Source organism: Symphalangus syndactylus, chromosome 12, assembly GCF_028878055.3.
Source record: "Symphalangus syndactylus isolate Jambi chromosome 12, NHGRI_mSymSyn1-v2.1_pri, whole genome shotgun sequence".
NCBI lineage: Eukaryota > Metazoa > Chordata > Mammalia > Primates > Hylobatidae > Symphalangus > Symphalangus syndactylus.
This window is the reverse complement of record NC_072441.2, coordinates 86,749,686-86,821,774: the sequence shown is the minus strand read 5'-3', so window position 1 is coordinate 86,821,774 and position 72,089 is coordinate 86,749,686. Positions and strand designations below refer to the sequence as shown.

General features: G+C 36.7%; 4 protein-coding genes and 1 pseudogene across 4 annotated transcripts in view; 1 reads left to right on the top strand and 4 right to left on the bottom strand.

The window, feature by feature from the left end:
• LOC134734877 (olfactory receptor 10R2-like) overlaps nucleotides 1-588 on the bottom strand; it is a 942-nt gene extending 354 nt beyond the window's left edge. The window contains exon 1 of the mRNA XM_063628234.1: nucleotides 1-588. This exon is cut by the window's left edge and continues 354 nt beyond it. Within this exon, the coding sequence (XP_063484304.1) occupies nucleotides 1-588 (588 nt within the window).
• Nucleotides 589-10,828: 10,240 nt separating this feature from the next.
• LOC134734753 (olfactory receptor 10R2-like) lies at nucleotides 10,829-19,917 on the bottom strand. The gene is made up of 2 exons (XM_063628153.1): nucleotides 19,785-19,917; nucleotides 10,829-11,825 (listed from the first exon to the last, which is right to left on the bottom strand). The coding sequence occupies exons 1-2, from the start codon at nucleotides 19,809-19,811 to the stop codon at nucleotides 10,878-10,880; spliced, it is 975 nt and encodes a 324-aa protein (XP_063484223.1). The 5' UTR covers nucleotides 19,812-19,917; the 3' UTR covers nucleotides 10,829-10,877.
• Nucleotides 19,918-27,580: 7,663 nt separating this feature from the next.
• LOC134734752 (olfactory receptor 10K1) lies at nucleotides 27,581-28,522 on the bottom strand. The gene has a single exon (XM_063628152.1). It carries the CDS (start codon nucleotides 28,520-28,522, stop codon nucleotides 27,581-27,583), a length of 942 nt encoding a protein of 313 aa, XP_063484222.1.
• Nucleotides 28,523-38,851: 10,329 nt separating this feature from the next.
• Nucleotides 38,852-39,892, bottom strand: LOC134734751 (etoposide-induced protein 2.4 homolog; annotated as a pseudogene).
• Nucleotides 39,893-53,127: 13,235 nt separating this feature from the next.
• Nucleotides 53,128-54,072, top strand: LOC134734904 (olfactory receptor 10T2-like). Its single transcript, XM_063628254.1, has one exon. It carries the CDS (start codon nucleotides 53,128-53,130, stop codon nucleotides 54,070-54,072), a length of 945 nt encoding a protein of 314 aa, XP_063484324.1.
• Nucleotides 54,073-72,089: the final 18,017 nt, after the last annotated feature.

The following is a 72,089-nucleotide window of genomic DNA, read 5'->3' as shown; positions in this document are numbered from 1 at the left end:
GACCAGTTCATTGATGTAGCTGTCAGCACAGGCGAGACGGATAACTGGTGAAATGTCACAAAAGTAGTGGTTGACCTTGTTGGAGCCACAGAAAGGGAGGCTAAAGACCAAAGTTGTTCCCACCAGAGATATTAGGAAGCCACTAATAATACAAGTTGCTACCAGTTGTCCACATACTCTCCAGCTCATGAGAACAGCGTATTGCAAAGGCTGACAGATGGCAGCATAACGATCATAACCCGTCACTCCCAGAAGCAGACAGTTAGTGACAGCAAAACCAAGGAAGAAGAACATCTGGGTGGCACAACTCACAAAGGAGAGTGTCCTGAATACAGAGAATAAGTTGATAAGCATCTTGGGCAGAATAACCATTGTGTAGAAGATTTCAGAGATAGAAAGAATACCTAGAAAGAAGTACATGGGTGTGTGGAGGCTGTGATCCAAATGAATGACTGAGATGATGATGATGTTTCCACTCAAGATAATCAAATAGAGGCAAAGAAAGACCGCAAAGAGGACAAGCTGCAATTCCCCGAGGCTGGAGAAGCCCAGCAGTAAGAACTCAGTGACAGAGGAAGAATTGGCCATGAAGAGTTGATCCCACGGATTAAAGTCAATATGATCAGGTCCAGAGATCTTTGGAACTTAAAATTCAGGGAGACTTACCCTCATAAAGTAGCTATGCCAGTCTTGTTTGAATGAGAAACAACAAGCATGGGAGAGAAAAAAGAATTGTAAATTTAACCAGAAGTTCTTCTAAATTGATATGCATTCAAACTGCTATGTTTCTGCTGTTGATTTTAGCAGTGAATCTGGGGACATATGTACACATGAAGTGTACAGTCGTTTGCTCAAATAAAGCCTATCTATTAGGTCCCCTGCTTGGAGACTTTCTTGCTCCTTCCTGCCCAGGACAAGAATCATCCCTTTGTGCAGTGTATCCAGACTGTATATGCTATTATCCATTAGTCACTCAGAAGCCATCCAGTTATTAGATCAACTGTCATGGTATCACCAAACTTGTGCTCAGGTAACCTTTATTTGCCTTAATAATGGCTCCAAAGCTCAAGAGTAGTGATGCTGATATAATGTTATTGTTGATCTATTTTATTATTAGTTATTGTTAATATCCTACTATGCCTAATTTATAAATTAAGCTTTATTGTGGGCATGTATTATAGAAAAAATCATAGTATATTTAGAGTTCAGTACTATTCAATTTCAGACATCCATTGGAGTCTTGGAATATATTCCCTGCAGACTAGAGAGGATTCTTGTAATCTAATGTTATAAAATCCTTTATCTATATTAATTATTATTTTCAACGGTCACACTTTTATCCTGATTACTGATACATATGTCAATAAGTGATAGCATGAATAAGCAATAGCACCAATGTCTGACAATTCACATTTCTACCCCTGTTTTTATTACCTTCCCCATCTAGAGAAACATCCATTGATCTTTGGGTTACTTGAGCACAGTTCCCTTTTACAACCAATTATATAACCAATTTTTATGCATTCATTTGTTACAAATAAATTGATTTTGAACTATTGCTATTGTTTTAGGACTAGCTTTATGATTACTCTACAAACTCTTACAGAATTATAGGCCTGATTTCTCCTTACAGAAAAGACATAGCTAGAATCTTTAGTTTTGCTTCAGCATTCACTTGTTGCCCATTGTTTTATGTCCTATCCTTGATGTACCCGACTTGGAGGCCCAAAAGGCTGTCATTCCAAGGAGCTGTCTCTAAATTTCTGAATAAGTGGGCTCAGCTATCTTCCCTAAGGCCTCCAACATATTTATCATTGCTGGTACTGAATTATATACATTTTAATCAAAACATTCTTATTCTGTGCTACCTCTTGCCTAAATGTGTTCTTTTATCTAGATTCTGTATCTCAATAAATAGTTTCAAAATACTCTTAAGCCATCTAAGCTGTAAATTTCTAAGATATGTTTAAACTCACCATTTTTCTAATCCTCCACATTCAATCCATTTTTCTTCACTTTTAGGATTCATTCTTATTTTTTGCAAGCAATTATCCCTTCCCTGGACTATAGTGTTATAAGTGAACTGCCCAGATTCTCTCTTCCACTCTGAGTAATCCTTCATAATAGCAGCAGAATTGTCTTTATATAGAACAAATTCTATCATATTACCACAACAACTGACTCTCAGTTACCTATAAAATATTCTAGGTCTTTCACACTTTTCCCAGTTTCACCTTTTCACTCATAACTGCCATTATAGATTCCTTCATATGTACTTTAGCAGTGAGAATTTTTACACAAGCAAGTCATTTTTCATACTACTTTCTATATCCGGAAATAGTCTCTGCTTTATACTTATTGTTTTTCTGCTTCTAATTTTGTGATCTCCTTTTACTTTTCATTTAAAATGACTTTACTCATAGAATCCTTCCTACAGCTTCCTAATCATGCTGCACCATTTTTTCTGGATTTCCTGAGTAATCACTAGAATCTTACTTGCTTTGCCACAAACTACTATTATAAGATTCTCTTTGACTCTACAAATTATAACTTACCGGATAACAGAAACTGCATCTCGAACACATACAATGATGACCAACATATACTAAGTGCTTCAAAACCTGTTAAAAGAATAAATGACCAATGATATCACTTTATTCTCTAAATCATTTCAAAACTCTCAAGTAGATGATATTTGATTCCAGGGATTTTCAAAACTTGTTACCTTAATATCAACCTAGCCTGTAATATTAACACTCTGCTTCAACATTTTAGGATGAAAAATCTCTCTGACATTATTCTCTGAATGCAGAGCAAAAAATCCCATAAAAATGTTGCTATCTTATTTATCATTTCTGATGATTAAGGTGATCAAATAGTTTCCTTCATTATCTCACTAGCTAAACTTTTTATTTTAATTTTAGAAACGCTTGATTTGGGGGCTTGAAGTCCTTTACAGATAACTAAATTGCTATCAATATTTGCTGTTTTGCTTAGGCAAATGTTTAATAAAATTTTGAAATGGGACTAGAACAAAGAGTTTTATTTTCTATCTCTATATATCTTTGAATGGGCTTATCTTTAAACTTCATAAATAAAGAATATCCACCATGCATTTGACCAAAACAGAGTCCTCACTAACATTCTTCCTGAGACATCGTCTATGCCTTTCCACTTTCCATATATCCTTTCTTGGAGTGTTTTCTCACTTACAGGCTCATCGCCAGTATTAATAGTGACAAAGTAAGCAAATAAAGTTGGTGCACCTGAATGAAAAGTAAGATCACATTACTCAATATTTACTCTATAACTCCTACCCCATCAACCATCTGTTCTTTCAAACCCATCCTTGGAATCCATGTGGAACTAATAGTGAAAAATAAAATTTACTATGGAAATCTTTGACTTTACTTAACTCAGTCTAGGACACTGCTTAAAATAACTGGTAAATAGGAGACAGTGACATGAGTTTGGAAGGCAAGGCATTACAGGTTGAAAGAAAAGCTTAGAAAAATTAGAAAGAGAAAAAAAGAAAAGAAGAAAAATAGAGTAACTAGATCACCTTCTTAACAAGTAGAAATTGTGAATTGATATTTTCACATTATGCTGCTTAGTAACTCTTCATCATCTACAGGTAAAGTCAGAATTCCTTAAGCTGAATCATAGGACATCTGATTCTCTGTCCCACATACATTTACAATCTAATCCTCTAAGTTTTCATCACGCAGGAATTGTACTGAAATACAGTTTCCTTTATATGCCCTTGTGTCTCAAGATTCCACTGGAAGAGAGAGAAAGAGAGAGACAGAGAAACAGAGAGAGAGAAAGAGAGAGACAGAGAAACAGAGAGAGAGAGAGAGAGAGAGATCTCAGCCTCCAATATCATTTCCACTTCATGTATGGCTCACTCATTCCTCACATTTTTAGAGTCATCAATTATTGAACCTTCTCCAATATGTCTAGGGAGGGTATGCTGTTCCCTTCTTAGTAATCTAAAGCTTGTCTAGTATGTCTTCATCAAAATACTCAACATGTTATATCTAATTTTTTTTTCCTATTGGTCTCTCCAATAGATTTAAGAGCCTCAAGGATAAATGCCTCATCTTATTCCCTTTGTATCCTCAACTTTATCCAATATTTAAATAAATGAGATATGAATACTTGATGAATAAATAAATGTCTATTAATGAATTAATAATAATTCCAATTAGTTTATTTTGTAGTAACTTGGTTTCCTTAAGAGGCACTACCATGTGCCTCTTAAGTGAGAAATACTTCTGTCTTCCTCATACATTCTATGTTTACTGTAAATTTTTTATTCTTCTTTTCTAAGACTAATACTACCCCCACCCTATGAAATAATCAAGACAGCCTGGGTCTCTGACTTTGTCTTGGCCTTGGTCTCAATTTTTATCCTTATTTTTTTCACTATTCAGCTTTTCTTTCTGTCATTTGGTCACAATTTCTATTTTTCATTACTAATAACTAGGGATAAACAGATCATTAGCTCATGGAAAAACTCAACAATTTTTAAATTTGACATACAAATAAATGACTGTCACTGGTCTTCTCAATAAAAAAATCAAGGTCTCTAAATAAAAATTAAAATTTTACATTTCTTCAAATCAGAGTTCTAGTGCCTTGTAACCTGCCAGTTAATTCATTCTCAGGCTCTTCCTAGAAACTTCTGTAAAGGGTTTCTAAGTGAAATTTGCCAAAATTGCCTTCCCTGTCATGATGCCTCAGGGTTCTTCTTCATCTTTCAGCAACTCCCAAGACCAAAATAAGAAAATAGCATTACTCCACAGAAAAATGTTACCTGTGCCCTGTCTCCATGGGTACTTTAGGTAGTGCCTCAATGGGTGTCATCAATGGCCTTTCCTTTTTACATTAGCCATGGTCTCAATGCCTTAGTTGGTAAGTGAGCTCGCCATCTCCACAGGGAGCTAATTACCACATTGTGCCCAATACTTGTCCATAATTTTCCTAATTAGCATGTGGAACCATGATAATACACTATGAGAATTCATTGGCCAAAGAAAAAGCCCTGTTATTCATGGGGATTAGTTGACTTCCTCTTAGAAATTCTCTAAGGAGTCAGAGATGTGGAGATTCTCCAGGCATCATGTGTTAAAATATACATCAATGAAACTATCACCTTTGAATTTCCCTACATAGTGCCTCTAGAGTTTCATTCTGAAGTTGAAGAAAAGTATTCTTTTTTATGCTGCTACACATTCCTATTTCTGAAAGCTAAAAGAGAGGAAGATATAAAGAATAGAGGACAATATTAGAATGGCAGAATCTTTCAGATACATTAGAAACAGGTTTGCTTCTGGAATATAATGTGAATTTGGTAAATATTTCCTCAGTATACGAATACAGTTTGGGTTATAGAGAAAAGTGTGACAGTGCCTTCATGTAGGTTTTCACAAAGCCCATCAGCTTTCTCCCCATTTCAGCTCACATATCGATTCTTTCTGACAGCGAGTCCATCCACTTGGGCTGGAAATGGGTCAAATGCTAGACACGCATGGACGTCTCTCTGCGGTGCTCACGTGAACTGCTCTTGTATAAGTCATGTCCTGCATGTTCTCACTTATAAGTCAGAGCTGAACAATGAGAATACATGGACACGGGGTGGGGAATAACACATACTGGGGCCTATGGTTGGCGGGCGGGGGAAAGGAGAGCATCAGGATAAATAGCTAATGCAGCTGGGCTTAATACCTAGGTGATGAGTTGATAGGTGCAGCACACCACCATGACACATGTTTACCTGTGTAACAAACCTGCACATCCTGCACATGGATCCCAGAACTTTAAATTAAATTAATTTTTTTTTTAAAAAAAAGATGCTGCAGGGATGAGAAAACAAGAGAAACGCCCAAGTGATTAACCCAGACAGGAACTTTTGGTGGCTTCCTCCTTCCCCTGAATCCAGATAGGAAGAGTGACTACTTTGACCAATAAATTATAATAAATGTAAGACTGTATCCGTTTATTAACCCTAGTCTCTAAAGTCTTGTAGCTGCTACTTATGGAGTGTTGAATCATCCACTTTTGTAACCTAGTAACCATGTTTTGAGGAAGCCCAAGCAGCCCTTGGAGAATCTATATGGTAAAAAACCAAGGCTCCTGGCCAATAGCCCCAGCCGAGCAAACAGCCAATAGCTAACATGAATAAAACAGGCACATAAGTGAGCAATCTTGAAAGTAAATCCTTCAGCCCCAGTTGAATCATCCAACCCGATGGCACAAAGAACAGATTCCAGCTGTCCCCACTGAGCCCTGCCAAAATTGAAGACTTGTGTGCAAAATAATTACAGCTCATTTAAGTAACTAAAGTTGTAGATAGTTGATTATGCAGCAGTAAATAATGAGAACAGAATTTGGTATCTAAAGGCAGGGTGCTGTTATAATCAACAGTTAAAACATTTGGCATTAATTTTGCAATTGGTGGTATAAATAATCCGTAAGGGCTTAAGGAGTCTCTTACTAAAAGGTGAAAGGATCATGAGGCAATTCTTGGTAAGGCTTTGAAGCACAGAGAGAAAAATATTTGAAGGACAGAGAGGAAACTGTTATCATAGTTAGGTAAAACATGGATACTTATTATCCATTGCTGGAAAGTTTGGCAGCAGGGCCACATGCTACAGCCTGGAAAATAGACTATTTAGTAATCTCATTATCTTCCTGGGTAAATTTCTAGGAAGATTATAGAAAATTCCAACCAATGATAAAATATGAAAAGAGAGTAGAAAGCAGAATACAAGAGGAAGGGAAGAGTAGAGAAAAGGGAAGGATAGGTGGAGAATTGCTAAAGGATACAAAATTACAGCTAGATAAAGGAATAAGTTACAGTGTTCTATACCACTGTAGGATGACTATAGTTAACGATAATATATAGATTCAAATTGCTAGAAGGACGGTGTTGAACATTCCCAGCATGAAGAAATGATAAATGTTTGAGATGATGATATGCTAATTACCTTGATCTGATCCCTATAACATTTGTATCAAAATATTATTATGCACCTAAGGAATATGCACAATTACTATTTGTCAATCAAAAAGTACATAATTTTTTAAAGTTTCTTAAGTTTCTGAGAATTTAGAGGAAACAGAAAGAAACAAAACTTGTTGGGTTTGCAAATAAAGATGTTTCTCATGCACAGTCTCTCTCAATAAAGACTCTCAAGGTACAAAATGGCTTCAAGGAAGAAATCAAATCCAAGGTGCTATCAGGAAACAAATGCCCCAGGGTAAACCTCTTAAGAATGTAGCTGTAATACCTTTTGTTAGAACTCAGAATTATTTTAGGCTATACCCAACAAGATTTATAAATATCCTGAGGGCCTGAATCCTTAAAGTTAAGCAGTAAGTCTTTTTAAGAATCTTAAGGGAATTGCCATACAGCAGTTATTAATACTACTACCTCACAAGTGACCCATAATAAAGAAATGAATATGGATGTGACTTTTATCTAATGGAATTAATTTATAAACTGAAACATAAGAAACTCACCAAGTTTTAAAAAGGCATTCTATCAACATGTGCTAAAGACTACAGAGCAAACAGTAATGAATAAATCTTTGGACCCTCAACTTCTTCCATGGAAGTATCAGACTGAGAAAAGACATGTCTGCAAATTGTAGCTATGTCTTGTGGATAAAAAAGGATGATCAGAAAGTGGGGAAACAGCATCACAGGTTAGATCTAAGAGTCATAGAATTCATTCCCAGAAAATAGGACTGACAACATGTGTCCAGATGAATTTCAGAATTTCTGTGGACCAATGACTGCGATGTGTCTAATTTCCTCCTTTTTCATGAGGGAATGTCCATTGCTATTCCTATGCCCATCACATCATTGTCTTTTTGTGTGTCAGGAGCAGACAACCTGCTGGTATTATGCCTTAAAAGACTAGCAGCTTTCTCTGTTTCTTGGAGCATTTAGTCTTTGAAACCAGTCATGATGTTGTGAGAAAGTTGATAGAACCCCATGGAAAGGGCCACATGGAGAGAAACTGACCCTCACAACCTATAGCCCTGACTCAGCTCCACCACAAATCAGCATCATTTTGCCAGCCGTGTAAATGAGCCAAATAGAAGTGGGTCCCTCAATTCTAGTTGAGGAGCTCAGTTGACATTGTATGGAGTTGAGACAAGCCAATCTTACAAGCCCTCTCTCATTTAAGAGATTAATGAGCAAAATAAATTATCATTGTTATTTTTTAATTACTGCTATGGGGGACATAAATATTGCTATACTTTTATGTGTAGTTTCAGATGTTTTACTTAGCTAGACCAAGCAGTCATTTATTCAATTAAAGTTAAGAGACATGTATTAGTTATCTCCTGAATGTCAAGGATATAGAAGACATTTAGGAGGATTTAATGTATCGGTATAATAAATTACTTTCCTTCACATTGTTGATTGTCCATTAGAGAGAATAAGATATGTACATAGTCAGCTCAGTATGTCAGAGCTCAGTAAGAAGTACAAGTAAAGCTTACATTGCTATGGTGTTTTGAAGAATGGAAATCAGGCAATACTTCATGAAATACGTGAAAATAAAAAAAAAATCTTTGAGGGTAGACATTGGGCAAATAAGGAGATAATCTTTTCAAATAAGACATTTTTTGATTTTTAGGCCAGCACAGGACCATTCTTCATAGGATCCCACTTTATAAGCTGTAAGTAAAAGAATGTGGTGCACAGAATGGCAAATTTAGATTTATCTTCTACTGCCTTTTTAAATAATGATGGCTACAGTATGGTGATGGCAAACAAGGCCATTTTGTCACTGCAAATTATTTTTCTGTAGAAGTATTATTCTACGGCTTATTATTATAATACCTTTTAAACATAATTTTAACTCTTCCTTGTTTCTACTAATAAAAAAAGGAATTCATGAGACCTATATGCCAGGGTGGTAGGAAACTAGAGCCATATAGTAAGATAGAAAAAAATGTTTTGAATCACACTTATGTCAGCATGCTGCAGAAAATATTTTATACATTAGTGTTGGACACAAAAATCAGCTACTTTTTATGAAAGTTGATCAAGATGTTAAGTGGAGTTTATTTCTGAAACTTCCTGCTTACTTGTCATATTTCTTTTCACAGTATAGAATTTAGTTTTCCTAACTTATACATATTCTGTATTTAAAAACCTCAAATGTTAGACTGCACAGTAGCTTCTCCTAAATTTTTAATGAATGTGACATAAAATAGCAATACTCCAGTTAATTAAATATGCTATCTTGACAAGGATAGCTTCTCTGCTTACCTTGTGATAAATTTTTCTGAAATTTGATATTAAAAAGGAAATTGCTGTTAGAATAAAATTATAAAACATGTAAACTCTGTGACATGATGATATAAATAATCTTTCAATCAGGTAAAAAAAAAAGTTACAACAAACAGTTAAAAGTAAAAAGAAAAGGTAAAATGATGAAAGCAAATTTAAATGGATTATATGACTTTGGTCATGAACAAGAACTCCCATGAATTGGATTTAGGGATGGACTTTGTATACTATGTAAACTCCTTAGATTGTAAGCAAGTTTTTTTTTTCCCTCTATATGTGCATGAGGAGAGTTTCATGTATTAGATACATTACAGATTCTAAAAAACCATGTGCTGCAAAATGTGATCTAAAGTGATTAAGGTAATTATTTATGGCTATACCACTCGTCAGGCCAACTACTTGACTCTGTATACAGATAGTAACTTTATGAACTAAATGTTTACCAATAAACACCATCATAATACCTTAAACTATAGGAAAAACATGCAGCAATATCATAAAAGGCAGTTTTTCTTAGTTTCAGTTGAGGCACAAAAGCTGAGAGAATAAAATGTGTGAACTACTCTTAAAAAATAAAAATTTTGAGAAAAAAGGGGAAGAAATATCATCTTTGAAGGAAGCTCTTGACTTTCTTAATGTTTTATCTCTCCCCAAGAGTAGAAAACTACTTCAAGAGATTGATATATATCTGCTGGAGATAAAGGAACACAGTGGATTGGTATCTGAGCTCACCTGAGAAATATGAATGTAGAAATCTGCCGTCACTGGCCTGAAATACCACTACATAGAGAAAGATGTCTGCACTTCAACTGACTATGGGTAGAAAGGATTGTCAAAATTTTCTTTTGGATCACATATGGACCATTTAGGAGAAATTGTCATTGTGGAATCACTTAAAAATAACATTTTGTCCAATAAGATCTTTAGAAAACATGGGACCCAGATAAATGTTGAAACCTCAGAATCAAGGGGAAAATTTACAAGCTGTCAGCTAGAGGCAGATTCAACCATATCACAGGAAATGTGGTAGAAGTTCGAGTAAGGAATTATTTCAGCAGCCATGAAAGCTCCCTGCATAAGAATTACTCAGTGTGCAACATCTGAAAGCACTATTGCCAGAGCATGACAGTGGCAATCAAGCAGGACGTTCCCTCCACCTATCCCTCCCTCCCCCGTGTAATGCTTGACAGGTCAGTCACTGAAATAAGTAGAGAGAAAAGTATTTGCTGATATATAAGTCAACCTTCATTGGTGCCAATGAAGGCTTCCCAATTCAAAAATCAACACCCAGAAAAGGCAGAAATTTTAGCTTTAAATTAAGTTTAAATTTTCAGTTATCACAGTGGACTAGGCATTTCAATTTGAGGAGCTCCCTGAGATTCCATATGAGAAAATGAAAAACATTAGCCTATGGATTAAATTTAAAGAGACTGTAAGGAGAAAAACATATTTTATGACATGCATCTTAAGGACTCCTATTATTTCAATGAATTTGTTACAGTTATAATATTCATGTGATAAAAAGGCATTATTTATTGAGAAATCTAAAATGTAATAATATTTCAATTATACAGTTTTAGAGAACCTTTCTTGCCCAACAATTTTCTGATAGCAAGTTGGACATCCTTGTTTCTGAGGCTGTAAACCATGGGGTTTAGTAATGGAGTGACAATAGTGTACGTCACTGTCACCAACCTGTCTTTGTTGGACACATAGTTTGCTGTAGGCCTCAGGTAGATGAAGGAAGCACAGCCATAATGAACAATAACAACAGTGAGGTGAGAGGCACAGGTGGAAAATGCTTTCCGTCTGCCCTCACCTGAGGGAATCTTCAGGATAGTCCTCAGAATGCAGAGATAAGAAACACAGATAAACAGAAAGGGAACCACAAGTACAAGAACCCCACAAATGAATATCACAAATTCGTTAACATCTGTGTTGGTGCAAGCCAGACGAATGACTGGTGAGATGTCACAGAAGTAATGATTGACCTTGTTGGCACCACAAAAAGGGAGGCTGAAAACTAAATTTACTACTGTAAGAGAGGCCAAGAAGCCACCAATTGCACAGGCAGCTGCCAGTCTTCCACACACCTGCCATCTCATAAGAATGGGGTAATGCAGAGGGTGACAAATGGCAGCATAGCGATCATAACCCATCACACCCAATAGCAGGCAGTTGGTAATGGCAAAACCAAGAAAGAAGAACATTTGAAGAGCACAACAGGTGAAGGAGATTGTCCTGGCCACAGAAAGTAGATTGATGAGCATCTTGGGTAGAATGACAAAGGTGTAGAAGGTCTCAGACGTTGAGAGAATGCCAAGGAAGAAGTACATTGGTGTGTGAAGGCTTTTATCCAGGTGGATGACACTGATAATGGTGACATTGCCACTAAGAATTACCAGATACAGAAAAACAAAAACTACAAAGAGGGCCAGTTGAATTTCATCAAGGCTGGAAAAACCCAGCAACAGGAATTCAGTGACCATGGTGAGGTTTTCTGCCAAGATCTGCAAAGAGAGAAAGAAGTAAAACATATTCAGGTATGTGAATATAAGAATTTGGGGCATGCATTCCTTTGTTCCTTTCAGGAGATGACAAAGAAGAATCTTGCCTTTTATTCACCTTTTCCGGTTCCTAGCTACCTCTCATGTTCATTGGTTCATGGTCCCCTTCTTCCATCTTCAAAGTCAACAAAGTTACATCTCTTTCTCTGGCTTTCTGATTCTCTCTCCCAATTTTAAGAACCCTTGTGACTACTTTAGGCCCATCAGAATAATACAGGATGATATCTCTGTTTTATTGTCAGTTGACTTTCCTTCTGCAACCTTAACTCCTCTTGCTTGTATAATCTAACATATTCTTGGGTTCCGGTGATTAAAACATAGACATTTTTGGGAGCTCATTATTTGGCCTACTACAACAAGCAACAAACAATCTAAAAATGATATTAAGAAAACAATTCAATTCACAGTATCATAAAAAAGCTTAGTGTCAGATTTAACAAAAAAGTGTGAGACATATACAGAGAAATCTCTCAAACATTGTTGGGTTAAATTATAAAATATATGACTGAGTGAAGAACACCCATGTTCATGAGTTTAAAGATGTAATAAAATAAAGAGCAATTCTGACTAAATTGGTCTATGTAGTCAACATAATTCTTAACAAATCCCAGCAGGCTTTTCTTCTAAAGATTGATAAGATGATTTTAAAATTTATATGAAAAGAGATCAGAATTGCCCAAATGTGTCTAGTTTAATCACTAAATAGAGGCCTTTGGAGCATTGTGATCCACTTAATTGTCACCATTTTATTCCTACTCTAGGATCTTTAAGTGTTTCTGGAACACATCACAGCTCTTTGAAGATTGTTGATAGAAATAATTGTAAGTTGATTATTTGCATTCTCAGGCCGATAACTTAAAGTTTACCACTCTAGTAATGCCCAGTTATATTTGTAAAAATAATTAAAATAACCATAAACACATTTTACAAAAGAAGATATTATATGCCTGAACAGAAGGTTGAGAGATAGGCTCTGTTGAGCTCAATATATATGGATTGAGTTAGGTTAATATCACTTATTCCCCACTTTGAACAACTATAATGTAGACATTCAAGAAAAATAAGCAGACAGATTGTGACTAATTATCTGCATTTATATGCAGAATAAGTATTTTCTGAAGTGACTAGAATTATCCTTATCACCTTTCTTCTTTCCTTACCCATCATCTTTATCTATAGACACACATGGAGTCCAACATGCCTTAAATAAAACACGGTCCGTTGTAGAGTCATTGAATTCTGATACATAAACTGCTTTTAGGAAAAACTTTGTGTATGGTTTATGAAAAAATGAAAATTGGGGTTTGAAACTTACAATAGTTTTTTTCTTCAGTAAAAAGTGAAAGCAATGTAGTATACCTTTGATTTTCTAATAACAGTTAATTAAATCTTAGTATGAGAGAAGACAAGAATACTTTTTAGTCAGGTAGAATCCCATTAAATAAAATTAACTTATATGAAATTTATTCTAATTACTGCACCTAAACCTCCCCTCAGGTTCTAACAAGTAGAAATAAGAATCTCTTCTCTCAATAGTTTCTTTTGCTGTGCAGAAGCTCTAGTTTAATTAGCTCCCACTTATGAATTTTTGTTTTTGTTGCAATTGCTTTTGGGAACTTAATCAAAAATTCTTTGCCAAGGCTGATGCTGAGAATAATATTCCCCAGGTTTTCATCTAGGATTTTTAGAGTTTGAGGTTTTACATTTAAATTTTTAATCCACTTTGAGTTAATTTTTATATATGGTGAAAGGTGAGGGTCCAGTTTCCCTCTTCTGCAGATGGCTAGCCAGCTATCCCTGCACCATTTATTGAATAGGGAGTACTTGTTCCACTGTTTGCTTTTGTCAGTCTTGTTGAAGATCAGATGGCTGTAGGTGTGCAGCTTGCTTTCTAAGTTTTTTATTATGTTCCCTTGGTCTATGTGTCTGTTTTTGCACCAGAACCATGCTGTTTGTGTTACTGTAACATTATAGTATAGTTTGAAGTTGGCTAGTGTGATGCTTCTCTCTGGCTTTGTTCTTTATGTTTAGGGTTACTTGGGCTGTTTGAGCGCTTTTTTGGTTTCATATGAATTTTGTAATAGTTTTGCTAATTCTGATAAAATTACATCGATAGTTTGATAGGAATATCATTGAATCTGTAAATTGCTTTGGAGACTATGACCATTTTAACAATATTGATTATTCCAGTTCATGAGCATGGAATGTTTTTCCATTTATTTGTGTCATCTCTGATTTCTTTGAGCAGTGTTTTGTAGTTCTCCTTGTAGAGACCTTTCTCCTCTTTTATTAGGTGCATTTCTAGATATTTTATCTTCTTTGTGGTTATTGAAATATAATTGTGTTTTTGATTTGACCCTCAGTCTGGACATTATTGATGTATAGAAATACTACTGATTTTTTTAGATTGATTTTATATCCTAAAATTTTACTAAAGTCATTTATCAGTTCTAGGAGGCTTTTGGCAGTCTTTAAGCTAGTTTTTGAGATATGGAATAATATCAACAATGGAGACAAATAGTTTGACATTTTCTTCCTATTTGGATGCCTTTCATTTTTTTCCCTTGCCTTGAATAGGAATGGTAAGAATGGGTATCCTTGTGTTGTTTCAGTTCCCAACAATAGATCCAGCTTTTGCTTGTTGAATATGATGTTGGCTGTGGATTTGTCATAGATGGCTCTTATTATTTTGAGACATGTTCCTCAAAGCCTAGTCTGTTGAGGGTTTTTATCATGAAGGGATGTTAGATTTTATTGGAAATTTTCTGCATCTATTGAAATGATCATATGAATTTCATTTCTAATTGTTTATGTCATGAATTACATTTATTGATTTTCATATATTGAACCAGACAACCTGCAGAATGGGAGAAAATATTCAAACTATGCATCAGACAAAGGCCTAATATTCAGAATCTTTAAGAAACTTAAACAAATCAAGCAAAAAGCAATAAACCCCATTTTAAAATGTGCAAAGGATATGAACAGACACCTCTCAGAATAAGACATACAAGCAGCCATGAAACTTATGAAAAATGCTCATCAATAATCATCAGAGGAATGCAAATCAAAAACCACAGTGAGATACCATTTCACACATAGCATTTCAGAATGCTATGAAATAAAAGACTTGTATCTATACATTGAAATGATCCATCACCCTTTCATCTTATTCTTATTCATGACTATCCAAGTGCTCATAAACATTGATTAAAAACAGTAAAGACTAAAATGTATCTTACACATTTATCCTATATATTTAAAGAAGCATTAATTAAAACATTAATTTTTTAAAGTTTAATTATTTTAATTTTTTTTCTTTTTTTTTTGAGATGGAGTCTCACTCTGTCGCCCAGGCTGGAGTGCAGTGGCATGATCTCGGCTCACTGCAAGCTCCGCCTCCCAGGTTCAAGCAATTCTCCTGCCTCAGCCTCCTGAGTAGCTGGGACTACAGGCACCCGCCACTGTGCCCAGCTAATTTTTTGGACTTTTAGCAGAGACAGGTTTCACTGTGTTAGCCAGGAAGGTCTCGATATCCTGACCTCATGATCTGCCCACCTCAGCCTCCCAAAGTGCTGGGATTACAGGAGTGAGCACCGTGCCCGGCCTACTTTAAATTTTTTAATTTTAATTTTTTTAAAAAATATAGAAAACCTATCTGTACGTTTGAGCAAAACCATTGATCAGTAACAATAAAAATAAAATCATATGAAAATAATATTTTTGAAAGCTCTTCCATATGATAATTTGAAAATACTATTAAACAAGTGTTGGGTCAAAGGGAAAATACAATGTAAAATAAAATAAGTTCTAGAAAATAATGTCAGCTATATATATTAGACTATAAGGGCTAAATTTTATTTTGTTTGTTTTGTTGTTTTTGAGATGGAGTCTCGCTCTGTCGCCCAGGCTGGAGTGCAGTGGCGCAATCTTGGCTCACTGCAAGCTCCGCCTCCTGGGTTCACGCCATTCTCCTGCCTCAGCCTCTCCAAGTAGCTGGGACTACAGGTGCCTGCCACCACGCCCAGCTAATTTTTTTGTATTTTTAGTAGAGACGGGGTTTCACCGTGTTCTCGATCTCCTGACCTCGTGATCCGCCCGCCTCGGCCTCCCAAAGTGCTGGGATTACAAGCGTGAGCCACCGCGCTATATTGGCTAAATTTAAAGCAGTTATCAGAAGAAAGTTTATACCTTAATTCTTTACCTAAACAAAAATTTAATGATATTTAAAATATAAAACATCTCAATGTCATCTAAGCTGTTTCTGACATATAATAATAACTTAATAATCTTTAATACATTTTAAATATCAGTTTAAATTTTCAACACATATATTCAAAATTTATTTTATATGTTAATAAAATACAAAAAAAATGTAAAGGATTAGAAAACATTGTATCACTGGACAGAAAATTTGAAAATCTAAACTTAAACAATAATGAAATATTATCAAGCAGTATTAAGCGATAATTTGTATAAAATAAAATATTTATTTACAAAAAAGATGCAATTAGAATAGAAAGCAAACAACAAATGGAAAACTACCAAAATATTCTTCAAATGTTAATATTAATAAAAAATGTATTACAAGCCGATGAAGAAAATAACAAACTTTGAAGAAGAAAACAGATAAAAGCATACAGTTTATAAAATAGAAATAGAATGCATCAAAAATATAAACATTTATGTTAAAAATATATTTTAACTTGAAGTGTATTTCAAATAAAGTAAAGTAGAGATATTATTTACGCTTATCAAATTAGCTGTGGTGGTGTTATATGGCAGTAACAAAAAATTTACTAATAAGATTATAATTTGGTTTTGTTTATGCCAAGAAATTTAGCAAAATATATAAATATCCTTGAATATATTTATCTAATTTATTCCAATATTCTATTTCTTAAAAGTTGCGCATAGAGATTTATATGTAAAAATGTATTTTTAATAAGGAAAAATTGAAAATCATAACACAAACTAATAGTACTTGTTTTAAGAAAGGCAGAATTATGGTGTAATGAATGTCAGTATGGAATCTACAGGAAGGTAACTTGGCTTTGGGTCCCACTTCTTCCACTGGGTGACTGTAACCTTAGACAATTTATTTAACTTCACCATATTGTAGTTGTCTGATCTATGAAACAGGCTGTGTTTAATATTAAATGTATTAATTTATATAAAGTGCTGAGAACAGCACCTGCTACATAAGAAGTGCTCTAACTAGTGGTATTATTTTCTTTACTATTTTTTTTTTTTTACTGCTCTCTTTCTCTTGTAGACAAATATGTTTTAAGAAGTGATTTTGAAACTTTATGTTTATTACATCACTGAGGTTATAGAATCAAATTAGGGGTCAACCCCAGCAGTTTTTAAATTTAAATGGAGAGCAGATATAAGAAGAGAAGATTAGAATAAAGCATACCCAGTCTGAATAGCCCTTATTTAAAGTGAATATTTTATTTCAATTTGTGTATGTGCACATGCATACTAGTTGTCAATTAAAATATATTGGTACTTTTTTTGCAGACAGAACTATGAAAACAGTATACACACTCAATGGGCTGACCAACTGATTCATAACATCTTTATTGGAGAATGAACTTTCTTTTTCTCTCCAGGCCGCCTGTAACCCATATCTGGTATTTTCTACATGACTGATTCCTCTCTAGAGCCAGAACTATGGAATCTGAAGAGAATCTGTATTTCTTTAAAAATAATAAATATCTTATGACACTCTTTATTTTTGTTTGCCTTTCCTCTCTTGTATCCAGCCTGAAGGGAGAAATTAGAAGAAACAAATTTATTCAAAGTAGGAAGCTATAGGGTTTTGTTTTGTTTCATTTTGTTTTTCATTTTTACCTCCAATCCTGTTGACTTGGGAAGGGCAGTTGGAGGAGATTATTTTCCAGAGTGATTTGGGCAACAGAGATATAGGGGCCTGAGAATGGAAGGCATGGCATTGCGAACACGGAGAACAGCTGGAAGAAGATAGGAGAGGATAGGAGAATAAATGGTAAGGTGGATGTTGAAACAGTTCAACTCAGAAGAAGTGGCAATCACAGAGGCATTTAAATTTACATTTAACCAAGTACCTTCTTACTCAGAACCCTATAATAATCCCTACAAATGTTGTAAAACTCCAATTTTCTTTAAAGAAAGAAAAGACAAAGAAAAGAAAGAAAGAGGAAAAGAAAGAAAGAAAAGAAAGGAAAGAAAGAAAGAAAGAAAGAAAGAAAGAAAGAAAGAAGAAAGAAAGAAAGAGAAAGAAAGAAAGAAAGAAAGAAAGAAAGAAAGAAAGAAAGAAGAAAGAAAGAAAGAGAAAGAAAGAAGGAAAGGAGGGACGGAGGGAGGGGGAAGGAAGGAAGGAAGGAAGGAAGGAAGGGGGAGGGAGGGAAGGAAGGAAGCAGAGAGGGAAAGAGGGAGGGAGGGAGGAAGGGAGGAAGAAAGGAGAAAGGAAGGAAGGAGGAAGGAAGGAAGGAAGGAAGAAGGAAGGAAGGAAGGAAAAAGAAAGAAGGAAAGAAAGGGAAGTAAAGAAAGGAAGAAAAAGGGAAGGAAAGACAAGGAAAAAGGCTGTTAGCTCTCTCACAACACTGCAAACATTTATTCCAATTCCTAGATTTTATCCCAATGTTTTAATCATATGGAACTTCTTAGTTCATTGAACATGCAAAGAGCCATGTCTTGTAACAACAATGCCTTCTCCTGTGTTAGGGCAGATCCTCTAATCTTTCAAATCACTTCCCTGTAAGTCAGGTTTCCAAGCACTATTTCAATTTAAAAACTATTTGTTGTATACATTACTAAATGTGAGACACCTTATTTGGTGTTTGAGATACAACAGTGAACAAAGCAAAGATCTTTACCCTTGTGAAACATACGTTCTTGGACTTCTTACATTTTAGATCATTCTATACAATGATGATTCTTACCTGGTACAATTTAAGCTCTTAGATGTCAAAGACTATGTTGTTCATTTGACAAAAGTTTCTGTACCATGCACCAAACATTTATATACATCTCTCTAACCACATCAGCATCAGAGTTTCTAGCAAGAACAAGTATTCAAAATCTGACAAAATTATAATTAAACAAATTAATACCTAAATAAATCACTGCAACTAATTTGTAGGTATTTTTCATGTAGTTGGTAAAGATACTTCCAGCCAGTGATCAAGGAAGCTAGATAAAAATTTATGTTATGAAGAAAGCACTAGAGATGGAATTCACATTCTTATTCAGCATTTTCTTTGAGCAAATACATTAATCCTCCTGAATCTTAGTTTTCTCTTCTGTAATATGGGATATTATAAAGATGAATGGCCAGCATAAGTAAAAAATGTAGCCCACAATTATAAGAAGCCCTAATTAAACATTTCCTTCCTTTCTTTCTTCATTCCTTCTTAAGACTGGTGCCAGGGATAGCCTTTTTGACCATTCTGCAATATCTCTAATTTCTTTTTTCTTAACCTTAAGACCTCAACCTGAGCATTATTTTATCTCCCCATCCAGCTACTTTTCCTATTGCCACCTTCCAATCCTTTGCTGTCATGTATTTGTAGACTGCAATTTGAAGAAAATCTCAACAATTTCTGAATTAAACGTAAGATAAAAGGCATAACTAGCCAACATCTTTGAAGTGACATAAATATGTCCTAAGATTTTAGATAATTTAATTTCTGCAAGCCATCTATGGAATAAAGACCAAATCTCCAATATGAAAGAGTTTCACATTCTTTAAAATACAAATCCTGGGGTATAGAGGAATGCAGTTGCCGTATATCTTAATCATGGCCCAGGCCCTTTAAGGAAAAATCTGTTATTCTCCCAAACTAGCGTGTTCGCAATATATGACACATCTTCCTGCTAGTCTCTTAAAAATTTTCAAGACAGCAACAAATGACTTACTACTTCGCTCCCCAGAACAGTGGTCATTGTGCTTCTTCTGTATGGGCTGGATCAGCTACAGCCCTAATGAGTATAATTAATGAGCTTTTTTTCTGGTTCACATTAGCATCAATGCCTGCTTGGTAATTTTACTATCTAGCACCCTAGAGAGCCATGACCACATTGCTTCTGACACACTCTGCCCTCCCTCACTTAGCAACTATGATCCAAAGGGAAAATGCTCCTCAAGGCTTTTTTTTTTTGCCAAATAGATAAACTAGGCAATAGACTTAGGAAATTAGTTGGTTTCCTATTTTAGATTCTTTGGTGAAGTGACTCATTACAAATCTAGAAGCTACTAGAAACACAATCAGCAGAAAAACCTCCCATGGGCTTCCTCCTATAGTTTCTGATTTTTGCCCTTTTGCTGGAGACAAGAATGTTCACTCCTTAACTCAAGCCTCTATTTCAAGGGAAGGAATATATTTTGAGAAATGGCAGAGCAATGGGCTGACAGGTGCTTGTAGATGCAGCAGTGACAGCAGCAAGGAGCAAACATGGGAGATGAGGCAGAGTGTGGGAGAACTCAGTTATAGATAGTGCCCAGAGACAGCACTGATGTATATTTATTTACTACAAAGTTTAGTTTCAGTCATTAACTGTGTTGTGTTTAGGCGATCTGAGTTCAAATAACTGGTAGTTTTTACCTTAAGAAATTAACCCTCCAGCCAGGCACAGTAGCTCACGCCTCTAATCCCAGCACTTTGAGAGGCCAAGGCAGGCAGATCACCTGAGGTCAGGAGTTCGAGACCAGCCAGGCCAACATGGTGAAACCCCATCTCTACTAAAAATATAAAAATTAGCCCCGCATGGTGTCAGGCACCTGTAATCCAAGCTACCTGGGAGGCTGAGGTGGGAGAATCGCTTGAACCTGGGAGGCGGAGGTTGCAGTGAGCCGAGATTGCACCATTGCACTCCAGCCTGGGTGACAGAGTGAGAGTCCATCTCAAAAGAAAAAGAAAAAAGAAAAAAGAAAAAAGAATATTAAGCCCCAGAGAAGGAAACATAGAAAGCAGCGACTGCTACACATTTTGATGGGGGATTATGAGAGATATGCATATGTCACTATAAAGAAATATGGAAAATAAATACAAATTGGATTATGGAGGTCAATAACTACTTAGAGATGGTTATGTTTGAGTGAAGTTTTGAAATCTGAGTAGTGGGTAGACAAATAATAATAAATCATAAATTTTCAGAAAATACATGTAAAAGTAAAGGGCATGAAACAATGTATTTTATTGGAACAACAAGTACTTTGGTAGAATTTTTAACAAAGAGTTAAAATGTACCTTCAAATCTGTTAGAAACTATTGAAAGTTTTATAACCTGGGACATTATTTACTTAGATTTTTATTTTAGAAAGATGATGATGACCATGATAATAAAAATCAACATTAAAATAGTGCTCAGTATATGCCAGACAACTGTTGTAAGTGTTTAACACATGTTTTCTAATTAACCATCACAACAACCCTAAGACTTCCCTGGCAGCAGTGTGAAGAATGGATTGGGGACAAAAGGACTTGAAGTTTTTGCAGTAATCCAGAAAAGACAGGATGACCCTGTAAAAATAGAAAAGGAATGTGATTGAGGAACTTTTAGCCAGTGGAACCTATAGGACACAATGGGTGTTATGAGGATTAAAAAAAAAAAGTGGTGAAGATGACTTCCATGTGCTTGGCATGGTTGCTAGGATGAATGGAGTTAATATTCACCAAGATAAGGCATGAAGGTGGCAGAGCAAGATTGGGGGGCACATAAAATTGCAGGACAGTGATGGCCATTCATGAAACAGATATTTCTGTTATGCCAGGCACCATACAAGGAACTGGGTCAACAAAGTTGTGTCTGATACATAAACCCATGCTGTCAGTAAGTTCAGATTCATTCCAGAGAGAAAGCAGAAAAAGAATTTATACCCCAAAAGCTCAGGTAATTGAAGCCAAAATAGACAAATGGGATTACATCAAACTAAAAAACTTCTGCACAGAAAAAGTAACAATCAAAAGAATAAAGAGACAGCGTATGTAATGACAGAAAATATGTGCAAACCATATATCTGATAATGGGTTAACATTCACAACATGTAAAGAACCTTAAAAACTCAATCGTAAAATAACAACCCAATTAGAAACGGGCAAAGAATCTGAATAGACATTTCCCAAGACATATAAATGGACAGTAGGTAGATGAAAACATCCTCAACCCCACTATTCTTCAGAAAATGCATGTTAAAACCACAATGAGATACCGCCTCATACCTGTTAGAATGGCTATTATCAAAACGACAAAAGATGTAAAGTGTTAGGGAGGATTTAGAGAAAAGGGAACCCCTACACCCTGTTGACAGTTGTACATTAGTACAGCCATTATGGAACTCAGTAAGGGGTTCCTCAAAAAACTGGAAATATAACTACCATATGATCTTGTAATTCCACTACTTGATGTATATCGATATAAAGTCAGAATGTCAAAGAGATAGCTGCACTCCCATGTTTATGTAGCATTATTCATAATAGTCAAGGTGTGGAATCAACCTAAGTGTCTATTAATGGACCAATGTATTAGGTTAGTGCAAAAGTTATTGCAGTTTTTACCATTGAAAGCAATGGCAAAAAAAAAAAAAAACACAATTACTTTTGCACCAACCCAATGTAAGAAAATGTGGTATACATACACAATAAAATATTATTCAGCCATATAAATAAAGAAGTCCTGTTTGCAATAAGATGGATGAACCTGGATGATATTATGCTTAGTGAAATAAGCCAAGCACAGAAAGACAAACACCACGTCATCTCACACATATTTGGAACCTAAAAAAAGTCAAACTCATAAAAGCAGAGAGTAGAATGTTGGTTACCAGAGGCTGAAATTGGGTGAGCAGTTGAGGGGAGAGTTTTGAAGATGTTTATCAAAGGGTACAAAATTTCAGTTAGATAGGAGAAATAATTTTAAAAGCTCTGTTGCATATCTTGGTGACTATAGTTAATAATAATGTATTATATACTTGAAAATTGCTAACAGTAGTTTGTAAGTGTTCTCACCACAAACAAATAAGTACATGAGCTAAAGGTATATGTTAATTAACTTTAGCCATTCTACAATACATATGTATATTAAAATATCATGTTTTACACCATAAATATATATAATTTTGTCAATTAAAAAGCATTTTTAAAACAGCATTTATACAGGCCTTCTTGCTTGTCTCCAACTCATCCAGTTCTTGCTTCAGGGGTTTTGTACACATTGTTTCTTCTGTCCTAAAGGATATCCCTTTACCTGAAGACTTTTACTTACCCTTCAGGTTACATGCAGGTTAACTCTCAGTTTCTCTGGGAAACCAACCCTATGCCATTCTATCTAAATTCGGTTTATCTTAGTATTCTCTCCTCTACCCCCTGCAAGCACTTTTTCTTCAGAGAATCAACTTAAACTGGTAAAGTATTTTCCCTCATTTTTCTGTTTACTGGGACTATCTTGAACCAGACAATAAGGTTCTGGCAGAGATCACATTTATTTTGTTCATCACATTTATTTGTTTTAAAACAAGCAAATAGTTGGTTAGCTTCAGAGTGTACAAGAAGGCATACAGAAAATGGAGAACAACAAAATTAGAAATGATAATACTGAAGAGGTAGGTGGAAACTAGATGATAGATTCATGACAATGAAGGACCCTTGGCATTATCTTGTAGGGCAAAGGGAGTCACTGGAGGGTTTTCCATGAGTTTTCTGGTCATTCTAGGAATCTAGCCTTCTATTAATATTAACTCAAGCCCTTTGCTTGGAATCACTTGAGATATTTCAGCAAGTAGGCAATGCTGGTAGCTTCCTTGAAGAGAGCAAATTAGTATGGTGTTTCAGGAACAAGTGTGGGGGCTAAGACACACTAGTATGTGAAGGACATACATGGGCGTCAGGAGAAGAACCATAAAGTGGCTCCACCTCAAACAAAGGAAGAACAAAACAACCCCAAGTAAAGGCAAAGATATTTCAATATGTAGGTTAAGGAAATGAATTGGGGACAAAAAGGACCACCAAGATTTGTAGCAGAATGTGTGGGACCAAAGTTTTCTGTTGTCTTTAGGAAAAGAAAAGTACGGGTAGATGGATTTCCTGCTTTTTTCCTTTTTTTTCTTTTTTCTTTCTTTTTTTTGGATACATCTTTTCTTTCCTGATGTATCCAAGCTGTCTACTTCAAGACACAGCTCTCACCAATTTACATGCATCTTTGTTCTCATATTGGCTTTTAAATTAGCAATATTTATTTCCTTCCTTCCTTCCCTCCCTCCCTCCCTTCCCTCCCTCCCTTCCTTCCTTCCCTTCCTTCTTTTCTTCCCTCTGTGGCCCACGCTGGAGTACACTGGGCTCGCTGCAGACTCCCTGCATCCGGCTCCCGTGATTCTCCTGCCCCAGCCTGCGGACTGCCTGGGATTGCCGGTGCGTGCCACCACCCCTCCCTGGTTTTTCTCCTTTGGCTGGAGGCGTGGTTTCGCCATGTCGGCCAGGCTGGTCTCCAGCTCCTGACCTCAAGTGGTCTGCCTGCGAGGTGCTGGGACTGCAGACAGAGTCTCGCTCACTCGGTGCTCCGTGTTGCCTGGGCTGGAGTGCGGTGGCGTGGTCTTGGCTTGCTGCAGCCTCCGCCTCCCAGCCGCCTGCCTTGGCCTCCCAGGGTGCTGCGGTTGCAGCCTCTGCCCGGCCGCCGCCCCGTCTGGGAGGTGGGGAGCCTCTCTGCCTGGCCACCCCGTCTGGGAGGTGAGGAGTGCCTCTGCCCAGCTGCCACCCCGTCTAGGAAGTGAGGAACGTCTCTGCCTGGCCGCCCATCGACTGGGATGTGAGGCGCACCTCTGCCCGGCCGCCCATCGTCTGGGATGTGAGGAGCGACTCTGCCCGGCCGCCCCGTCTGGGAAGAAGTGAGGAGCGCCTCTGCCCGGCCGCCCCGTCTGGGAAGAAGTGAGGAGCGCCTCTGCCCGGCCGCCCCGTCTGGGAAGAAGTGAGGAGCACCTCTGCCCGGCTGCCTCTTCTGGGAAGTGAGGAGCGCCTCTGCCCGGCCGCCCCACCTGGGCGGTGAGGAGCGCCTCTGCCCGGCCGCCCCGTCTGGGAGGTGGGGAGCGCCTCTGCCTGGCCACCCCGTCTGGGAGGTGGGGAGCGCCTCTGCGCGGCCGCCCTGTCTGGGAGGTGAGGAGTGCCTCTGCCCGGCCGCCCCATCTGGGAAGAAGTAAGGAGCGCCTCTGCCCGGCCACCACCCCGTCTAGGAAGTGAGGAGTGTCTCTGCCCAGCTGCCCCATCTGGGAAGTGAGGAGTGCCTCTGCCCAGCTCCCCCTTCTGGGATGTGGGGAGCGCCTCTGCCCCACCGCTCCGTCTGGGAGGTGAGGAGCGCCTCTGCCCGGCCTCCCATCGTCTGGGATGTGAGGAGCGCCTCTGCCCAGCCGCCCCGTCTGGGAAGAAGTGAGGAGCGCCTCTGCCCGGCTGCCACCCCATCTAGGAAGTGAGGAGCGTCTCTGCCCAGCCACCCCTTCTGGGATGTGGGGAGTGCCTCTGCCCGACCGCCCCGTCTGGGAGGTCTACCACAGAGGCCAGAAGCAATGTGGGGGCTGGACGTGGTGGCTCACACCTGTAGTCCCAGTACTCTGGGAGGCCGAGGCGGGTTGATCACTTGAGGCTAGGAGTTCGAGACCAGCCTGGCCAACATGGCGAAACATGAAAAATACAACTGACATACCAACCAACCAAGCGACAACAAAACAGGTCTACCCTGGAGTCATACTCTAATTTTTTCTATTTTCCTCCCTTTCTGATCCTTTATCCCACTTTCTTTTTCTTCCTCTTCCTTCTCCTTCTTCTTTGTCAAATAGAGGATTGAGTTATCATTGATCCATACAAAGTCCGTCTCTCATTTATTTTCTTTAATTCCCACCCCCCATTTCTACTCCCCGTCTTCCCATGTGCAACCTTCCTAATATGTTTGATATGCATCTTTTTGTTTGTATGTACTTTTAGAAAATGTTTATTGTTTTGTGTGCAAAAAAAAAAATTAATAAAAAAACTTAAACAAAATTAGCAATATTTAAAGCAGTAAAATATAATTAAATTTGTTATGGAACTGTGTGTTCTGTTCACATATCTGATTAGTCTTTTTAAAGTATCGTGGACAGTAGAAAGCCAGACTGTCTTAATTTCTGTAAGCCTCATTCTTCTCATATGTAAAATATTCTTTTTTTCTCTCTATTTTCCAGGATTTATTACAGTTGTATTATGACAATATGACTGTGTTTTGGTAAATAAATATAAGTAGAAGTGATGAATCACTCTGGGTCTGTGCCTGTTAGAGTCCTTGTTTCTCCTTTACCGCTTTCTTTTTTTTTGTTTTTATTATTATTATTATACTTTAAGTTTTAGGGTACATGTGCACAATGTGCAGGTTTGTTACCTATGTATCCATGAGCCATGTTGGTGTGCTGCACCAATTAACTCGTCATTTAGCATTAGGTATATCTCCTAATGCTGTCCCTCCCCCCTCCCCCCACCCCACAACAGTCCCTGGAGTGTGATGTTCCCCTGCCTGTGTCCATGTGTTCTCATTGTTCAATTCCCACCTATGAGTGAAAACATGTGGTGTTTGGTTTTTTGTCCTTGCAATAGTTTACTAAGAATGATGGTTTCCAGTTTCATCCATGTCCCTACAAAGGGCATGAACTCATCATTTTTTATGGCTGCATAGTATTCCATGGTGTATATGTGCCACATTTTCTTAATCCAGTCTATCATTCTTGGACATTTGGGTTGGTTCCAAGTCCTTGCTATTGCGAATAGTGCTGCAATAAACATACGTGTGCATGTGTCTTTATAGCAGCATGATTTATAGTCCTTTGGATATATACCCAGTAATGGGATGGCTGGGTCAAATGGCGTTTCTAGTTCTAGATCCCTGAGGAATCGCCACACTGACTTCCACAATGGTTGAACTAGTTTACAGTCCCACCAACAGTGTAAAAGTGTTCCTATTTCTCCACATCCTCTCCAGCACCTGTTGTTTCCTGACTTTTTAATGATGGCCATTCTAACTGGTGTAAGATGGTATCTCATTGTGGTTTTGATTTGCATTTCTCTGATGGCCAGTGATGATGAACATTTTTTCATGTGTTTTTTGGCAGCATAAATGTCTTCTTTTGAGAAGTGTCTGTTCATGTCTTTCGCCCACTTTTTGATGGGGTTGTTTGTTTTTTTCTTGTAAATTTGTTGGAGTTCATTGTAGATTCTGGATATTAGCCCTTTGTCAGATGAGTAGGTTGCAAAAATTTTCTCCCATTTTGTAGGTTGCCTGTTCACTCTGATGGTAGCAAATAAACTAGAAAATCTAGAAGAAATGGATCAATTCCTCGACAAATACACCCTCTGAAGACTAAACCAGGAAGAAGTTGAATCTCTGGATAGACCAATAACAAGCTCTGAAATTGTAGCAATAATCAATAGCTTACCAACCAAAAAGAGTCCAGGACCTCATGGATTCACAGCCGAATTCTACCAGAGGTACAAGGAGGAACTGGTACCATTCCTTCTGAAACTATTCCAGTCGATAGAAAAAGAGGGAATCCTCCCTAACACATTTTATGAGGCCAGCATCATCCTGATGTCATATGTAAAATATTCTTATGTTACATTGGAGCTGGACAATTAAATGAAAAAAATGTATAAAACACACATTTTGCCTGGCATGTACTAGGCATTAGTAGTTTAAAAAATGGCTTTTTAATTAAGAGGATATAAAGTTTGGCTGATTGTTCTTTGTAGGGCTGATTTGAATTCTTTATTTCTCAGACTATAAATCATTGGATTGAACAATGGGGTAAGGATGGTATATGGCACAGATATTAGGGTGTCTTGGCTTGAAGTGTAAATGGTCTTGGGCCTTAAGTAGATGAAAGAGGCACAACCGTAGTGAACAGTTACCACAATGAGATGGGAGGCACAGGTGGAGAAGGTCTTGTATCTTCCAACGGAGGAAGGGATTTTTAGAATGGCAGAGATGATGCGGATGTAGGAGACTAGGATAAGTAGCAGAGGAATGACCAAGGCAAATACACCAAGCATGAATATGACCAGCTGACTGAAGCCGGAGTGCTGAGATGCCAGTTTAAGGACAGGGGAGATGTCACAGAAGAAGTGACGGAGCTGGTTGGAGGAGTGGAAGGGCAGATGAAATACTAGGGAGGTGGTGACCAGGGAGACAGTGAAGCCACAGGCACAGGCAGCAGCCACTAGTCCCATACACACCCCATGTCCCATGAGCACTGAGTAGTGCAGTGGGTTACAGATGGCCATGTAGCGATCATAGCCCATGGCTGCCAGCAGGAAGGAGTGAGAGCAGCCAAGGAAGAGGAAGGAAAACATTTGGATGGCACAGCCCAGGAAAGAAATGGTCTTCTTCTGGGACAGCAGGTCAACCAGCATCTTGGGTACAATGACAAAGGTGTAGCAAGTCTCAGAGCAAGAGAGGATGGCAAGGAAGAAGTACATGGGAGTATGAAGGGCTCTGTCCAGCACAATGGTGGAAATGATGATTGCATTGGTGCCCAGTGTGAACAGGTAGAGGAGCAGGAACATAACAAAGAGCAGCTGCTGCAGCCTGGCCAGGGATGAGAAGCCGAGGAAGACGAACTCTCTCACCACAGTCTCATTGATCCGCTCCATGGAGAGCACTTCTACACAGGAGAGTCAGGGACAGAAGTAGAAACCAAGATCCAGAAAGGAGAGTGGAAATGTATGGGAAATTTCACACAAAGTTTGCAGGTGGCAGCCATTTCCAGATATTTGATGGAATTCTTCATTCCCCCATTAAAATGCCTGCTAAAAGAAGAATAAGGCAAAATATGCAAAAGAATAACTGATAGCCAGTTTGGAGGCCTTCTCTAATGTGAAGAACAGGTTATCTCTCTGTCCAAGGATTAGGAAATTTGCTAATAGTTTTCCTTCTTATGTAACATATAGATTGTTGTTTTTGTCACTTACTAAAAACCCAAGTTAACTCACTCTCCAAAGTGAAAAACGTTAACTTCAGCTACCTGAAGCTGATCAGAATATAGAATGAAAGAATGAATAATGTTCAGACATAATCATGTGGACCTCAGTTTATCCAACCATGAAATGAGAAAGGAGATAAAGTATTCCATGATCTCTAAGTAAAGATGTGAGCACACATCTATTTATTGGGAACTTTTTATATCTCCAAGAGAACGATAAGAAATACTATTCGACGTTACACAAGTTGAAACATTGAGTCAACAGTGAAACAAAAAATAACATTAGCCGGATGTGGTGGCTCACACCTGTAATCTCAGCACTTTGAGAAGCCAAGGTAGGTGGATTGCTTGAGGGCAGGGGTTCAAGACCAGCCTGGGCAACATGGCGAAACCTCGTCTTTACTAAAAGTACAAAAATTAGCCAGGAATGGCAGCACACGCCTGTAATCCCAGCTACTTGGGAGGCTGAGGCATGAGATTCACTTGAGCATGGGAGGTGGAGGTTGCAGTGAGCCAAGATTGTGCCTCTGCACTCCAGACTGGGTGACACAGTGAGAATCTGTCTCAAAAATAAATAAATAAAGTAAAATTTAAAAAAATATATTAGTGCATTAGTATAAAGAAAAAAAATTCTTTTTTCAGGAAGAGAACAGTCACTAGGGTGGTAAAGAGAGATGATTGACTCTGTGGCATTTTATAACAACTTCACTTTTCCATGCTGAGATAACTTGGAGAAACTCAGAGAAATAAGAGTTTTGCAGAAATGACAGAGCTTGCTACAGAGTGTGAGAGAGAATGGCACACTTGGGAATTTTGCCAGTTTCCCCTCTCCTGCTGTAAACCATAGGCTTTGTATCTTTTGTATATTGTTATGTTAATAAGATTTCTTTTGAACATTCTGCCACTAAGAATATTTTGCAAACTGCTATAACAAATTATTTCTAAAGTCATCTTAGCCCTAATTTTTTTCACAGAAACATTTTTCAGTAACCCAACCTAATAAGTAAAAAAAGCACTATCTGGATAGAAAATCATCTAGCATGTCTTGCTGGTATCCAGTCTTCATTTATATTCTTCCAAAGTTACTACATCAGTTTGTTTTGGGAAATTATTGGCATCTGCTACCAGAATTTTGTTGCTGTTACTTTTCCATTTTTCTATTCAATAGCAACTTTTTTTTGTTTTCTGAACCCTAAGTTAATTCATCAGGCATTCCTGAAATTCATTATATCTATTCATAGAATTTGAAGATGATTTTTTTCTTTCTTACTTACTAGAAACTGGTGCTAAACTTAGTTAATATAATTACTTATTTTAATAACATTAGTATAACTATAAAGATATTACTATTATATGTAAACATAGAAAAAGTAAACACCATGTATACCTCCATTTGTATTTGTGTATATGAGTGTGTGTATTAGTTACATGTTTTTATATACAGAAAGGTAAAAGTTTCCCTACATAATACCTCCTCCTGGACAAATGAATTCCTGTCTATTCAAAACAATGAGGAAATCTAAACTTACGGTCATTGCTTAGCCTTGCCTCATTGCTTTCCCAAAAGACTTTCATTTGAATCTTCTTTCAACTAATCAACCTCTAACCACCACTAGGCCTTCTCTTGACTGAATATGATGAATAATGTAAACCACGGAAGCTAGAATGCTCTGATTCTGAAGGAGTACCTGTATCTAACTGATACCAAAGAGAATTGCTTGGATTATTTTTTGGTCAGGCACATGAGGACAGCTGATTCTAGTCCAGTGGATTTTTACATAGTATTAATATAAATCCATATCCTAAATGAATCGTGTGATCGATATAATTGCCTTTTTATGATCTATGGATTCAGCTCCATGGTGCATCTGAGAAGGCATCCCCCATTTGCTCAAGATGCCATTAGGGACCACCATAGTGTGTTGCCATCTGTACTGATAGAAAGACATAAGACCAGGAAAATAAAAATTCTCATCCTACAAAATACCTTCAAGCTGTAAAATGAAGATGAAAGATTTTTAGGGTGATGTGAAAAGATTTAGGTTTCAGGTCTAGTCTTGTGTGACTTTAGATGAGGTACCTACCTTCAATATTTAGTTTTTTGTTTTTTTTTAATTAAAGGGATAGCATAAACAGTAATGGAATAAACTGTTGGGATACGTGGAAGGCACTGAAGCAGAGGATCCCTGAACATTTTACAGAGGAATTTTGACTAAGATAGTATCTGAGTACTATGACCCCTAGGAGCCTTTTTTGCTCAGAGAATCAAAGACTCTCTAGTTAGATGATCTCAAAATCCCCTTAATTTTGATATTTTAGAACCTATGAATAGAATTCAGGCTATGATCCTTCGAGATGCTACTTCAGTGTTTTATTTTTCTAATTCCTCAGATGCTCCACTGGGATTTTGTGTAATCTGGATTTAAATAGAAACAAAGTACTTGAGGGTGCTGGGTTCCCCCAGAAGAAGGCAATCTACAGAGGTTTCACATGTAAAACTTTTAAGAAATACAAATATTTATTTTAAGAAAAACATCACTCAGTTAACTGAGAGAAATTATGTAGGCAGCTTCAGATAATAAAGGAGTAGAATTTTTAACTTCTTAGATACGAATAAAAATTTTTAATTTCTCCAGATTGCCATATTAAAATGGAGTTTAAGTACTAGATTTCAATTATACCTAAAAGTATACATCCAGGAGTACACAGCAGAAAGAGAAGTAGAAGAGTGAGAGATGAGAGACAAGTGGAGTATCTGTTTCATTTAATCCATGAGTCCACCAATGAACAAAGAAGTAGAGGAGGAAGGAAGGAAGGAAAGAAGGAAAGGAGGAAGGAAATAAGCAAGAAAGGAAGGAAGGAAATAAGGAAGAAAGGAAGGAAGGAAGGAAAAGAAAAAAGAAAATAAAATCTAGCTGTGAGTAAGAATGACCCAATATGATCTTCAAGAATAATTCAGATTTTTTTTTTTTCAGATGGGAGTCTCACTCTGTCGCCCAGGCTGGAGTGCAATGGCATGGTCTCAGCTCACTGCAACCTCTGCCTCCCAGGTTCAAGCAATTCTCCTGCCTCAGCCTCCCGAGTAGCTGGGATAACAGGTGCATGCCACCATGCCTGGCCAATTTTTTTTATTTTTAGTAGAGACAGGGTTTCATCATGTTGGCCAGGCTGGTCTCAAACTCCTGACCTCAGGTGATTCACCCACTTTGGCCTCCCAAAGTGTTGGGATTACAGGGGTGAGCCACTACACCCAGCGAAATTCAGAGAATTATAAAGTCCATTCCCAGTCACTGTTAGTACCTTCAGTGAAAGGTAGCCTTTGATTCTCCTTTTTAACTCTGCTACTTACCAGAAATGCCATCACTGATCTCCATGGGGGGCACAGAAAGAGGCTTTCTCAAACACTACTCATCATTCAAGTCCAGTCCCCACAAATTCCCAAGCTAGGTCAATGTTCCCACCGCTCAGTAAGTACTTACATTACTCTCTCCCTTCTAATTTAGAGAGAAGCAGCTATTCAGTATTTGGGAGTCTCCTGACAAGTAGCACCACAGCCACAAATCAGAGCCTGAGGAAATAACAGCAAATGAGAGGGAAGCTGCCTTGAGATAGAAATTCTCATCTGAATCAACAGAGCTAGCTTCCTCCATCTATCAGGATTCCCAGCTTCTCCAGATAAGTCACCATCTTCAGAAGTTCTGATGACCAACATGGGCTGTGGTTATTAGAAGCATGTACTGTAATCACTGGACTCCTGAGGTTAGATCTACTGCCCTGGAGCTGTTGTCTTGGGGTTAATTAGGAGTCAAGTTCATTTTGGAAAAAATAATGTCACCAGTTTCTCAAAGGTGGCCTCAGTTGAGGAGCCTGGGGAGTTGAAGTCATGAGCATAATTAGCCCATGTATGCTTTGAAAGTTGAGTCCATTTGAAAGTTGTGATGGATTCTGAAGCAGAGCCCACCACAATTAAGACTGTAATGCAACAGACCAAGTGGAAAAGGTTTACTGAATTGTAATCAGAAGACTGATGTATTTGTCCAATGACATTCAACTTCAGTGTTTCTAAGAATCAAAAGAGGGTTGAATTATATTTTCCAGGGCGCTGCCCCTAGAAACTCTAATTAAGAACATTGAGATGTTTTGCAAAAACCTAAAATTTTAGTAAGTCTACCAAATCTAGTTGAGCTCTATCATCAGTGTGTTATCTTATGAATGCATTTTACCAGAATGACAAAATAATATAGAGTTGTGAATTTTGTTCAAGCTAATCTATAAAGCCAATATAATTCCAACCCAAATCCCTGCATAAATTTTGAAGTCACCCCGACAATCAGATTTCCAAAATTTTCATGAAATTATAAAACAATTTTGTAAAGGGCAAATAATATAGGCCCTCACTCTTCCTAGTAAAAAACAAAACAAAACTATGCTTTAGTAATAAAAAAGAGCACGCTATTGGTGCAGGAAGAAATAAGTAGTATAGAGACAGAAAGGAGAGCTCAGAAATTCATGTATGTGTATTTGAGAACTTGGTCTTTGGCAAAAGTGACCTCACAAGTCAATGAGAGAATTATAATTATGTCCTAAATAATACTGGCAAGTCTCTGTGTATTCCACCACTCAGAAGGAGGTGACCTGGTAGAATATGAAACAGTTTACTTGAGGCTCAGTTACTGCACTGGCCCTGTGCCAACACCTAGTACAGCCCCATGTGTCCACCCAAAGCAGAATATACTCTGAACCAGCAGCCAAAGGATTGTGTCCATTCTCTAATAACAAGAATGTATAAGTCTGAGAACTGACGTAAGGGGAGATGAAATGAATCCTTCTGTTATTACTCCTAATGACTTATATGCATAAGTTTGAGCTTTGTGGATTAGAAGTGTTATTTCACAAAGGAGTGTTACTTCCACCAGAAAACACAAAAATGGAGATTGAGATGGCCCCTTGGCCACTTCAGTCTACTTTGTCCTTCTGCACCAGTAATCTACAGACAGAAATGAATCCTGTTTTTTAATGAAAAATAGGGTGTTGCCGCTACACTACCAAGGCAGAAAATAGTACGTCTAGAATCTAGATGTTCTAGGGCATTTTTTGTTACTTCATATATAAAGGCAAAATTTAATAGAAGACTAAAACAACCTAATTTAGGCAGTCACTAATAGTTCAAGCCCTTCAGAAATGTTGGGGTATTAGGTGAGTTCAAAAGAATACAAACAGGTGAAATTTTTAAAAATCATAAGCATCAGTGATAGTCATGTTTACTTACAGAAACAAGGATTGCAGTAGCTGTTTTATTTTACTGCTTGCTTTATTATGTATATATGTGCATGCTGACCATTTTCCCACACCTTGTCTTAACCTACCGGTATATATAAGGTGTGTTGATGGTACAAAACACTATAATTCCATCTACAAAGAAAAGGCTATCAAATAATAATTTATTGTTTCATTTTTAGAGATAAATGTGGGTACCTCTTTATGTGAGATGTATTTGCATTATATTCATTATTACTGTTTGGAAATTTAAACATCAACAGAAGGATGTGTATGGATGGTGAATATCTAAAAGGTAAACCTGTGCTGACTATATTTTACTGATATTTAGTGTCATACTTACACTTCTAAGTTCTCTGTACCACAATGTAGGAATAAAAATTCTGGAAATCCTGATGTCTGTTTACCACATCACCTTGCCAAAAGGGTTTTACGAAAAAGGAGCATTCATGAAATATGTGGATGCAGAAGAGGGAAGCCAGTTGTTTGGGGCAGTGTGATGTGCCAGCACTTATCAGATGATAGATGGGGACTTTAACCCCTCATGTTCCAATTTCCTGAGACTCATCCATCAGTACTGAAGCAGCCAAGATCATCTGTGATCCTTGCAATTCGGAAAATCAAGAGCAGCTTTCCTGACATTTATTCTCCTAATCTTCCAATACATACATAAGCCTCTATTTTCTCTATCAAACCTATTATTTTATATTCCTAGACTCTCAAAAAGTAACAATATGTAAACCTACCTCAATCTTTGCAATAGATGCTAGAGTTTTGATTTTCCTTGAATGTATTTGGAAAAACTTTATAAATGCCATTTTATTAATTTTTATAAATTTCTCAGGGTTTGGGTAAATGAAATAGTTTTTTGAAAAATTGCACATTACCCACAAAATGAAATTGCTGAATGAAAATCTATTCTTATTTCAAATTTTAATATGCATTGTGTTGGCACATAATCTCCACAAAGTTTATAAAACTTATACTTTCATTAACAATACGTGAAGATGCCAATTTCTCCATAATGTATATTATGTTACTTTTAATCTTTTACGTTCTAGCCAAGATGAAATATAAAAATGATACCATGCTTCCATTTACATTTCTTTGATTAATAGTAGAAGTAAGCACTTTTAAAAAATTATCAGACACTGTTATATAACTTTTGAAAATTATTTATTTTATTTTCCTATTACATTTTTTCTTTATAGATTTGAGAGACTACTTTGTTCAATAATTGTGTTTGACCTTTGAATTAAAAGTGTTCCACCTTGTCTTTCATTTTTATTAGAAAACTTTTAATATTAACAATTAACCTTATAGAGGATTAACTTACATCATATAAAATGTTCCCAACTTAAATGTACAGTTTGGTACATTTCAGCAATACTAAGCAATAACACTCCAATCAAATTACGAAGCATTTCTACAATGCCAGAAATCTCCCCCTCACCACTTGTTGTCAATTCTACTCAGTCTTGGTCCTAGAAAAACAGTAATCTGTTTTCTGTTAATATGGTTTGGTCTTTTCCAGAATTTCATGTAAATTGAATCATACAGTATGATAACTTTTGTCTACTTTCTTTCACTTAGCATATTTCTGAGATTCACTCGTGTTGTGTCATTTGTCAGTTCATTCTTTTTATTGCTTAATAGTATTCCATTTTATGAATACACTGCAATTTATTCAGTGAAGGATAAATCGAACTGTTGAAAGATACTTGGATTCTTTCTAGTTGGAGGCTAATAGGAATAAAACTGTTATGAACATAAGTTTCCCAGTCATTGCATAGACATATATGTTCATTTATCTTTGGTACATACCTAGGAGTGGAGTGACTCTGTCACATCATAGATACAAATTTAGCTATTTATAAACCTCCAAGCTGTTTTTCAAAGAAATTGTATCATAATTCAATCCTACCAACAATGTTTTAAAAGTTCCAATGGTTTCTTATCTTATCCATCTCTAGGCATTATCAGTTTTTTAATTTATTACATGTATAGTTATCTTTCCTTTTAGTTTTATTAGGCATTCTTTTTTTTATTATTATACTTTAAGTTTTAGGGTACATGTGCACAATGTGCAGGTTTGTTACATATGTATCCATGTGCCATGTTGGTGTGCTGCACCCATTAACTCGTCATTTAGCATTAGGTATAGAATAATTATATTGAGCATTTCTATGTGCTCTGTGGCTATTTGTATATCTTGTTTTGTGAAGTGTGTGTTCAAATCTTTGACCATCTTTTAATTATGTCTTTTTTTATATAAGAGATATATGTTTATTCTAGATACAAGCCCTTTATTAGCTTTATATTTTGTAAATATATTAGCCTAGCATGTGAATTACCTTTCCATTTCATTAATCATTCCTTTTTATATAAAAATTTTTGGGCTATAATTTTACATCATAAAATCTATACTTTTTAAGTATATAATTCAGTGATTTTTAGTATTGTCACAGTTCTACACCCATCAAATTGCCTAAGTTTTTAAAAGCAGAGGTTTTTAATTTTGACATAGTTCAATTTATCATTTTTTTCTTTTTATGATTCATGTTTTCTGTCTCCTGTCTAATAAGTCTTTGTCTACTCCAAGTTAAGAAATTTTCCCCTGTGCTTTCTTTAAAATGTGTACAGTTTTGACATTTTTAAGTTGCAATGTCTATATGAGGTGTAATTATGTATGTGGTGATGTAAGGATCGAGTTTTATTTTTTTTTTGTATGGTTTTCCAATACTTCCAGAACAGTATGTTGAAAAACTATTCTCTCCTTATCAAACTACCTTGACAACTTTATTGAAAATCAATTAAGCATATATGCATAAGACTATTTCTATAATATACATTCTGTTCCATTGATTCATATGTCTATTTTTATGATAATATCACTTAGTCAATGTCATTCTATAGTATGTCTTGAAATCCTGTGCTAATATATTTTAAATGTTTTTCTATGTTTCTAAATTGCTTTGATTATTTGAAGTTCCTTGCATTTTCATATACATTTTATAATCATTGTGACAATTTCTAGAGAAAATCACACCAGGATTTATATTGTGATTGCGTTTAACTATAGATCAAACTGGGGGGTAATTGCCATCCTGACTCTTTTGGTTTTTTCAATCCATGAAAATGGTATACCCCTACATTTATTCAGGTCTCCTTTAATTTTTCTCAACAACTTTTGTTTTGGTTTTCAGTTCACTTAACTATTTCATGATTTTAAGAGCATTTTATAGAGCTTTTCTAATTTTGATTTTTACTTTTTGGTGCTATTCTAAACAAATACTATTGAGTTTTGTACTGTTGTAAATTTATGACCTTTTATTCTTGTATTTATTTTATTTTATTGCAGTTTCAAAGTGCACATATGCAGGATTGTTGCATGAATAGATTGTGTACTGATGGGATTTGGACTTCCAGTGTAACCATCACCCAAATAGTGAACATTGTACCCAATAGATAATTTTCCAAACTTCATGTCCTTTCCACCCTCCCTTTTTTTGGAGTCTCTGATATCTATCATTTTCATCTTTATGTCCATGTGTACCCAATGTTTAGCTCTCACTTATAAGTGAAAATATGTGAGATTTGGTTTTCTGTTTCTGAATTATTTTACTTAGGATAGTGACCTCCAGCTCCCTCCATGCTGCTAAATAGGACACAGTTTTATTCTTGTTACGGCTTCATAGTATTCCACGGTGTATATATACATTTTGTGTGTCTGTGTGTGGAAAACCAGCTCACGTTTAATTGTGACATTGTAAAATTGTACAAGTATTTTGACATCTGCTCCCCACATTTAGTCTCTTAAAATGACAGGAAAACATTAATCCATCACATGTTTAATACATTTACCCTTTCAGTTCCTATTTTCAACATCCAATATTCCTTTGAAATATGAAACAGATCTGGCAGTGGCCAAGAGCACATTCCTGCTCACCGCTTCCCACCCACAATGGAGTTGAAAAGTTCAGGTTTAGTGTTGTTACAGTGGCACTTGTCCAGAATTGGTACCTCTCCATGGTTGGAGGGCTTTAAATGTGCCAGTGAAAATAGCTTTTCCCCCTTCAAGGGGAAGAAAAAATATCACTCCTCAAAACCCGGCAGATCTGGCTGTGAGATCTTTCCTCCTATCTTATCTCTTCGGGCTTATTATTATTATTATTTTTTGCAGTGGAGCAGGACAGACCAAAACCTAACCTGGGTTACAGGAAACAAGACAGTAATGGCTATAAAGGGAGTGACCCGAAGCAACTGGGACACTCCTTTACCTCCCATACCCAATGTATGTGCTTGGCAGCAAAACAACAAAAATAACAAATCCACAAAATACAACAGTTGGAATTACAAAATCCATTTATCTAAGGGTGGTAGAAGGCAGGATGGAAAGGTGGGATGGTAGATGGCACAGAGAGAAAAACAAAGTATTCAAATCAGTCCAGGCACAGGGGTTGGCAAATGCTAGAAAATAGCTGTAGTAAAACCTGTGGTCCTTTTAGACTCATTGATGTTAAATATCCACACAGTGGTGTAAGGGAACATTATGCCTCACGTGCACCAGAGACAAAAATTCCAATTCGTCAGAGAGAAGCGAATACACAGAGGGCCCTTGGCAGAGTGGGCCCTGTCTTCCTTGGCAGGGACAGGTGAACAGGAAAAAGAGCTGCCACAGCCTCTTTCCAATCCCGCCCATCCCCTTTGGATGGCAGGCAACTCAGTGGCTTGCAGCAGCCTTCAGTTTGGCAAGAGACGGATGAGGCAAAGGGAACTTCTCTGCAGAAGTGGAGCTGCTCAGGGCAGACTGCAGGTAGACTGTCTTGTGGAAAAGTCTGTTACTTAAGAAGACCACCAAGGAGAAGAGGACAACTGGAAGAGATACACTTTTCCAGGGGTCTTTGCTTCATTGGTGCTGATAATGAATAAAGGAAAGAGGATAGAGAAAAGGCAGCCACTGATAATATATGAGGACTGCATTGCTATGAGAAAAGCCAAGGGAAAACCAAACCCACAGTAGTAAGGCCAATTGCTCTCTATGTTAGACAACTGCTGGTGTATTTCAAATCCTTTATTGAACCAATGATATTCAAAGCAGTGCAGTGAGTAGAGAAGGGACATATGGAAGAGACTAACCAGCTGACTGACAAGATGGATGAGAAAGAGAATCACTAACATTCCCTGAATGAGGAAAACAGCCTGCAGCAAAGGGTTGAAGAGGATGTCAGCAATTATTTTGCTGACACTAGGGAATGGGTGAGGCTTCCTCCCTGATACCTCAATTGTCAGATCAGCTATATCCTGGAATCAAGTGACATTCACCACTTTGCTAAGCACAAACATGGGGAGCACCCAAAGAGCATTGAAAATTGACCTGAGGAAGAATTCCAGCCACTACCAAATATCTCCATGTAGTGATGGATCGCCAATAATTTGGACTGTTACTGACTGAAGCACAGGAATAAATACTCATTAAAACAAGAGGAGCCTGAACAAGAACACTCCACCATTCCAAGCACAACACTGGAAAATTCTACTAACAATACATTGCTCACTCTCTTGCTTCCACTCTACATGCTGGGCTCTTTCCTGGGCCAAGACACTAGTTGCCCCTCTTCAAGCCTGCTCCTCTCTCTTTTGCTGGATTTGAGCATCTAGCTTTGAGATGGTACAAATACCCAAATGGAGTCTTTGATTCTTCTGGCAAAGTCCTGAAGAAAGGTTTTGACACTGTCAGCCATCTCTTCACCACCAAACTATAAACTACACAGAGGAGAGAGAAGTGTCCAAATCTCTCATCATGAAGGACCCGCAGCTCCACCACCAAGACTCTGACCAGGCCCCTCACCCACCACAGGTCTGCTCCACCAGGGCGCTCACATTTTCTTAATTCAATCCACCATTGATAGACACTTTGGTTAATTCCATGACTTTCCTATTGTGAATAGTGTTGTGATAAACATTCAAATAGAGGTGTATTTTCTTTTTTATAAAATAGCTTTTTTTTTCCCACCCCCCCACCACCTTAGGTAGATTCCTGAAAGTGGGATTGCTGGGTTAAATGATGGTTCTATTTTTAGTTCTTTGAGAAATCTCCATACTCTTTACCACACAGGTTGAACTATTTACATTGCCACCAGTAGTGTATAATCATTTCGTTTTCACATTCATGCCAATATCTGTTGTTTCTGACTTTTTAATAATAATCATTTTGACTGATGCAAGATGATATCTCATTGAGGTTTTAATTTGTATTCCTCTGATGATTAGTACTGTTGATTTTTTTTTATGTTTGTCATACGTTTGCATGTCTTCTTTCGGGAGATGTCAGTTCATGTCTTTTGCCCAGTTTTTATTGGGGTTGTTTCCTTGTTAAATTGTTTGAGTTTCTTGTAGAGTCTGCATATTAGTCTCTTAAAAATATTTTCTTTCATTCTGTAGGTTTTTTGTTTACTCTGTTGATTATTTATTTTGCTGTGCAGAAGCTTTTTAGTTATATTAAGTCCCATATGTCTATTTTTGGTTTTGTCATGTTTGCTTTTGGGATCTTAGTCAAAAATTTTTGGTTTGAGGGTTTTTCTCTGTTTTTGTTGTTGTTGTTTGTTTGTTTTTAGGTAGAGAAGAGATTTCACCATGTTGCCTGGGCTGGTCTTGAACTCCTGGACTCTCAAAGTGCCCAGATTATAGGCATGAGCCACCCAGTACAGCATAGTCATAAATTATTTGGCTAGGTCAATGTCTAGAAGAATTTTTCTGGGTTTTCTTCTAGGATTTTTACAGTTTCAGGTTTTACATTTAAGTCTTTATCTTCAGTTAATTTTTTTATATGGTGAAAGCTAGGAATCTACTTTCATTATTCTGCATATGACTGGCTAATTTTCCCAGCACCATTTATTGAATAGAATGTACTTTCCCCATTGTTTATGTTTGTTGACATTGTTGGACATCAGTTGGTTGTATGTATTTGGCTTTATTTCTGGGTTCTGTATTCTGTTCCATTGCTTAATGTGTCTATTTTTGTAACAGTATCATGTCATTTTATTTACTATGGCCTAGTAGGGTAATTTGAAGTCAGATAATGTGATGCCTCTAGATTTGTTCTTTTTAAAAAAATTTCTAAAAACGGAACAAATACAGAAGCATTACATTATTTGTTCTTTTTGTAGGATTGCTTTGGTTGTTCAGACTCTTTATGGTTTCACATGGACTTCAGAATGTTTTTCTAATTCTTGGAAAGAAGACCTTGGCAATGTAATAGGAATTGCATTGAATCTATAGATTGCTTTTAGCATGATGATCATTTTTTTTTAATTTTTTTTTTTATTTTTATATTTATTATAATTTAGGTTTTAGGGTACATGTGCACAATGTGCAGGTTTGTTACATATGTATCGATGTGCCATGTTGATTTCCTGTACCCATTAACTTGTCATTTAGCATTAGGTATATCTCCTAATGCTGTCCCTCCCCCCTCCCCCCACCCCACAACAGTCCCCGGAGTGTGATGTTCCCCTTCCTGTGTCCATGAGTTCTCATTGTTCAATTCCCACCTATGAGTGAGAACATGTGGTGTTTGGTTTTTTGTCCTTGCGATAGTTTACTGAGAATGATGTTTTCCGGTTTCATCCATGTCCCTACAAAGGACATGAACTCATCATTTTTTATGGCTGCATAGTATTCCATGGTGTATATGTGCCACATTTTCTTAATCCAGTCTATCGTTGTTGGACATTTGGGTTGGTTCCAACTCTTTGCTATTGTGAATAGTGCCGCAATAAACAAACGTGTGCATGTGTCTTTATAGCAGCATGATTTATAGTCCTTTGGGTATATACCCAGTAATGGGATGGCTGGGTCAAATGGTATTTCTAGTTCTAGATCCCTGAGGAATCGCCACACTGACTTCCACAATGGTTGAACTAGTTTACAGTCCCACCAACAGTGTAAAAGTGTTCCTATTTCTCCACATTCTCTCCAGCACCTGTGGTTTCCTGCTTTTTTAATGATGGCCATTCTAACTGGTGTGAGATGATATCTCATTGTGGTTTTGATTTGCATTTCTCTGATGGCCAGTGATGATGAGCATTTCTTCATGTGTTTTTTGGCTGCATAAATGTCTTCTTTTGAGAAGTGTCTGTTCATGTCCTTTGCCCACTTTTTGATGGGGTTGTTTGTTTTTTCTTGTAAATTTGTTTGAGTTCATTGTAGATTCTGGATATTAGCCCTTTGTCAGATGAGTAGGTTGCAAAAATTTTCTCCCATTCTGTAGGTTGACTGTTCACTCTGATGGTAGTTTCTTTTGTTGTGCAGAAGCTCTTTAGTTTAATGAGATCCCATTTGTCAATTTTGGCTTATGTTGCCATTGCTTTTGGTGTTTTAGACATGAAGTCGTTGCCCACGCCTATGTCCTGAATGGTATTGCCTAGGTTTTCTTGTAGGATTTTAATGGTTTTAGGTCTAACATTTAAGTCTTTAATCCATCTTGAATTAATTTTTGTATAAGGTGTAACGAAGGGATCCAGTTTCAGCTTTCTACATATGGCTAGCCAGTTTTCCCAGCACCATTTATTAAATAGGGAATCCTTTCCCCATTTCTTGTTTTTGTCAGGTTTGTCAAAGATCAGATAGTTGTAGCTATGCGGCATCATTTCTGAGGGCTCTGTTCTGTTCCATTGATCTATGTCTCTGTTGTGGTACCAGTACCATGCTGTTTTGGTTACTGTAGCCTTGTAGTATAGTTTGAAGTCAGGTAGCGTGATGCCTCCAGCTTTGTTCTTTTGGCTTAGGATTGACTTGGTGATGCGGGCTCTTTTTTGGTTCCATATGAACTTTAAAGTAGTTTTTTCCAATTCTGTGAAGAAAGTCATTGATAGCTTGATGGGGATGGAATTGAATCTATAAATTACCTTGGGCAGTATGGCCATTTTCACAATATTGATTCTTCCAACCCATGAGCATGGAATGTTCTTCCATGTGTTTGTATCCTCTTTTATTTCATTGAGCAGTGGTTTGTAGTTCTCCTTGAAGAGGTCCTTCACATCCTTTGTAAGTTGGATTCCTAGGTATTTTATTCTCTTTGAAGCAATTGTGAATGGGAGTTCACTCATGATTTGGCTCTCTTTTTGTCTGTGATTGGTGTACAAGAATGCTGGTGATTTTTGCACATTGATTTTGTATCCTGAGACTTGCTGAAGTTGCTAATCAGCTTAAGGAGATTTTGGGCTGAGACAATGGGGTTTTCTAGATATACAATCATGTCATCTGCAAACAAGGACAGTTTGACTTCCTCTTTTCCTAATTGAATACCCTTTATTTCCTTCTCCTGCCTGATTGCTCTGGCCAGAACTTCCAGCACTATGTTGAATAGGAGCGGTGAGAGAGGGCATCCCTGTCTTGTGCCAGTTTTCAGAGGGAATGCTTCCAGTTTTTGCCCATTCAGTATGATATTGGCTGTGGGTTTGTCGTAGATAGCTCTTATTATTTTGAGATACGTCCCATCAATACCTAATTCATTGAGGGTTTTTAGCATGAAGGGTTGTTGAATTTTGTCAAAGGCCTTTTCTGCATATGTTGAGATAATCATGTGGTTTTTGTCTTTGGTTCTGTTTATATGCTGGATTACATTTATTGATTTGCATATGTTGAACCAGCCTTGCATCCCAGGGATGAAGCCCACTTGATCATGGTGGATAAGCTTTTTGATGTGCTGATGGATTCGGTTTGCCAGTATTTTATTGAGGATTTTTGCATCAATGTTCATCAAGGATATTGTTCTGAAATTCTCTTTTTTGGTTATGTCTCTGCCAGGCTTTGGTATCAGGACGATGCTGGCTTCATAAAATGTGTTAGGGAGGATTCCCTCTTTTTCTATCGATTGGAATAGTTTCAGAAGGAATGGTACCATTTCCTCCTTGTACCTCTGGTAGAATTCAGCTGTGAATCCATCAGGTCCTGGACTCTTTTTGGTTGGTAAGCTATTGATTATTGCCACAATTTCAGAACCTGTTATTGGTCTATTCAGATATTCAACTTCTTCCTGATTTAGTCTTGGGAGGGTGTATTTGTCGAGGAATTTATCCATTTCTTCTAGATTTTCTAGTTTATTTGCATAGAGGTGTTTGTAGTATTCTCTGATGGTAGATTGTATTTCTGTGGGATCGGTGGTGATATCCCCTTTTTCATTTTTTATTGCATCTATTTGATTCTTCTCTCTTTTCTTCTTTATTAGTCTTGCTAGTGGTCTATCAATTTTGTTGATCTTTTCAAAAAACCAGCTCCTGGATTCATTAATTTTTTGAAGGGTTTTTTTTGTCTCTATTTCCTTCAGTTCTGCTCTGATTTTAGTTATTTCTAGCCTTCTGCTAGCTTTTGAATGTGTTTGCTCTTGCTTTTCTAGTTCTTTTAATTGTGATGTTAGGGTGTCAATTTTGGATCTTTCTTGCTTTCTCTTGTGGGCATTTAGTGCTATAAATTTCCCTCTACACACTGCTTTGAACGTGTCCCAGAGATTCTTGTATGTTGTGTCTTTGTTCTCATTGGTTTCAAAGAACATCTTTATTTCTGCCTTCATTTCATTATGTACCCAATAGTCATTCAGGAGCAGGTTGTTCAGTTTCCATGTAGTTGAGTGGTTTTGAGTGAGTTTCTTAATCCTGAGTTCTAGTTTGATTGCACTGTGGTCTGAGAGACACTTTGTTATAATTTCTGTTCTTTTACATTTGCTGAGGAGAGCTTTAATTCCAACTATGTGGTCAATTTTGGAATAGGTGTGGTGTGGTGCTGAAAAAAAATGTATATTCTGTTGATTTGGGGTGGAGAGTTCTGTAGATGTCTATGAGGTCCACTTTGTGTAGAGCTGAGTTCAATTCCTGGATATCCTTGTTAACTTTCTGTCTCGTTGATCTGCCTAATGTTGACAGTGTGGTGTTAAAATCTCCCATTATTATTGTGTGGGAGTTTAAGTCCCTTTGTAGGTCACTGAGGACTTGCTTTATGAATCTGGGTGCTCCTGTGTTGGGTGCATATATATTTAGGATAGTTAGCTCTTCTTGTTGAATTGATCCCTTTACCATTATGTAATGGCCTTCTTTGTCTCTTTTGATCTTTGTTGATTTAAAGTCTATTTTGTCAGAGACTAGGATTGCAACCCCTGCCTTGTTTTGTTTTCCATTTGCTTGATAGATCTTCCTCCATCCCTTTATTTTGAGTCTATGTGTGTCTCTGCACGTGAGATGGGTTTCCTGAATACAGCACACTGATGGGTCCTGACTCCTTATCCAGTTTGCCAGTCTGTGTCTTTTAATTGGAGCATTTAGCCCATTTACATTTAACATTAATATTGTTATGTGTGAATCTGATCCTGTCATTATGATGTTAGTTGGTTATTTTGCTCGTTAGTTGCTGTAGTTTCTTCCTAGCCTCGATGGTCTTTACAATTTGGCATGTTTTTGCAGTGGCTGGTACCGGTTGTTCCTTTCCATGTTTAGTGCTTCCTTCAGGAGCTCTTTTAGGGCAGGCCTGGTGGTGACAAAATCACTCAGCATTTGCTTGTCTGTAAAGTATTTTATTTCTCCTTCACTTATGAAGCTTAGTTTGGCTGGATAGGAAATTCTGGGTTGAAAATTCTTTTCTTTAAGAATGTTGAATATCGGCCCCCACTCTCTTCTGGCTTGTAGAGTTTCTGCCGAGAGATCAGCTGTTAGTCTGATGGGCTTCCCTTTGTGGGTAACCCGACCTTTCTCTCTGGCTGCCCTTAACATTTTTTCCTTCATTTCAACTTTGGTGAATCTGACAATTATGTGTCTTGGGGTTGCTCTTCTCGAGGAATATCTTTGTGGCGTTCTCTGTATTTCCTGAATCTGAATGTTGGCCTGCCTTGCTAGATTGGAGAATTTCTCCTGGATAATATCCTGCAGAGTGTTTTCCAACTTGGTTCCATTCTCCCCGTCATTTTCAGGTACACCAATCAGACGTAGGTTTGGTCTTTTCACATAGTCCCAAATTTCTTGGAGGCTTTGTTCATTTCTTTTTATTCTTTTTTCTCTAAACTTCCCTTCTCGCTTCATTTCATTCATTTCATCTTCCATCAGCGATACCCTTTCTTCCAGTTGATCACAGCATGATGATCATTTTAACAATATTGATCATTTTAATCCATAACCTTGGGATTTTTTTAATTAGTTTGTATCATCTATAATTACTTTTATCAGTGTTTCATACTTCTTGTAGATATTTTTACCTCCTTTTTTAAGTGTATTACCAGCTATTTTATTTTTGTAGCTTTTATAAATGAATTCGAGTTTATTTGCTTATCAGCTTGCATGCAAAAATCAGAAATGCCACTGATTTTTGTACATTGATTTTGTATCCTGAAACTTTACTGAAGTCATTTATCAAATCTAGGTGTCTTTAGGGTTTTCTAGCTTACAATATTTCAACTTCACTAGCTTTAATTTTTTCCTATTCAGTATGACTTCTGCAGTGGGTTTGTCATATATGGCTCTTACTATTTTGAAATATGTTACTTAGATGCCCAGTTTGTTGAGAGTTTTTATCATAATGGAATGTCAGATTTTATCAAATGCTTTATCTGGATTTATTAAGATGATCATGTTTTTTTCTTGTTTTTAAGTCTGCTTAAGTGGTGAATTACATTTATTGATTTGCATACATTCAACCAGCCTTGCATTCCTGGAATAAAACTCAATTCATTGTGATGAATTATCATTCCTTGTGATGTTGGATTTTGTTTGCTAGTATTTTGTTAAGAATTTTTGCATCTATATTCATCAGGGATATTTACTTGTAGTTATCTTTTGTGTTTTTCTGTCCTTGACTGATTTTGGCATCAAGGTAATATTGCTTTCATACAATGAATTTGGAAAGAATCCCTTCTCCTTGATTTTTTGGAATAGTTTCAGTAATATTGGTACCAGCTCTTTTTTGTACATATTGTACAATTTGACTGTTAATCCATTGGGTCCTGGGCTTTTTTTCTGTTGGAAGATTTTTTTTATTACTGATCTATTTCATTGCTCATTATTAGTCTGTTCAGGATTTCTGTTTCTTCTTGGTTCAATCTTGGGAATTTGTATGTTTTCAGGAATTCTAGTTTGTGCACAAAGAGATAGTCATAGTAGTCTCTGATGATCTTTTGTATTTCTGTAATATCAGATGTAATGTCACCATTACCATTTTTATTGCATTTATTTTAATCTTCTCTCCTTTTTCCTGGTTAATCTAGCTATTGGTCTATCAATTTTATTTATTCTTTCAAAAAAATCAACTTTTCATGTTGTTGCTACTTAGTATTATTTTTGTTGTGTTGTTGCTGTTGTCCTTTTTGACTGAATCTTACTTGGTTCTCCTCTGATCTTTGTTATTTCTTTTCTTCTGCTAGCTTTGGGCTTGATGTGTTCTCATTTTTCTATTTCCTTGAGATGCAACATTGGGTTGCCAATTTGAGATATTTCTGTCTTTTTGATGTAGGTGTTTAATGCTTTAAATTTGTCTCAGCACTGTTTTTGCTGCCTCTCAGAGCTTTTGGTTTGTTGGGTCCCTATTTTTATTCCTTGAAATTTTTTTGACTTCTGCCTTAATTTAATTATTTACCAAAAAGTCATTCAGGAGCAAATTGTTTAGTTTCCATGTACTTGTGTACTTTCGAGAGTTCCTTTTGGCATTGACATTTAAGTTTATTCTACTGAGGTCCAAAAAAAATGTGATATTAGTTTGATATTTTTGAAATTATTAAAACTTTCTTTTTGGTCAAGGATATGGTCAATTTTGGAGAATGATCCATGCACACATGAGAAAAATGTATATTCTGCAGTTGTTGGATAGAATGTTCTGTAAATATCTGTTAGGTCCATGTGGTCTAGAGTCAAGTTTAAATCCAGAGTTTCTTTATTGATATTCTGCCTCAATGATCTGTCTAATATTGTCAGTAAAATGTTGAAGTCCCTCATTATAATTGTATTGCTGTCAAACTGTTTTCTTAGCTCTAGTACTGCTTGTATTATTTTTATATTGCTGGACCTGCTAAATTCATTTACTAGTCTTTATAATCTTTTTCTTTGTTTATTTAGGATTTTGTATGTAAACATTCACATTTTCTGTGAATAAATACAAATTTACATCTTTTTAATACAAATTTTTCTTTCTTTTTTTGTTTATTGCATTGGCTAGGAATTCTCATACAGTATTAGACGGAAGTAATGAAACCAGATGTTCTTGTTTTGTTCTGGGTATAGAAATTACTTAACCTATACATTTTATTACCAAAAAAGTGCTATACCTTTATAAACAGCGTATGTGCACTTGATAAAAAATAATTTGGTGCTATTTTTATGTGCATCTTTTTTATAAATAGTAATTATGTCAAGCCTGTTATTGTTTGCATCTTGTAATTCTTACTAATTTTTTTCTACTTATTTTATCAATTACATAAGAAGAAATGTAGAAATATTTATAGTTTGGATTTGGCTTCTTCCTTTTCTGTCTTGTCACTTTGGGCTTCCTGTTCTTTTAACTTTTTATGAAATGCATATTTATATTTGACAATTAGAATTTTGTATTAATTTTTTATTATTAGCAAATGTGCATCTTTAGTTCTGTTAATATTTATTGTGCTGAAGTCCACTTGTCTCATGTTAATATGGTCATTATGCCTTTCTAATAGTTAGAGTTTTGTGCTTTTTTTCTAGAACATTACTGTTATCTGAGACTTAAGATTTATAGTGGGTCTTTTGCAGAAAATATATAATTGCTTTGTTTGTATAAATCAGACAATCTCTTTTTATTGAAGTGTAAATAGTTTACAGTCAATATAAGTTTCATTTTGAGCGTGTTTAAATCTACCACTGTTCTATGTGATGTCTCTTTGTTTCATTTATTTCTTGTTACTGTTTTCCTGTTTTCTTGACTTCCATTGGCTTGAGTCATTATTAATATTCTGTTGTATCTCCTCTATTGGTTTATTAGCAATACATTTGTTTAATTTTTGTGTTTCATGAGATATAAAATATGCATTTTTAACTCATCACAGTCAAACTTCAAATAATATTGTAGCACTTTATTTATATTGTGGTTTTTTATAGTATACTTTCATTTCTCCCTACTGAGTTTTGTCCTAGTTTTGTCATGTATTCTACCTATAAACTTATAAAAGAAATATTGTTGGATTGAAAAGGTATAAGGGGAGTTTGAGACCCACTCATTTTGGTACTAAATGTGAGAACTGTACTTCCTCTCAGTAATGCTATAGTGCCCTGTGCTTGTCCCTAGCTTAACCCTCTTTGCTTGTTGTAATTATTCACTTATTTCTTTATCTCATCTTCTAAACATCAAGCTTTTATCAGAAAGAAGTCAGTAGCTCTAAACTTACTGAAAATCAAATAAATTACTTAAACTGATTGCAAACTATTCCAAGCTCCACCTAAAATATTTATTTAGGAGATCTAAGGTAAAGCCCCAAAATATGCATCTTCACATGCATCTCAGGAGGCTCAGATGTATATGGGTCCATACGTCACCACTGGCACAGACTAAGCCACATTGTTCCACCTTCCCCACCAAAACACTCACCAGAGTGCTTGGAGCATTATAGGTACTCAATGCATATTGATGAAATTAATGAACTAATGAATGCCCTGACAAAAGTCTACATTGATTAATGTATTTGAAGAGATAAATTGAGCAGCTAGAGGAACGTAGAAAAAGTTAGACTGTGTGCCCTCTTATGATGCCAGTATAACTTATTCATAAATCAAGAGAGTTATAGAAAAAAATAATTTCATAATTCAACTAGCAACTTTAAGAAGGAAGAAAAAATTTGTCAAGGATGTCATTTATTTTATCCCTTAAAGCAGTCCATCTATGTTTAGCATCTAAAAAGCTAATGACTAAGAAAGTAACAGTCATCACTTTATTCAGCAAATGTAACCTTTCTCCAAAATGAATGATCAATGCAAAAAATTATAGTATTTAAAGCTATTCATCTTTTACGCAGATCAAGTAAACCACATAATTTATCTACTTTTTTTTTCTTTCTTTAAGATTGAATATTACATTTGTAATGCCTAGAGTCCAAGGAAGAACTTCCCTCCAAAGCCTCAATCCCCTGAGGTGCCCCAAATACATAAGACCCAGGGATTTTGCTGGAGTGTGCGCCGTCAAGGGCACAGATCTGCTAAGATTGGGGCTGTACAGTTACTTTCAGCTCAGAAACCAGGCAGAGCTGTCTTTTATCTTTAAAAGTGAGTGGCCCCTGGACTTTCCCGGTAAGATCTGGGAGAAATGTGTTACGCGATGCTTTTTTTTTTTTTTAATATTTGCTTATTTCTCTCTCCTTTTTAGACTTTGATGGGATATGAGAAAAAACGAACATGGGATTGTGCTAAAACTGCCTGTGGATGTAAGTGTCTCCTTTGTACTAGAGTTGTAGGACCACTCTTTCTTATGAGTAATATCTGTCAATTTTCTCTAAAAATACTCTGAATACCAAAGAAAGATTCAGAGGCAGAAGAACTCATGGAAACCATGCACTGGTGAAGTGTGGGCCATAGCATCAGAATCTAGCATGAGAGACAGGACAGAGACCATATGGAGAGGGCAAAGATGCAGCTGAACAAACCCTGACCATGTGAGCATGGGAGATATAGTAAATGAAGAGAATAACTAAGAGTGTAAACAGCAAAATATTCCTAAAATAGACCTAAACTAGGAAATAGGGAGAAACTGCCTAATAAAAGTACCTTAGCATAAGGAAAAATATATAATGGGTTAAGGTGGAAGAATAAGAGATAGGAGTGAATGGAAGAGTGGAACAGAAAGCCTTGTGGGGATCATACAGAGTAAAGAAGACATTGATCTATTTCCTAAGTCACTGGTGTATAAGCACGCAGTGCAAAGGAAATATTAAAACTAGAACCCAGGTAATTCAAAAGACAAAACCCTAGATGGGAGACTTAAGGTATTTGGGATACAGTTCCTGCCTCACAGCTTATGAAACCTACATCTTAATATTTTACTTCTCTGGGCCTCTGTTTCTTCATTTGTAACATGAGGGGTTTGACTAGATATTTAACAGCTTGCCTGTATTGACCACTTATGCATCAGGAAATTCATTGTTGGCATTTGGTGCTCACACAAACTTTTTGGCTTATGCTATTATTGCCATTTTAGAGATTAAATCATGATACCCAAAGTGATTTCCCCAACATTGTACGTTGGCAGAGCCATGGTCTCAACCTAGGCAGTCTGACTCCAGAGCCTGTGTCCCTCCAGCCTCACTATGCTGCCATTCTAACCAAGGATCTCAGAGCAAACTGACAGAGAAGTGAATTCAAACAAGAATCAGTCATTGAGAGCTACATAGGGAAGCCTCTCAGGAGACGAATAATGAGCTGAGGTTTTGTAGGAAAGATAAGTATTAATTCTGAGAGATAACAAAAATAGGAAAGAAAATGTAATGTTATTTGTAGAAGCAGAGAGACAGAGTTAGTTATGGTTGTTGGCTGCAGCCAACCAGCTTGTCTAGAGCTGAGGGGCAGATGCATGACCTGATGCTGAGGACAAACACAGCTAAGATGGTGATGAGGACAGAGAAAATTCCAGAAACATTGCCATAAGCTATGTATTAAATAATTAGTTAGAAGGAAAATAAGACCCATAAAGATATATGATCATTTTATTTCAATAACTAAAGGCTAGCTGTCACTCATAGAAATAATTTAACATTATTGTGAGTATCTGCAGAGGACAAATCAAGAACAATGGGTAACTATTTCAAGGAGGCATAGCTCAGCTCAGAAATAGCCAAATAAACTATCTAGCAATGGAACAACAGCCTGTTTTGGAAGTCAGTGACTTCTTTTTTTTATTATTATTATACTTTAAGTTTTGCACAACGTGCATGTTTGTTACACATGTATACATGTGCCATGTTGGTGTGCTGCACCCATTAACTCGTTGTTTAACATTAGGTATATCTCCTAATGCTATCCCTGGAAGTCAGTGACTTCTTAAAATTTGTCCTTGACTATGGAGGTTGGACAATACTTCCTACATTGCTATAAAGAGGTTCACAGAATTGTACGCAGGTTGAGTCAGAAGATTTCTGATCTTTTTTCCAAAATAAAAATAATCTGATTGTCTAAGTCTGATATGAAGGTTTTAGCATTTATTTGATCTCCCAATCAAACCACAGATCTTCTCACAGATAATGATGAAAGTTCTTCTTAGAACATTGTGGAGGCAATGGAAATTGAGGCATAGGCCAGAAGAGTGGAGATCTCAGCCCAAGCGTCATAATGCTCTGAGGTTAATTCGAGCTTTAATTAGGTTCTTAATCTCAGATTCCCATACACTGATGACAAGGGAAACCCCAATATGTGGACCATCCCAAAGTCTTAACAATTCATCATGGGTAAATAGAATCTGAATACTTTTAAGTAGATTAAAATAGTTCCCTACATCTGAACAAGAATTATTTGAGTTATGTATATGAGAGACTGGGTACATCACTTTTTACTTGTTTTTCTTGTTTTTCTGAATCAGATTTTTATAAGGTGTTAGCAAAGATAGGTGATTTTTAAGGACTGTCACTGTCATGTGGGTAAGCAAATGGTTTAATCTTATTGAGCCTCATTTTCTTCTTCCATAAAATGAGAGTATTTAATGAGATAAGTTCTAAATCACATTTTGATTTTATGGTATGAACTTTCTAGGCACATAGGAATACAGAAAATGGAAATAACTTACAAAAATAAAATAAATAGTTTCAGATATCTTTGAATTGGGGTATGTCACTATTCATGTCCCTTGATCCTTCCCTATACTCTGATCTATGTACTTGATGTGTGTTATGTATTTTTTCAGACCAGTATTATCAGCTTTTTACAGAAATGTGAACTGAGTATCTCTAGGGTCATTTCGCTTTTATCAAATTCTCTCTCTTCTCAGTTTCAGGTTACCTAAGTCTAGTTACACTGATCAATGAAAAGACAGAACCAGAGCATGATCACCGAGTTCATCCTTATAGGCTTCTCAAACCTGGGGGATCTGCAGATCCTTCTCTTCTTTATCTTCCTATTAGTCTACCTGACTACTCTGATGGCCAACACCACCATCATGATGGTCATTCGCCTGGACAGGGCTTTGCACACTCCTATGTATTTCTTCCTCTTTGTCCTTTCATGCTCTGAAACCTGCTACACCTTGGTCATTGTACCCAAAATGCTTACCAACCTGCTATCCACAATTCCAACTATTTCTTTCTCTGGGTGTGTGGTCCAGCTCTATTTATTTGTGGGCTTGGCTTGTACCAACTGTTTTCTCATTGCTGTGATGAGCTATGATCGCTATGTTGCCATCTGCAACCCTCTTAACTACTCACTCATTGTCAGCCGAGCCACCTGCATGCAGCTGGTTCTAGCCTCCAGCTTTTGTGGCTTCCTGATCTCTGTGATTGTCAATATCCTGGTGTTCAGTGTGCCCTTCTGTGCCTCCAATCGGATCAACCACTTTTTCTGTGACATTTCCCCTGTCATAAAACTGGGCTGCACAGACACCAACCTGAAGCAGATGGTCATCTTTTTCCTCAGCATTCTGGTATTGCTGGTTCCCCTTGTGTTGATATTCATCTCCTACGTCTTCATAGTTTCCACCATCCTCAAGATCTCCTCGGTGGAAGGACAGTGCAAAGCCTTCACCACCTGTGCTTCCCACCTCACAGTGGTCATCGTCCACTATGGCTGTGCTTCCTTTATCTACTTGAGGCCCACATCCCTGTACTCTTCAGATAAAGACCGGCTTGTGGCAGTGACTTATACTGTGATTACCCCACTACTCAACCCCCTTGTCTATACACTGAGAAATAAAGAAGTAAAGATGGCTCTGAGAAAGGTTCTGAGTAGATGCTCATATTCCAAAACTGTATAAGTGGGCCGATATGGCAGTAAATTACATTCATGAAAGTTTCCTAGATAGCACTTCAGATCTATAAACAAATTTGTACTTTTCTTAAGACTCCTTGACAAAAAAAAGAGAGAGAGAGAGAAAAGAAAAGAAATAAGGACTTTAGGTGACCTTGATTGTTTATATCAAAAATTTTTTTTCATGTTAGCCTATATCCAGTGCGAAAGTTATACCAGTTGGTCTCGAGAAAATTATGTGAACATTGAAACTTTCAGTAACACAAGCTACATTGTTTTTATACATTACAAGTGTTTGCTTTGTCAGATCAAAACTACAAATGCTGCATTATCTTTTTGAGAATTCCCAGATTGTTGATACTCCTTTTACAGTGAAAGAAACAATATTTTCTAGAAATTATTTTACTGCAGTTATTTCTTTATTAAACTTATATATACATACACATACCTACATGTGTGTATATATATATATGAATGTATATATATACATGTGTGTGTATATTTATATAAAGTTTAACCCATTTCCCATTTAGGAAAAAAAAAGTGCAGTTCTGTGCCATTATGGAATTCTCGGGGCAAACAGGAAATGGGTTAAAGCAAATGGTTTAATCTTTTTGAGCCTCATTTTCTTCTTCCATAAAATGACAATATTCAATGAGATGAGCTCACATTTGACTTTACAGTACAAACCTTCTATGCACATAGTAATACAAAGAATAGAAATAACTTGCAAAAATAAAGATAAATTACTTCAGATATCTTTAAATTGAGGTATGTCACTATTCATGTCTCCTGATTCTTCTCTATCCCCTGATCTACATACTTATATGTATACACACATATATTATATATATGTTTAAAAAGAAATATATGCAGTAAATTATTTCTAAATAATAAACATAAATTTGCTTCTGGAAAAATGAGGGGGATGGTGTTAAAGTTCTAAGAGGTCGATGATAGAATAGAAAACACAGACTTTGGAGTCACAAAGACCTGGATTTTAATCTTTATTTGGATCATTTTCCAGCTAAGAGCCTTGTGCCAGGTTTAACTTCTTTTATTGTTAGTTATTTATTATGTAACAAAGGATCTTTAATACCTCCTCAGTGGGCCATCGCAAAATCTAGTTAAATTAATAGATGTAAAACAATTCCATGCTTGCCTGAGAGAAGGTATTGAAAAATTACTTCTCTTTTTACTTCTCTTTCATATTCCTTTCTTTATTCTATAATCTAGGGTTAGACTCTATGACAGATAAAGTGTAAAAGTAAGTTGACCATTCAAGAGCCCTGCACTGTTTATGCATCTGCTACCATACTCAAGGCATTGAAGCAAGCACTGTAGCGAGTACAATGAAGAGTAAAGCATAGTCCCTTCTTCTCCTCATGCCTCACTGAAAGAAAGGGTCAAATTTTAGTCACCCAATATAGGTGCATCATATACATTTGAATGAGTTTACTGTGGCTTTTGCTAAAGGTGTGTTTCAGTAAAACAGTGGAATTATGTTAATATCAAAAAATTTCATTTCTTAGCTTTTCACTTGAGCAACATGCAGTTTAATAACTCTAGCCTGGGAAATAGATTATGTGGATTTAGAAGGAGGTTTCTTCACATACTTGTAAGTATGAAACAATAACTTAAACACTATACATTGAAAATGATCAAAATAGGGTTGCTGTAAGAATTAGATGGGGAAATTCCTTAGAGTATTTAGCACACGGTTTGAAACATATGTATTTGATATATTTTAATTATTATTTGTATGCTATATGTAATGTTGAGAGATAAAGAAAGACATTAGGATGCAGAATATAAGGAGAAGGAAGAAGAAAAAAAGCTAGGATTGAAAGAAGGGAGAAAAATAAAACAAATAAATGAAAGAGTGATAGAGGCCTTAGTTGAATTTACTAAATGCTAGCATGATTTTTTTTTTTTTACTACCTGGAAAAAAATGCTACCTGTAGCATTTTTTACATGCCACACCCAACAGTTTGGCAATGAGTGTCCCAAGGATAAAACTGAGTTGCTAATGTATTCCTAGTTTATCGGAATATGATTATTAAAACCTCCTTAGGACATTTCTTTGATTAAGATAGCTAAATTAGAACATGATCATTTATTTTAGATTGTTTTTTATTCAAGGATTTGAGCTTTGTTTGTTGAGATAAAGTTGACACCACCCATTGTTGAGAGTAGTTTGGGGTTTCTGTGATTGCTTCTACTATACAAAAGATTAAGCTGAAGAGAGTGAGAGGCAACTTTCAGCTTCATGACATCTGTAAAATGTACTTCCCTCTGATTTGCATGTGATATATATACTTCTTTGTTTGCTACAGATGTGAGAGTGTTCATAAATTTGTTTTAAATGCTGAATCCTTAGATGGCTTGCCATTTTTTTCAGAGAATAACACAACTGGTACTGAATTTGCACTTGAGAATGACCATGATGGTGATGGTGATATTAATGAAGAGCTACACCTGGCATATACTAGGCTTTCAAAATCATTTTTAAATTAATAAATGAAAATAAATGTTGGGTAATCCAAGGTTCTCTAATTTATCTGTAGATAGAAATTATCACAAAACTGAATGGACTTTTTTCTGCATATTTAATGGTTCTTTTAATATTGATTTAATTTAATAGTGATTGAAGACTTATTCTAAAGCAGGTAGGGTGTCCTGTGCCTGTTTTACCAGTTACTCCAGAGGCTCAGACAGAAAAGGTTGCTTGAGCCCAGAAGTTCAAGGCCAGCCTGGGCAACACCGTATGATCCATCTCTAAAAAAGAAAGACAGAAAATACTTATTCTACGTTTTAATATAGTCTATGTTCTTCTTCATTTATTTATTTAACAATTACCTACTTGGCATGTATCACTCACTAGGCACAGTGAGAGTAAATAAGACAAAGAAAGGAAAAATATTGCAGACAAATAAAGAGACAATTACAGTGCAGTATAATAAATAATTAACTGTGATGCAGAGGTTGAATATAGCATAAGGACCTAACTGAATTGTGGAGAATCGAGAAAGACTTCTCAGAATAAGTGACACTTAAATTTAAACTTGAAAAACAAGTAAAACCTAAGAAGTTAAAGAGTGTTTCAGGCACTTTGCATTGTGTACACAGATGCAAAGAAAGAGCTCATTGCCTAGATGAGTAAATTTAAGTGTCTCTTGTGCCTGAAAATAGACCTCTGGAGTGACAGAAGTTAATAAAGTTAAGGCAGAAAATGTAAACCTATTGGGAAGGGCTTTTGTAGGTTAAGTTGAAGAGGTCAGATTGGGCCAGGTGCCATGGCTCACGCCTGAAATCTCAGCATGTTGGAAGGCGGAGGTGGGTGGATCACTTGAGCCCAGGAGTTTGAGACCAGGTTGGGCAACATGGTGAAACCCTGTCTGTAGAAAGAACGTGGTGGCACATGCATGTAATCTCAGCTACTGGGGGGCAATGAGGAGGAAGGATCACATGGTTCCAGGAGGTCGAGGCGCAGTGAGCCGAGAAGGCACCACTGCATTCCAGCCTGGGTGATAGAGACGCTGTCTCAAAAACAAAACAAAACAAAACAGGTCAGATTGAATTCATTGATGTGAAAAAGTAGGTTTTATCCAGCTGTGGCTTGGCTTAATATATTTTACATGTTAAAGTTACCATATATATAAAACAAAAAAAAGAAAAATAGATTGATAGACTTTTTGATGATTGCTAGATGCATGAATAGATAGATGGATGATAGGCCATACAGTGGATAGGTACAGATTATAAATTCTATATGTGAATATATAGAATATTATTGTATCAATGGATGCAGAAAAAATCTCTAATTTAAACATGCAAATATAATTGAGAAAACATAAAACTGAAAATAGTAGAACTGTCTTAATTTGAGAGTATCTTTGAAAATCTATAATAAATAAACTTAATGATGAAATAGAGGAAATTTTTCCATTAATATCAGCAATGAGACAATAGTGTCCATTATCTCTGCTTCTATTCAATATTTTATTAGTTATTTCTTAATATAAGGAAAACACACAAAAGAGTAGTAGTTTGTTTGTAACATAGAAATTACCTAATAATATTCTGATTGTTTTCTTCTCTTTTTTTGTTTGAAGATGGAGTTTCACTCTTGATGCCCAGACTGGAGTGCAATGGTGCAATCTCAGTTCATAGCAACTTCCTCCTCCTAGGTTCAAGTGATTCTCCTGCCTCAGCCTCCCAAATAACTGGGATTACAGGTGCCTGACACCACACCAAGCTAATTTTTGTATTTTTAGTAGAGACCAGGTTTCACCATGTTGGCCTAGATGGTCTTGAACTCCTGACCTCAGGTGATCCAACCACCTCGGCCTCCCAAAGTGCTGGGATTACAGGTGTGAGCCACCACACCCCACTGCTGATTGTTTTCTTTGCTGTTCAGAAACCATTTAGTTTGATGTAGTCCCAGTTTCTTATTTTTGCTTTCATTGTCTTTACTTTTGGTATGGTATCCAAAACACCACTGCCATAGCCAATGTCATGGAACTTTTCCCTGTCTTTTCTTCTAGAAGTTTTACAGTTTATGCCCTTAATTAAGTCTGACATTTAAGCCTTTAATCAATTTTGAGTTGACTTTTTGTGTATAGCATAAAAGTCAGTTTTCATTATTTTGCATGTGGAGATCTCATATTCCTAGCACCGTTTGTTGAAGAGACTGCCCTTTCCCCATTGTGTATTCTTCACACTCTTGACAAAGATCAATTAACCATAGATGCCTGGATTTATTTATGGGCTTTCTATTGTGTTTCAGTGATAAATATGTCTGCTTTTATGACAGTACCACAGTTTTGACTACTATAGCTTTATAATATAAATGGAAATCAGGAAGAGTGATTCTTCCAGCTTTGTTCTTTTTGCTCAAGATTTCTTTAGCTACTTAGATTCTTTTTCTGGTTCCATAGAAATTTTAGAATTCTTTTTCTATTTCTGTGAAAAATGCCATTGTAATTTTGATAACAGTTTCATTGGATCTCTGGATCACTTTGAGTAATATAGACATTTTGACAATATTAATTCTTCCAGTCTATGAGCATAGGATGTCTTTCCATTTGTTTTTTCTTCCTCAATTTTTTCCATCAATGTTTTATAGATTTCAGTTTATAGATTTTTAATCTCCTTAAATTTATTTTTAAATATTGTATTCTTTTTATGGCATTTTTAATTTTTTCTCAGATAGTTTGCTGTTAATATATAGAAATGTAACTTATTTTTAACATTTCTTTTTTCTTAATTTTAGATAAAGGTAGTACATGTGCAGGTTTGTTACACAAGTATACTGTGTGATGCTGAGCTTTGGAGTACAGATCTCATCACTCAGCTAGTGAGCATAGTAATCAATAGGAAGTTTTTAAACTCATGACCCCCTTTTTCACTTCCTCCTCTAGTAGTTTACAGTGAATATTGTTCCCATGTTTGCATATGTAGTTTTCAGTGAATATTGTTCCATGTTATGTCCATGTGTGTTCAATATTTTAGCTCCCACTTATAAGTGAGAACATGCAGTATTTGGTTTTCTGTTCCTAAATTAATTTGCTTAGGATTATGACCTCTAGCTGCATCTATGTTGTTGCAAAGGACATCTATCATGCAAAGGATATTATTTCCTTCTATTTGTGGCTGCATAGCATTCTATGGTGTATATGTACCACATTTTCTTTATCCAGTTCAACACTGATAGACATCTAGGTTTAGTCCATGTCTTTGCTATTGTGAATAACATGGCAATGAACATACAAGTTCACGGGTCTTTTTGGTAGAATGACTTAGATATGTCAATTTTGTACCTTGCAACTTTGCTGAATTCATTTTTTGATATTAATAGTTTTCTGGTGAAGATTTTATTTTCTAGATATAATACTATGTAATTTTCAAACAGAAATAATTTTACTTCTTTATTTCTGATTTGGATGACTTTTATTTCTTTTCCTTCCCTAATTGCTCTGGCTAAGACTTTCAGCACTATGTTGAGTAGAACTGATGAGAGTGGACAACCTTGTCTTGTTCCAGATCTTAGAAGAAAAGCTTTTTATTATGGAGTGTAATGTTAGCTGTGAGCTTGCCATATATGACCTATATTGCACTAAGGTACATTTCTTCTATCCTTAATTTGTTAAGGACACAGAAAAAGAAATACTCAACAAGATGAAAAGGCAACCTACAGAAGGAGAACAAATATTTGTAATCCATACATCTGATAAAGGGTTAATATCCAAAATACATAAGGAACTCATATCGCCCTATAGAAATACAAATAAACAACGTCATTTTAAAATGGCTAAAGGATCTGAGTAGACATATTTTTCCAAAGAAGACAAACAAATGGCCAAAAGGTATATGAAATGGTGTTCAACATGACTAATCGGGAAATGCAGATGACCACAATGATATGTTACCTCACACCTGTTAGAATGGCTATTGTCAAAAACTCGAAAGATAACAAGCTTTGGAAAGAATGCAAAAAAAAGGAAACCCCTGTACATTGTTAGTGGCAAAGTAAATTGGTATAGCCATTAAAGAAACAGTGTAGAATGTCCTCGAAAAATTAAAAATAAGACCACCATATGATGTAGCAGTCCCACTTCTGAGTATATATCCAATGAAAATAAAATCATTATCTCAAAGAGAGATCTGAATTCCCATGTTCATTGCAACATTATTTACAATAGTTAAGATATGAAACAATGAAATGTCCTTCAACAGACAAAGGGCTAAAGTAAATGTGGTATATACTTTTATACAATGAAATACCATTCAGCCTTTAAAAAGAAGGAAATTCTGCCATTTACAGCAACATGGATGAACCTAGAGGACATTTCGCTAAGTACAATAAATCAGGCACAGAAAGATAAATACCGCATGATCTAACTTATATGTGGAATCTAAAATATTCAAACTTATAAGAACCGAGTAGATGGGTGGTTGCTAGAGGCAAGGAGGTGGGGGAAATGAGAACATTTTGGTCAAAAGTTACAAACTTTCAGTTATAAGATAAATAAGCTTTAGATACTTTAATGTACAGAATGTTGACTATGGTCAATAATATATTTTATACTTGAAAAGTTGTTGACTGAGTAAGTATTCTTACCGCACACACATGAAAAAAGGTAACTACGTGAGGTGACAGGTATATTAATTAGTTTGATTGTACCAATTATTGAACAATGTATTTGTATATCAAAACTTCACATTGGATATGAAATATATATATATATATAATTTCTATCAATTATACCTTAAATACATAAACAGTACAGAGATACAAAAACAAAATTACATGAGAATAGGCAGATAAATATAAGAATTAAAAGTGAAATGTATTTACATGATTGCCTTATACAAAGTTGGTAATACAAAAATAAATTCTATTTCTGTATGTCAGCAGAAAGAATTACTATGCCTAGGAATATGAAATATGAAAATATAAGAAGTCAAAGAGTACGGAAGTAATCTGTTGTTTAAAAAGTCAAAGAGAACAAAAGTCTAAGTCAAATACCACATGTTCTTACTTATAAGTGACAGCTAAACAATAGGTAAACATGTTCATCAAAAGACATCTTCAATAGAGTGAAAATGAAATTTTCAAAGTCACATAAAATATTTGAAGTACATGTAATCAATAAAGTATTGATATTATATAAAATATTTTGAATCAATAATAAAAATGAATATCCCTATAGTGCACAAAATATCAAACAAGACTTTCAAGAAAGAGGAAATTCAGGTGGCTGGTAAACATGAAAATGTGCTCAATGCCATTAATATCATGAAAAGGAAAGTCTAATTACACATACTCATCAGAATTTCTCAAATAAAAGTGAGTTACAATAGCAAATGTTACAGATGAGAAGCAACTGGAATTTCCATACAATGCTGGCATGAGCATAAATTTATACAGCCACTTTGAAAAACTATTTGGCAGAGAATAGTATACTAGAACATCTATATACTTTTATTTACCTTTTGCTGTGTCACAAGCCACTTCCAAACACAACAAGTTAAAGTCCTTTCTTGTCCTTTTGTGGCTGTTCTATTTCACTTAGGAAAAGAGAAGTTGTTTAATAGGTGCAGAGTTTCTGATTTGCAAGATGAACAAGTTCTGGAGATCTATTTTACAGTAATAGGAATATACCTGACACTACTGAACTTTACACTTAAAACGGTTGAGTTGGTAAATTTTACATTATTTGTTTTTTAACCACATTTTTAAATTTTTTTATTTGCTTGTGTGTCTACAAGTCAGTTTACAGATCTAAGCTGGGCTTAGAACAGTGGCTCTCCTTCAAGCTGCATGTCTCTTGGGTTTGGCTCCTTTTGGTAGATTGGGGTTAGATTTGCATCAGATATATTCATCCTAGAGCTCAGGTTAAAAGAACAGGAGCTACTTGGGAAAAAAGCTCTTTTCATGGTGATGGCAGAAAATTTGCAATGTTTCTTTTGGCCAAGGTTTGAAACCGGCTATGACTTCTGCCCACATTTCATTGGTTAATATAAATCCCATAAAAGCCCAAAGTTTAGGGGTAGGAAGTTACACTCTGCCTCTCATAAGAGAAACTGCAAAGCCATATAGCAAATGACATAGAAAGGAATAAAGAATTGTGGCTAAAAATTTAATCTACAGCAATATGCTGTGACTCAATGGTTTCACTGTTAGTGGATACCAAATAAATTGAGTCATATGTTAGTTAAAGCGTACAAGTATGTTCCCAGCACTGCTTTTCACTATAGCCCAAACCTGGAAATAACCTAAATACCCATCAATGGTAGAACAAATAAATTGAAGTACACTCATATAATTTATTTTTGTACAACAGTGAAATTTTACTATTATATTTACTAACATGGGTAAATCTCACAAACATTATTTAAGTGAAAGAAAACTAAACAAAAATCTTATATACTCTGTAATTCCACTCTGATAAATTTCAAAAACTGGAAAAACCAACATATGATCATAGAAGTTCAGAATAATGGTTTCTCAGGCAAGAAAGTGGGTAATGTTCTACTTCTAAATTTCATTGTGGATTGGTGTGTGTCACTTTGTGAATCCAGGTATAGACTTTGATTTGTGTACTTTTGTGTATGTTGCACTATAATAAAAGTTTCTTAAAATTTAGGAAAGAATCAGATTGATAGTCTAAGTTGAAAATACAAGGGCAAAGGAATAATGGACAATTTCTAGTTTATGGATATAAATTTTTAGTTTAATATACAGAATGCTATCATTTTCTAATTGTTTCATACTCTGTAAATGTATTAAAACTCCATGAGGACAAGAACTGCATCTCATTTATCTTTACATCCCCGGAACTATCAGAATAGTCGAAGTCATAGAGTAGTTATTCAGTAAATACATATTTAATAAAATTTTTAACCTTCTGTTTATAGCAAAAGTATCTAACAAATAAGTGAATAAATACATTTCTACAATGTTTTTTTTTTTTTTTTTTTTTTTTTTTGAGACGGAGTCTCGCTCTGTCCCCTAGGCTGGAGTGCAGTGGCACGATCTCAGCTCACTGCAACCTCTGCCTCCCGGGTTCACGCCATTCTCCTGCCTCAGCCTCTCCGAGTAGCTGGGACTACAGGCGCCTGCCACCACGCCCGGCTAATTTTTTGTATTTTTTTTAGTAGAGACAGGGTTTCACCATGGTCTCGAACTCCTGACCTCGTGATCCGCCCGCCTCGGCCTCCCAAAGTGCTGGGATTACAGGAGTGAGCCACCGCGCCCGGCACTACAATGATTTTGATTATTTTTATAATCGATTATCATGTGTCAGTTACTTCCTATTTTGAAAAATGAACTTATACCAATATCCATTTGCATGCTGACATTAGGCATTTCTCTCTGTTATTTTTCACAACCTGCCCTCAACCTAAAAACACACTGGGGGCCTGGCTATGAGCCATCTGGTCCACAGCCCAGAGACAAAATTGAACTTCAGAGATCTGACACTTAGAATGAATTACTTATTTCCTCCTCTCCTCTCCTCTCCTTTTCAGCTATTTCCATTTCAGGCTGAGACTTATTATCCTGACTGTGCAGGAGGACGAATATAGAGGATGTGGAGGGAGGAAAACTGAGCAAAAGAGGGATATTTGGCTTTCGTCCTTTTAGTTCTTCTTGGAGAGATGCCTGTAGAGCAAGGAAGTGAGATAAGTCTCTGAAATTCAGACCACGAGAAAGAAGAACAAGCAAAGATGTGAAGGAATGCCAGGCATAATTTTAAAAGAAGGAACTATTGAGAAGAGAAGAGAAAAATAAGGTGGGTGGTATGGAAATGTCAAGTGATTTTGAAATGCTCTTTGGAGCAAAATAACAGAAGTTGAAGTTATTCAGTTCAAGGGCTGCAGAACCACACTCTTTTGTCTGTTTTATGGAAGGGAGAGGAAATATGGGTAAATGGGCTGGGATGTTTGGAAATAAGTCACAGTAAATCCTCATGGCTTGTCATTTGTCATCTCAAACTCCTGAGACCCTGAAGAGGTTGGAGAGTGGGAATTGTACTGGGGAAGGTCTGGACAATCTTCATCCAGAGTAACGATTCACATAAACCAGAGATCTGGGTGGGCTGAGGCAAGATAAATAAACCTATGCTTTTCACTTAGGCTATAAATCTGATATTTAAGTTGTGGTACAGCCACATTATTTCATAGTACTTCTTCCGTTCTACTCAGATATCCAATAATTACTTAGGGTTTCATTAATATGGCCAACACTTCCCTATTAGAAATCACATTCCTCGCATGTTTTATACCTCGAACAACATGACTTTTACGTATTTATATTGTCTACTGGATTAGCTAGTGTGAAATTTGCTGTTTAATTTTTGGTCTAAAAATTAATAAATAAGTTGGGCCTCATGGAATATATTTCTATGTCATGATTCCTCCAAAATTCACCTTATTAGTACATCATTACTTTACCTTTGCCCTAATTTGTTAACATATCTATGTAATATATTTATTCTTGCCTTAATAGTACCTATTTTAAATCATCTCAAATCCTTTCTGAAATAAGATATGTTCTTATTACTTAGAAATTTTTGGGTTGTAAATAACAGATAATCCAGCTCAAACTGGCACTAGCAAGCAATAAATCTATTGTCCCACATAAGCTAAGAAATCTAGTGGTATAATGGTTTCAGGTACAGCTTGATTCCAAGTTCAAACTATTATCTGGTTGCATCTCATAGCCCTGCTTCTTGTGACTTGGTTCTATTTTTAAGCTAAACACAGTAGTCTCGACACTTTCAGCTTATAAAATCTAGTCAAGAGGAAGAGAGAATTTGTTTCATCAGATGTTAAAACAAGCATCATGAGATGGAATTTTTTTGTTCCTGATTGTCCAGAATTGGAGCATATGCCCATCCTGAACCTGATATGTTAGCAAAGAAACTCCAATGTCCTGACCACCTGAGTTAGTGCATGGCACCTATTGCTCTAAGAAACTTTAGGATGAAGCAATTAGATGAGACTGGAGACAAAACAAACCAAAATAAAGTTGGGCCACTATTACGATAAGTAGTGGTAGTAAACCTTGAGAATAAATAACGAAAACCAAATGTCCAGCATTTTGGTATATTAAATGCCACTCTTCTTGCTTCTTACTTCTATGGGCATCATTTGTTGCTCTCAGTAACATTTTTGTTTTTGGTATCATTATTTCTTCATCAACCAGATTATTGGTGAGCTCTCACTATGCACCAAAGTATTGTTAGAGGTCCTTAATGATCCACTGACATAGGGATGGAAAGTGATGTTGAAATTTTATTAATTAGGTGGCTGGCAAGATGGCTGAATAGGAACAGCTCCAGTCTACAGTTCCCAGCGTGATCAGCACAGAAGGTGGGTGATTTCTGCATTTCCAACTGAGGTACCCGGCTCATCCCATTGGGACTGGTTAGATAGTGAATGCAGCCCACAGAGGGTGAGCCAAAGCAGGGTGGGGCATTGCTTCACTTGGGAAGGGCAGGGGTTGGGGAGCTCCCTCCTCTAGGCAAGGGAAGACCTGAGGGACTGTGCCACGAGGGACAGTGCATTCCCAACCAGATACTATGCTTTTCCCACAGTCTTCGCAACCCACAGACCAGGAGATTCCCTCAGGTGCCTACACCACCAGGGCCCTGGGTTTCAAGCACAAAACTGGGCAGCTCTTTGGGCAGACATCTAGCTAACTGCAGGAGTTTTTTTTTTTTTTTTTCCATACCCCATTTGCACTGGGAACACCAGTGAGACAGAACTGTTCACTCCCATGGAAAAAGGGCTGAAGTCAGCGAGCCAAGTGGTCTAGCTCAGGGGATCCCACCTCCATGGAGTCCAGCAAGCTAAGATCCACTGGCTTGAAATTCTTGCTGCCAGCACAGCAGTCTGAAGTCGACCTGGGACACCTGAGCTTGGTTGGGGGAGGGTTGTCCACCATTACTGAGGTTTGATAGGTGGTTTTCCCCTCACAGTGTAAACAAAGCCACTGGCAAGTTTGAACTGGGTGGAGCCCACTACAGCTCGGCAAAGCCACTGTAGCAAGGCTGCCTCTCTAGATACCTCCTTTCTGGTCAGGGCATCTCTGAAAGAAAGTCAGCAGCCCCAGTCAAGGATTATAGATAAAACTCCCATCTCCCTGGCATAGAGCACTTGGGAGAAGGGGCAGCTGTGGGCGCTGCTTCAGCAGACAGAAACCTTCCTGCCTGCCAGCTCTGAAGAGAGCAGCAGATCTCCCAGCAGAGCCCTTGATGTCTGCTAAGGGTCAGACTGCCTCCTCAAGTGGGTCCCTGACCGCCATAGCTCCTGGCTAGGAGACACCTCCCAGCAGGGGTTGACAGACACCTCATACAGGACAGCTCTGGCTGGTATCTGGTGCCCTTCTGGGATGAAGCTTCCAGAGGAAGGAACAAGCAACAATCTTTGCTGTTTTGTAGACTCTGCTGGTGACACCCAGGCAAACAGGGTCTGGAGTGAACCTCCAGCAAACTCCAGCAGACCTGAGACAGAGGGGCCTGACTGTTAGAAGGAAAACTAACAGACAGAAAAGAATAGCTTCAACATCAACAAAAAGGACATCCACACAGAAACCCCATCCAAAGGACACCAACATCACAGACCAAAAGTAGATAAACCCACGAAGATGTGGAAAAATCAGTGCAAAAAGGCTGAAAATTCCAGAAACCCAAATGCTGCTTCTCCTGTAAAGGATCACAACTCCCTGCCAGCAAGGGAAAAAAACTGGACAGAGAATGAGTTTGACAAATTGACAGAAGTAGGCTTTAGAAGGTGGGTAACAACAAACTCCTCTGAGCTAAAGGAGCATGTTCTAACCCAATGCAAGGAAGCTAAGAATCTTGAAAGAAGGTTAGAGTAATTGCTAACTAGAATAACCAGTTTTGAGAAGAACATAAATGACCTGATGGAGCTGAAAAACACAGCAGGAGAACATTGTGAAGCATACACAAATATCAATAGATGAATTGATCAAGTGGAAGAAAGGATATCAGAGATTGAAGATCAACTTAATGAAATAAAGCATGAAGACAAGATTAGAGAAAAAAGAATGAAAAGGAATGAACAAAGTCTCCAAAAAATCTGGGACTATGTGAAAAGACCAAATCTACATTTCACTGGTGTACCTGAAAGTGACAGGGTGAAGGGAACCAAGCTGGAAAACATTCTTGAGGATATTATCCAGGAGAACTTCCCCAACCTAGCAAGACAGGCCAACATTCAAATTCAGGAAATACAGAGAACACCACAAAGATACTCCTCGAGAAGAGCAACCCCAAGACACATAATTGTCAGATTCACTAAGGTCGAAATGAAGGAAAAAATGTAAAGGGCAGCCAGAGAGAAAGGTCGGGTTACCCACAAAGGGAGGCCCATCAGACAAACAGCAGATCTCGCAGCAGAAACCCTACAAGCCAGAAGAGAGTGGGGGCCAATATTCAACATTCTTAAAGAAAAGAATTTTCAACCCAGAATTTTATATCCAACGAAACTAAGCTTCCTAAGCAAAGGAGAAGTAAAAGCCTTTACAGACAAGCAAATGCTGAGAGATATTGTCACCACCAGGCCTGCCTTACAAGAGCACCTGAAGGAAGCAATATATATGCAAAGGAAAAACTGGTGCCAGCCACTGCAAAAACATACCAAATTGTAAAGTCCATTGGCACTATAGAGAAACTGCATCAACTAAGGAGCAAAAAAAAGCTAGCATCATAATGACAGACTCAAATTCACATAAAACAATATTTACCTTAAATGTAAATGGGCTAAGCACTCTCAATTAAAAGACACAGACTGGCAAATTGGATAAAGAGTCAAGAATTATCGATGTACTGTATTCAGGAGACCCATCTCATGTGCAAAGACACACATAGGCTCAAAATAAAAGGATAGAAGAATATTTACCAAGCAAATGGAAAGCTAAAAAAGCAGAGATTGCAATCGTAGTCTCTGATAAAACAAACTTTAAACTAACAAAGAACAAAAAAGACAAAGAAGGGCATTACATAATGGTAAAGGGATCAATGCAACAAGAGCTAACTATCCTAAATACATATGCACCCAATACAGGAGCACCCAGATACATAAAGCAAATTCTTAGAGACCTACAAAAAGACTTAGACTCCAACACAATAATACTGGGAGACTTTAACATCCCACGGTCAATATTAGACAGATCAGTGAGACAGAAAATAAACAAGGATATTCAGGACTTAAACTCAGCTCTAGACCAAGCAGACCTAATAGACATCTACAGAACTCTCCACCCCAAATCAACAGAATATACATTCTTCTTAGCACCATGTCGCCCTTATTCTAAAATTGACCACATAATTGGAAGTAAAATATTCCTCAGCAAATGCAAGAGAACAGATTTCATAACAAACTGTCTCTCAGACCACAGGGCAATCAAGAGAGAACTCAGGTTAAAGAAACTCGTGCAAAACCACACAACTACAAGGAAACTAAACAACCTGTTCCTGAATGACTACTGGGTAAATAATGAAATTAAGGCAGAAATAAATACATTATTTGTAACCAATGAGAACAAAGACACAATATACCAGAATCTCTGGGACATAGCTAAAGCAGTGTTTAAAGGAAAATTTATAGCACTAAATGTCTACAGGAGAAAGTGGGAAAGATCTAAAATCAATACCCTAACATCACAATTAAAAGAACTAGAGAAGCAAGATCAAACAAATTCAAAAACTAGCAGAAGGCAAGAAATGACTAAGATCAAAGCAGAACTGAAGGAGATAGATACATGAAAAATTCTTCAAAAAATCAATGAATCAAGGAGGTGGATTTTTGAAAAGATCAACAAAATTGATAGACCGCTAGCAAGACTAATAAAGAAAAGAGAGAAGAATCAAATAGACACAATACAAATGATGAAGAGAGTATCACCACTAATCCCACAGAAATTCAAACTACCATCAGAGAATAGTATAAACACTTCTATGCAAATAAAATAGAAAATCTAGAAAAAATGGATAAATTCCTGGAAACACACCCTCCCAAGACTAAACCAGGAAGAAGTCGAATCCCTGAATAGACCAATAACAAATTCTGAAATTGAGGCAGTCATTAATAGCCCACCAACCAAAAAAAGCCCAGGACCAGACAGACTCATAGCAAAATTCTACCAGAGGTACAAAGAGGAGATGGTACCATTCCTTCTGACACTATTCCAAACAATGGAAAAAAGAGGGACTTTCCCTAACTCATTTTATGAGGCCAGCATCATTCTGATACCAAAACCTGGCAGAGACACAACAAAAAAAGAAAATTTCAGGCCAATATCCCTGATGAACATTGATGCAAAAATCCTCGATAAAATATTGGAAAACCAAATCCAGCAACACATAGAAAACCTTATCCACCACAATCAAGTCGGCTTCATCCCTGGTATACAAAGCTGGTTCAACATATGCAAATCAATAAACGTAATTCATCACATAAACAGAATCAATGACAAAAACCATATGATTATCTCAATAGATGCAGAAAAGACCTTTGACAAAATTCAACAACCTTCATGCTAAAAACTCTCAATAAACTAGGTATTGATGGATCATATCTCAAAATAATAAGAGCTATTTATGACAAACCCACAGACAATATCATACTGAATAGGCAAAACTGGAAGCATTCCCTTTGAAAACTGGCACAAGACAAGGATTCCCTCTCTCACCACTGCTATTCAACATAGTATTGGAAGTTCTGGCCAGGGCAATCAGGCAAGAGAAAGAAATAAAGGATATTCAAATAGGAATATAGGGAGTCAAATTGTCTCTGTTTACAAGTGACATGATCGTATCTTTAGAAAACCCAATTGTCTTAGCCCAAAATCTCCTTAAACTGATGAGAAACTTCAGCAAAGTCTCAGGATACAAAATGAGTGTGCAAAAATCACAAGCATTCCTATACACTAATAATAGACAGAGAGTCAAATCATAAATGAGCTCCCATTCACAATTGCTGCAAAGAGAATAAAATACCTAGGAATACAACTTACAAGGGATGTGAAGGACCTCTTCAAGGAGAACTACAAACCACTGCTCAAGGAAATAAGACAGGACACAAACAAATGAAAAAGCATTCCATGTTCATCAATAGGAAGAATCAATATTGTGAATATGGCCATACTCCCCAAAGTAATTTATAGATTCAATGCTATCCCCATCAAGCTACCATTAGAATTAGAAAAAACTACTTGATCTTTCATATGGAACTGAAAAAGAGCCCGTATAGCCAAGACAATCCTAAGCAAAAAGAACAAAGCTAGAGGAATCAAGCTATCTGACTTCAAACTGTATTACAAGGCTACAGTAACCAAAACAGCATGGTACTGGTACCAAAACAGATATATAGACCAATGGAACAGAACAGTGGCCTCGGAAATAACACCACACATCTACAACCATCTGATCTTTAACAAAACTGACAAGAACAAGCAATGGGGAAAGGATTCCCTATTTAATAAATGGCGTTGGGAAAACTGGCTAGCCATATGCAGAAAACTGAAACTGGATCCCTTCCTTACACCTTATATAAAAATTAACTCAAGGTGGATTAAAGACTGAAATGTAAGACCTAAAACCATTAAAACCTGGAAGAAAACCTAGGCAATACCATTCAGGACATAGGCATATGCAAAGACTTCATGACTAAAACACCAAATGCAATGGAAACAAGAGCCAAAATTGACAAATGGGATCTAATTAAACTAAAGAGCTTCTGCACAGCAAATGAAACTATCATCAGAGTGAACAGGCAACCTACAAAATGGGAGAAAATTTTTGCAATCTATCCATCTGACAAAGGGCTAATATCCAGAATCTACAAAGAACTTAAACAGACTTACAAGAAAAAAACAAACAATCCCGTCAAAAAGTGGCCAAAGGTATAAACAGACACTTCTCAAACGAAGACATTTATGCGGCCAACAAACATATGAAAAAAAGCCCATCATCACTGGTCATTAGAGAAATGCAAATCAAAACCACAATGAGATACCATCTCATGCCAGTTAGAATGGTGATCATTAAAAAGTCAGGAAACAACATATGCTGGAGATGATGTGGAGAAATATGAACACTTTTACATTGCTGGTGGGAGTGTAAATTAGTTCAACCATTGTGGAAGATGGTGTGGCAATTCCTCAAGGATCTAGAACCAGAAATACCATTTAACCCAGCAATCCAATCCCATTGCTGGGTATATGTCCAAAGGATTACGAATCATTCTACTATAAAGACACACACACATGTATGTTTATTGCAGCACTATTCACAATAGCAAAGACTTGGAACCAACCCAAATGCTAATCAATGATAGACTGGATAAAGAAAATGTGGCATATATACACCATGGAATACTATGCAGCCATAAAAAAGATGAGTTTATGTCCTTTGTAGGGACATGGATGAAACTGGAAACCACCATTCTCAGTAAACTAACACAGGAAGAGAAAACCAAACGCTGCATGTT

Bases quoted from the DNA above. Each gene is read 5' to 3' on its own strand.
- LOC134734904 (XM_063628254.1), top strand. From the start codon at position 53,128: ATGAAAAGACAGAACCAGAGCATGATCACCGAGTTCATCCTTATAGGC.
- LOC134734753 (XM_063628153.1), bottom strand. From the start codon at position 19,811: ATGACCACTGTTCTGGGGAGCGAAGTA. The intron at 11,826-19,784 runs GTAAGTCATTTG...CTCTCTTTGCAG, and splicing joins CTGTTCTGGGGAGCGAAGTA to ATCTTGGCAGAAAACCTCAC.
- LOC134734752 (XM_063628152.1), bottom strand. From the start codon at position 28,522: ATGGAGCGGATCAATGAGACTGTGGTGAGAGAGTTCGTCTTCCTCGGC.